This window comes from Prunus avium, chromosome 3, assembly GCF_965620075.1.
Source record: "Prunus avium chromosome 3, drPruAviu1.hap1.1, whole genome shotgun sequence".
Taxonomy (NCBI): Eukaryota; Viridiplantae; Streptophyta; class Magnoliopsida; order Rosales; family Rosaceae; genus Prunus; species Prunus avium.
The window spans coordinates 35,800,309-35,868,484 of NC_142286.1; the positions used below are offsets into that span (position 1 = coordinate 35,800,309).

The following is a 68,176-nucleotide window of genomic DNA, read 5'->3' on the forward strand; positions in this document are numbered from 1 at the left end:
GGTGATTTGTTAGCTTATTTTTGGTCTTCGCTGATTTGTTATCTATAAATCAGAAGTGAGTTTGCCTATATCTATGTGCCCATAGTGGGAATTTACAAGCTAGTTTCTAGCTGCAGCCTTTTTATTTTGGAAGACTGCCCCAACTCAATCTGTGAGTGTGTGTTTAATTTTCTTTTTCTTGTTTGTTTTAACATATACGCTCTCGATTCACATAATACCACCATGGGTCAATTGGCAGATTGAACATGGCAGCTACAACTGTCACTAGTGCAATTCCTAATCCCCCAGTTCTTAACCAGAATAACTATGAAGATTGGAGTTTCCGGGTTAAACTCTACTTGTTAGCTGAAGATCTTTGGGACGTTGTGGAAGCCACCACTGAACCTCCTAAACCAGAAGATGGTGAAGCTGAGTTTAAGGCTTGGAGGAAGAAAGATGCCAAGGCTTTAATTCTAATCCAGAATAATTGCGGGTCTGCTAATTACTCTTTAATCTTTGGCACTAAGACCGCCAAAGCTGCCTGGGATACTTTGGCCGAAAAGCTAGAGCCAGCTCAAGGTACGTAGTCAAAACAAGCATGCATGTTTTACACCTAAATGACTCTGACAGAATGGTGGGCACATCACGAAGCACGGCATCTGTATATATGTATGGTTCGATCTAGGTTACTGTATTTTCATTTTTTATTTTTATGATGGTACAGCTGCAGTAGTAAACATTATTTGACTGTGCACAAGGCTGAGTAAAACTATAGTGCATTTTCTTCCTTCACAATAGGTAGAATTTTCATATTGTGGGTGCTTTACGCATTTGTAATTGAATTTTTAAGTGTTTACTTGTATGTGTATGATTGCTAACAAATTTTTTCATTGAGTGTAGGACATATGTGGCATAAATATCTCGCAAATGTATAAAATGTTTTTTTTTTTAATAATTGAAATGGTCCCTAAATTTATGCTCGATTTCCATTTTGATCATCTAACTAAATTTTCAATCCATTGGTCCTCCAACTCTCTCTTTTGTGTTAAATTGGTCCCTCCATCAAATTTGTTGTCAAATTAGGGGTAAATTTGTCCATTTGTGCTCTAATCTCCTCTAAAACGACCATTCCATCTTTGTAACGAATATTTCCCTCCATAAGACGTTTCTCTTCTAGGATAGAGTTTCAATTTGGGGGAGAGAGTAATGGCTTATGGAGGGAAATGTTTGTTACAAAGTTGGGTTGGTTGATTGAGGAGATTAGTGCCCAAATTGATAGTTTTACCGCTCAATTTGATGGTAATTTGATAAAACTTGATTGGTGGGACCAATTTGACACTAAAGAAAAGTTGAAGGACCAATAGAGTGAAAAATTTAATCGAATGACTAAAATAGAACTCATGCATAAGTTCAAGGACCATTTCGGTCAAAACCCAAGTATAAAATTATCGTTATATTTCCTTCATCAATTTATACCTAGAGGGGGCAAAATGGAAATAAAAGCATTTGGACCTTAATAAAAAACTCAATGGACTCGAACCAATATAGAAAAAGAAATGTACTAAGGTAGCATTTGGCCCCGCTTAAATTTTAAAAAAAGTGGCTTTAATAAAAATTTGGCATGAGTTGGGTGTTTGGTAAACCCAAAAATACACGCTTATTTTAAAAACACCCATCATAAAAAGCAAAAACTCAAAGTCGCCAATACCCAGCTTTCAAAAGCTGCTTGAAAAAAGAGCCGGTTTTTTTATTAATGAAAGTTTCATTATTCCTATAATGCCCCAAAACATTTTACGAAAGGACAACGTTTGTCCCTCTCACAAAATAGATCTCGCGACCTTCACTCTCTCTGAGACCTTCACTCTCTGCTCTTCTCACTTTTCTTCTTCTTCCTCCCCTATCTCAAAATTCCAGTCTCTATCAAGGAAGAATTCATACTCAAGCGAAGTCAACGCGTGGACAAGTAAACACCCAACACCAAACAACCAAGTTGTGGGCTTCTGTTGAAGATTGTGCCCAGAAAATTACTTGCCCTTTGCATCATATCACATCTGTGATATCTTCACAAGTATAAAATCTCACTGCTTTGCGTATAAAAACAGACCCAGATGAGGAAATTCGCAAGCGGCAGACTCTCACCAAAATAAAATCCAATCTTACAATCCCACTCACATACATAGAGCAAAGGACCATGAACTCAAACCTCTCTTGATATGGGTTTGGATTGAGTTTTGGGTTCTAAAATTCTTGATCTGGGTTGTTTTTTAATCGGTGTTTTGAGGCGATGGAGAAGAGAAGAGGAGAGAGAGAGAGAGAGAGAGAGAGATGGGGTGGGTACGGTGATGGGTTTGTTTGTTTTTAATTTTAATTTTGTATATATATTTTTATATTTTATTCATATAACAGTATATATATATATATATATATAACAATATTTTTTAGATTAAATTTTTTGATAAAAAAGTGTAAATTAAAAAAAGAAAAAAAATTATGTAGTGAAGTTGGGTTTCTTTAAAAAAAAATAGAAAAAGAATAAAGGAAAAAACAAACAGATTTATCATCATGCCTTTTTCGGTCATTATACACACTAAAAGCGCTTCTGATAAAAATTTACCAAACACTTTGACTACTCACAGCAGTTTTTCAAAACCAATTTACCAAACGCCTAGCTGCTTTTTTTCACAGCTGATTATTTTCGCAGCACAGCAGAAGCAGTTTTTTTTAAAAGCACAGCAATGCCAAACTAGCCCTAAATCCAATACCACCTTAAGCTTTTGAGTTGGGACCCAGATGCCAATTGTGTCTATAGAATTACTCATTTTGACTTAATTAATTGATATATTTTCTTATCATGCGTGCGATGCAGAGGAGTTGGTGCTGTTGGTGCCACAGGTAGACTTGAATATCAATCCGACTTCGAATGATGGTATGTAATCTCTTATCTAATCTTTAACTTATCCACTGACTGACAAGAATTTTGAAGAATTTTGTTTGAGTGAGTTGGACGCTGACATTCTTAACAAATAGTAATTTATAGTAAAACAATAAAAACTTGGCAGGAAATGAGAGTAACACCAGCGACTTCAATGAGTTCGCCCTCCATCAACCCTTCATTGATAATGTGGTAGAGGGTGATTGGGATTTAGCGAAGGAGTATCTTAGTCGAAATCCCGAAGCAATCAGAGAAAGAGGTTCAATATCAGGTGCAACAGCTCTTCACCTGGCAGTTTCGGGTGGATATGTAAATATGGCGAAAGCGTTAGTGGAGTTGATGACGGAGGAAGACTTGGAAATACAGGATGCTAATGGTCTAACAGCTATGGCCCACGCTGCGACTAAAGGAATCACACAATTGGCTAAGTGCATCACTGAAAAAAACAAGAAACTGCTTACCCTTCCATATCCTCCGCAGAACTTTATTCCACTTATGACGGCTTATTGTATCGGCCATTGGGAATTGGCTCGCTACCTCTATTCTGTTACTCCACCCGAAGCTCTGTTGCAAGACAACGGCTGCGATGGCGCTGAGATTGTTTCGGAAAGTTTTAGGGCCAAAAAATTCGGTACGTGTTTCCAATTTAACCTTTTGCCATAAAATAAGATTTAGATTTATTCATTTTTCTTGTCACTCCTCTTCCTCTACCCTACTGTAGATATTGCATTGGATTTACTTCGGCGTTGCCCAAACTTAGCCCTTGCTGAAGACTACTCTGGGTTGACCCCTTTACAAATGTGCGCTAGTACACGTTCTGGATTTTTAAGTGGAATGCATCTCAAATTCTGGCAACAATGGATTTATGACCGTTAGTACTATATTCTTTCTGCTCTTTATTTAAAGTTATGTGTAAGACCCGTGTCTTGGGGAAACAAGAATGGTGAGCAATCCCACACCGCTTGGGGAGGGAAAGGTGAAGTGCTTTAAATGTGTGGGCATTTATCTTCCTAGCACGAGGCCTTTTGGGAGTTCACTAGCTTCGGAGTCGTGGGAACTCCGAAGTTAAGCGAGTTGGGGGCCAGAGCAATCCCAGGATGGGTGATCCACTGAGAAGTGGAATGTGAGCTCCCAGAAACAAAACCGTGAGGGCAGAGAGGGGGGCCCAAAGCGAACAATATCGTGCTAGGGGAGTCGGGTCGTGACATTATGTCCCATAATTTTTTTTTTTGAGACTTCATATCGGTACATCCTATTTCTATTAAAGAGATAGTACATAATATTGTAAAATAATATGTTCTCCTAACATCACATACCTATTAGAGATATTTAGTCATATACCCATTCTTAGCACTAATAATATAGATAAACTCTACACCATTTAATTTCTATAACCAAACTATTAAAAAACCCAAAAATTGACAACTTACCTTATTGAATTTAATTTTGATTATTAAATTACTTTGATGCCCTATTAAGTGTTTTGGGCTTTTTTAATGAGGTTTTGGGGTGGGGTTTGTTTTAAGAAATCAATGGCAGTTTTGTAATTTAAAAGAAATTAAAAGCTTTTTTGTTATATTATAAATGAGTTTTGCGTGTGTTTCTAAAGTCCATTTCATATATTTTTTTTTTAAAATAATTTGGGCTCCTATATCTCTATATATAAAGCAAAAAGTAGAGAATGATGAAACATTCAAAATACCAGAAAATGTCATTGGTTAATGCAAACATTAAGAATTGAAATTATTAATTAAATGAGGATAATATGGTAAATTCACACTTTTCATATTAAAAAAAATTAAAATTAAAAGAAAAATAGGATAATGGATCCTATTTTTATGGAACACAACTACCCATTATCTTTTTTAATTCTAAAATAAATTTTTAAATTTTTTAAAAGAGCCTCTCATAGGTACGGAAGCGCTTGCGCAAAGGCTAGTTGGGTATAATAGTGAATCTCCCTATTTATTATTATTGTGTATTAAAGAGGTATGGTAAAAATAATGTGTTCTTATACCGTCACTCATTCATTATTGTTGTATATGCACATGAACTTCCATGTTCACGACACAAAAATCACTATATAGGGGAAAGCTCATACATCAAAAGGAAACATTTAACGTATGATTAGTCATTTGTTCTTGTGTTGATAACTTGATAGGTATACATGTACGACCTGGTTCAGCAGTTTATGATATTCGCATAAATGTTGAAAACGTCGAAGATGACCCAATTAGTGAAAGGGATCTCATAGTTTGCTCAGGTATGATATATCCGAAAAGTAGCATTATGGTTTTTGCTAGTAAATATTGAAATGAATGTGATTGCGTGACAGAATTACATGATTGTGTGTGTAACAAAAATTTCTCCTTAAAATGGCTCCATAGAGTAGGACTTTACACAGATCGGCAGAGAGTTCAACCGATCACCGTACCAAACTTTCAGTAGGTTAAAATCTTTTGTTAACCGATACTTTTGGACACAGAGCTATTTTTGGAGGTATACTGAACTTGTAGTCGGTTTGGTTTGGTACAAAACTTTTACTGGTCTTTTTTATTTTAATTTCTAGGTTGAATAAGGCCAGTTTTGATTGTTTTGAAGACCAACATTGAGGTTAAAACTTAACATTGTGATCAAAGTATCACATGGTTTATTTATTAAAATAAACCTACTAAGCACTTAATATATGTGGATTAGTTCAGTTGATTAGGCAATGTACCTGCCTCCTTATATCTAAGTTTGTGTCCCTCCCCAAACATTAGAGTAGTTTAAAATAGCATATTGTCAACAAAAAATTAAGTTGATGAATACCTATTTATCATCATAACCTATCAGACACATCAATAAGAACATAGCAATGTTAGGCATGCTAGCTATATTTGCATACAACCTCATGTACTACCTCTCTAACAGAGGTGGAGACCACCAATGCAATGGGGCCCACTAATAGATGTGGTACACAAAATAATATATAAATGTGGTATGAATAGTACTTTTTATAAGAAGAAGAGAGAGGGAATTATAAGGGTGTGGGATAACATGTTTTGACGTGGCCCACTAACTGCTCCTCACATATGTGTAAAATTTAATAATATGAGCACAAAATTTGTGATTAGAATATTCTCTAATGCAAATATATTTTGATTTGCAATAGGTATGGGTATATTGCGAGGACTTGTTCCAAATCCCCGTAACCTTTTTGGTATGTATGTTAAATATCCACACTTTGTTAATCTTTTCCTTCAATTTTCAGTACGTATAATTCTATTCTCTTAAATCTTATTTTGGTCGTATTCTTTTGAGACTTAGTAATTAATATTGTTTTATTTATGCCATCCTAGGAATTAATCACATACATAAGATGAAATGGACCCACGAAAGAACATCTGAAATTCTACATTCCATGTGCGAAGTTGTAAAGGGTATGAGTCTTAAACAAATGCAAGGGAGTGTCGTGCAAGCAGCAATCTTCGAAGCTATTAAACAAGGGCATGTTGAGTTTGTTTGTGAGATATTTCGAGCAAATCCTGTAATGACTGGGCTCACTGGTGAAAATGGGAAGAACATGCTTCAGTTTGCCATTGAATGTCGTCAAGAAGAAGTCTATTTCTTTTTCTATAAATTGACCGGAATGGCGCCTAATATGGTAATGGCCAATGGGAATAGATCAGTTCAATGTAAAACTATACTAGGTCTTTATAACTTAACACTAACCTTGTTCAGACATCTTGATTTCTGAAGGGATCGGCTTAGCTTCTGAGAGGATCTTCTTCTCTATGCAACACCGTAGGCTATTTCTCTAGGTGGGGTGAGAGCTGAATTGAGCGTATCTTGTTGCTAGAGAAGGGACCTCTTTATATAGATGCATTACTCGAAAGCCTTGCCCATCAAGGAGCTGTCGAGTAATCTGTTTGCATTAGGAGTGGTTTGTTCAATCCATATAGGATTAGGAATTCTATTACTCTTGTATTTCAATTAGAATAGCTTCTGTACAAGAGTAATCTGATAAGTCTGAGTCTATCTCCTAATCATGCCAACCTCTCGAGTCCTCATTAGATTAGAAGACCACAATTCGTGGTTAAGACAAAAGATTGTCTTACATTCTCCCACTTGGTCGATTAATCATAAGAGTGTTTGCATAGATTACTTTAAGGCCTTGTGAGATATGACTCAAAACAATTCCTACTAAGCAATTGTCAACTATAAAGCATGAAGAGGGGCTATCAAGACTTCTGTGAATATCTTGTACTTCAAGGTCTTTATAACCACACTCATCACCCTTTAAAGCCACATAAGCTTCGATCAAGATTGAACAGCAGAACAACATGATATACTGTAAAAGCTTAGATTTTACCATGTTTGTTCAATGTCCCTGATTTGACTGCCAAGGTCTAATTATAATCACTGTCATGAACACATTTCTGTGCGCAGCTTCTTTAAGCTAGCAATGCTGCTCAATGTCATTCATGTATTTCAAACATAATAACAAATAATAAAAGAAAATTTTAAGATGAAATTAACTTGATTTGAACCAAACTGTACCAACATCCATCGAAAACTACAGAAAATAAACAACTGTTTAAACTTGAAGAAAAATGAGCTCCCACTGATTTAGGCATCCATATCAGCTGTCAGTCCCATGCTTGAAACATGTCTATGGAAAACAGCATTTGGTATTCCTTTAGTAAGTGGATCTGCAATCATCTGATCTGTTCCTATGTGATCTATGGTGGTGTATCCTTGACTGATCTTTTCTTTTACAATTATAAACTTTACATCCAGCAGCCTTGAACCTCTTGTTCTTTTGTTTCCCTTAGCAAAAGTCACTGCTGCACTATTATCATTCCATAGCTGAATAGGTCTGTGAATTGATTCTACCACACTTAAACTAATGATGAAATTCCTCAACCACATAGCTTGTGAAGTGGCTTCATAACATGCTAGGAATTCAGCAAGCATTGTGGAACCAGCTGTGAGAGGCTATTTTATGCTCCTCCATGAAACTGCAGCTCCTCCAAACATAAACACAAAACCAGATGTTGATTTTAGTGTGTCTTGACATCCCGCAAAGTCTGCATCAGTGAATCCTTGTAATTCCAAGTTCTCACTTCTCCTAAATACCAACTTGTAATCCTTTGTTCTTTGTAGGTATCTCATAACTTTCTTCCCTGCAACCCAATGCGCTTGTCCAGGATTAGACTGAAACCTTCCTAACATGCTGACTGCAAAAGCCAGATCAGGTCTTGTACAGACCTGCGCATACATTAGGCTCCCTACTAGTGAAGCATAAGGTTTGTCAGCCATTTCCAGCTTTTCTTGTTCAGTTTTAGGTGCCTGCTCAGTGCTTAATTTATCACCTCTTGCGATGGGAACATCACTGCCTGCACAATCCTGCATATTGAACCTTTTGAGCACTTTCTCTATGTAAGATTTCTGTGATAGTCCAAGTAAACCTTTCTCTCGATTTCTGCTTATATCTATGCCCAAAACATAGCTTGCTTCTGCCATATCAGTCATTTCAAAGTGTTTGAACAGAAAACTTTTACAATCATGCAGCATAGTGAGGTTTGTGCAAGCCAATAAAATGTCATCTACATATAGAACCAAAATAATAAATTGTCTCCCACTGATCTTCATGTATATACACTCATCCAATGCGTTTTCTGTGAATCCATATGCTTTTACTACCTTGTTAAATTTCAAATACCATTGCCTTGATGCTTGCTTTAATCCATAAATTGATTTGCACAATTTGCAAACCAAATTCTTCTCCTTTTCTTGAATGAAGCCTTCAGGTTGCATCATATAAATCTCTTCTTCAAGGTCTCCATTTAAGAATGCAGTCTTAACATCCATCTGATGCAAATGTAAATCAAATTGTGCCACAAGAGCCATGATTATTCTCAATGAATCTTTGGTTGAGACTGGTGAAAAGGTCTCATTATAGTCGATTCCTTCCTTTTGTGTGAAGCCTTTGGCAACCAATCTTGCCTTGTATCTATCCACCTGCCCTTTTGAGTTTCTCTTTGTCTTAAATACCCATTTACAACCTATTGGTTTGCAACCTTGAGGTAAGGTTACAAGCTTCCAAACTTCATTCTTTTCCATTGAATTCAACTCTGATTTCATGGCTGCCCACCAGTTTTCACTCTTTTCACTCATCATGGCTTGTTTGAATGTCATGGGATCTTTTGTTCTATTTATGTCATGTTCAGCTCCTTGCAGGTACACAAAATAATCATCTGTCAATGCTGGCCTTCTTACTCTATGTGATCTTCTTAATTCTGTGTTCTGCTGCATTTCTGCATCTTCATTTATTTGAGTTATGTTCTGATTTTCTGCTGGCTGTGTCAAATTATTTTCTATCTGCATTGGTTCTGCATTTTCAGTTTGATCTGTGACTGTGTCCTCAATATGATCCGGTTGTAAGTTGTCTAGATTTGTTTGAGGCAATCTAACAGCTTCTGCAGAATTCTGTGCTATCAAACCATCTGCAGTGATCTCATCAAAACTGAAATTTTCTTCTGTAGCTTTCTCTCCATCAGTTTCGATGAATATTGCTCTTGATGTCTCTATGAATCTCATGGTGTGATGAGGGCAGTAGAACCTGTAACCTTTGGTTCTCTCAGGGTAGCCTATAAAATAACAGCTTATGGTTTTAGGATCTAGTTTCTTTTCTGCAGGATTATAAGGCTTGGCTTCTGCTCTACAACCCCAAGTTCTTAAATGTTTTAGGCTAGGTTTTCTTCCATTCCAAATCTCATAAGGGATCTGATTTATGCTCTTGGTTGGAACTCTATTTAGAATGTAATTTGCAGTTTTCAATGCTTCTCCCCAGAGGAATATTGGTAGGTTTGTACAGCTCAACATGCTTCTTATCATGTCTTTCAATGTTCTATTCCTTCTTTCTGAGATTCCATTTTGTTGAGGGGTACCTGGATTTGTGTATTGAGCTATAATTCCTTCTTGCTGCAAAAATTTTGCAAAAGCTCCAGGATTTCTTCCAGTCTCATCAAACCTTCCATAGTATTCTCCACCCCTGTCCGATCGAACTACTTTAATTTTGAGGTTCAGTTGATTTTCTACTTCAGCCTTGTAAATTTTGAACATGTCTAAGGCACTTGATTTTTCTTTTATGAGATAGACATGTCCAAACCTTGAAAAATCGTCTGTAAAGGTTATGAAGTAGATAAATCCTTCATGAGTTGGGTTGGGGAAGGGACCACAGATGTCGGTATGAATGAGTTCTAAGATACCTTTGCTTCCTATTGCTCCCTTTTTCCTTAAATTCGTCAATTTCCCTTTGACACACTCTATGCATATTTCATTTTGATTATCATGATTCATTGGTGGCAAGATTGATTCTTTGCATAGTTGATTAATCCTTTCTTTCGAGATGTGACCAAGTCTTTTATGCCATAATTCATAGGAGATGTCATTGCACATTTTGGTTTGCACAGTGTTAACTTCCATTTCAGTTCTTTTGCAATTTAATTGAAACATTCCATCAATGAGCCTTGCTTTGCCAAATAACTCTTTATTCTTGAAAATAGAACAACCAGTGCCATCAAAATTCAAATTGAATTTTGATTTTACAAGCCTAGTAACTGAAATTAAACTCTTCTTCATAGAAGGAATATAAACTACTTCATCTAACTCCAAAACAAAACCAAAATCTAATTCAATTCTAACAGTTCCTATGAATTCTACTTGAACTTTTTCTCCATTGCCAACGAACACCTTTACTTCATCCTTGCTTGGCAACCTCTTCCTTATGAATCCCTGCAAAGAGTTAGCTACATGAATAGAAGCACCACTGTCTAGCCACCATGAATCATGTGAGTAATCAACCAAATTAGATTCGAAACAAACTAGAATTTGTTCATTTTTACCTTTGTTTTTCTGTTTATCCAGCCACCTTTTGTACTTTCTGCATTCTTTCTTCATGTGTCCTGCTTTCTTGCAGAAAAAACATTTCATTCCAGTCGATGGTTTCAGATATTTTTCAGTGCTGCTGCCCTTTTCTTTTCCAGCTATTGCATTGTGCCTATTTTCCTTTCTCTCCTTGGTCTGAACCATGTTCACCATTTTTGCTCCTCTTTCCCTTATGATATTGTGTTCTTGTTGAACACATATAGTGATCAGATCATTCAATGTCCAGCATTCCCTCTGAGCAATGTAGGTTTCTCTAAGAGACTTGAAATCCTTTGGCAATGAGTTCAAAGCGAAGTGTACCATCATGTCCTCATCAACTGTCATTTTTAGTTCCTGCAATTTGGTTCCTACATCGATCATGTTCAGAATATGTGCCCTCACACAGCCTTGGCCATCATACTTCATGTCGATCAACTTGTTTAGCAAAGTGCTTTTGAGTGCTTTCTCAGATTCCTTAAACCTCTGTGCAATTGCCTCATAGTACTGCTTAGCATTTTCTGACTTAGGAATGCTACCCTTGACTGATGATGCCATAGCCCTTTGCACAATCAATATAGCCATTTTATTTGCTTTATTCCACCTAGCAAATTTTGCCTTGGTTTCTGCTGAAGCATCTGCAGCAGGTTCTTGAGGAGGGTTTTCTGTGAGAACAAAATCGTAGTCCAGGAAGCCAAGAGATATTTCCAGATCCTGCTTCCATCTCAAGTAGTTTGATCCGGTCAGAGTTTCGATGGTGTTGTGGTTCACTGTAAGGATTTTACAAATCATATAAAAACTGTCCCCAAAACTTTACTTAAATATGTCAGTTTATACCTGTGGGTTTAAAAAGCCATATTCCAAAATCCCAAACAGCAAACTGCACAAACTTCCTGCGCAAGAGAATTCACATCTGTGGATGTAGAAAAATCCTGCTAGTTTGTGTAGTCTGCTGCTCAGATTGTTCCACCAATATCGTTATCAATCTATAAATTCCCATCTGTGGATGGAGGAGGTATAGAAGGCTACTTATATTGATGCAATTTTTGATCAAACTGTCGTCTTAAGATCTCTCATACAAACTGAGCAGCTGTGGCTTGCCCAATTTGCACAGTAGATCCCAAAACTTGATCAAAAAACTTTGTATGATCGAGCAGTGATACTATATGCCCTGGATCATACTTAAACAGATAAAATATGCAAGAAAATTTCATGTTGCAGCTTTATCAAATAACAGAAAATTTATATACAGATTTGTTGAAACATGGATTAGATTAAGAAACAAAGCCTAGAGCTCTGATACCACATGTAAAACTATACTAGGTCTTTATAACTTAACACTAACCTTGTTCAGACATCTTGATTTCTGAAGGGATCGGCTTAGCTTCTGAGAGGATCTTCTTCTCTATGCAACACCGTAGGCTATTTCTCTAGATGGGGTGAGAGCTGAATTGAGCGTATCTTGTTGCTAGAGAAGGGACCTCTTTATATAGATGCATTACTCGAAAGCCTTGCCCATCAAGGAGCTGTCGAGTAATCTGTTTGCATTAGGAGTGGTTTGTTCAATCCATATAGGATTAGGAATTCTATTACTCTTGTATTTCAATTAGAATAGCTTCTGTACAAGAGTAATCTGATAAGTCTGAGTCTATCTCCTAATCATGCCAACCTCTCGAGTCCTCATTAGATTAGAAGACCACAATTCGTGGTTAAGACAAAAGATTGTCTTACATTCAACAATACGTTGCTACATGCAGCAGCGAGTTTATCCCCAATTGAATAGCTTAATCATATCCAAGGTGCCGCGTTGCAAATGCAGAGAGAATTACAATGGTTCAAGGTCAGAATTTCTCTACACATTTCGAGGATTAGAAAATATTCTTTTCTCTTTTTTTGGTCGAAAAGCATATATTCGAGGATTAGAAAATCAGTAATTGCTTCAACGAAATACAGGAGATTGAAAAAATTGTACCTCCCAAGGTTCTTGAGGCTGTAAATGATACAGATGGCATGACAGCACGTGATTTATTTACTAAGAACCACAAAGAGTTGGCGAAAGAAGGAGAAAGATCGATGAAAGAGATAGCAACTTCTTGTACGGTTGTAGGTGCTCTTATCATTACCATCATGTTTACTGCAGCATTCACAGTTCCAGGTGGAAACAACGGAAATACAGGCATGCCCTTCTTCTTAGATAAAAAGTTTAAGGTCTTTATAGTTTCTGATGCCCTATCACTCTTTTCTTCCACGACTTCTGTAATGACATTTTTGGGAGTCCTCACCTCACGTTATGCCGAAGCTGATTTCCTTGAATCATTGCCAAAGAAAATGATTATAGGTCTTTTCACCCTCTTTTTCTCCATAGCCACCATGATGATTGCGTTTGTTTCTACCCTTTGTATTATGTTGGGTGAAAAGTCATGGATCGTGATTCCAATCACTTTACTTTCTAGTGCTCCAATCGTCTCCTTTGCATGGATGCAATTTCCCCTTCTTGTTGAGATCTTCATTTCTACTTATGGAGCAGGAATATTTGCCGAAAAAGGCAGACTTTGGGAAGCATCAGAACCTTTTTTGGCATGAATCGATCTGTCCGATTCATAAGGGAAGAACTTGTATCAATATCTCAATTTCAATTCAAATATGGATTATTCACATTTGGATTTTTATGTCATTTTTGCTGATATTTGTTTCTATCAATTTTAAGAAAGTTTTAAGGACTTGTTCAAAGAAATAAATGATGTACGTGGTTTCCATAATAAAACCCAACTTGAATGTTTGTATCTTCTTTTATTTTTTATTTTTTTTATAGCTTGTAAGTTGTTTGTATTTTCTTTCGGCCTGAACTTCAATTTTTGTTTATGCGATGCCCAAACGTTGATATTATTCACATTTGGAAAATGCTTTCTCTACAACAATCACTTCTTCATAAATTACCTTCACTAATCTAAACTCATCACACATCACATAACATACACAGATTCATAATGAGAGCCTCGCATAAACTTGTAAACTGAGTACTGAAATGGTGGAGCCAAGATATATATTGCGTCAGTCAATTCTTATTAACAAGGAAACTGGAGGGCGGATTGAATGAAGAACCTCAAAAACAGAAATGACCATTATAACTTGATAAAATTAATTAGATGTATTGAACTGTTTGATTACTTTGAATATAAAGACTTTAGTAGACTGTCAGTATCCTACGAGCATCTATAATGGTCTCTCACTACTAAAAAAATGGGCTAAAAGCACAATCCAAAAAGCACAAAAAAGAGGTTCATGCCATTTTGAATCACATTTGACACAGCTAGGTAGTATTTGTGTGATCTACAGGGAAGACACAATTGTTTTGTGTCCAATGCCAACATAATAAAAAAATAATTGTGCCTAAGTAGTTTAAGCACAAATTTTGTGGCCAATTATCATATTAGCATAGAGTTTGTCACTTCAGTGGAGTTTGTCACTTCAGTGTAAGAATAATTGAAGCTTTTGTAACCACAAAAAATCTATTGTGCCCTTTTGCTTACAGATTATAACCACAAAATATTATTTGTCTTTTACTTACCAATAAAAAACATATTTCTTGGTACTTATGCACACATTATTTTAAATATTATGACATAGTATTGGGCATGGATATTGAATTTTGTGGTTAAGTCCGTACGCATTTCAAAATATAATTGCTTATAGAGCGTGAATACTGAAATTGTGTCCTTTTAGGTGACCTATAGAGCATGAATACTTTAAATTGAGTCTAGAATAATTTCAAAAATCTTCATAAAAAATCTATATATATAAAGCAAAAGGCAGAGAATGATGAAACATTCAAAATACCAAAAAATGCCCTTGGTTAATGCAAACATTAAGAATTGAAATTATTAATTAAATGAGGATAATATGGTAAATTCACACTTTTTCATATTTAAAAAAATTAAAATTAAAAGAAAAATCAGATAATGGATCCTATTTTTATGGAACACAACTACCCATTATCTTTTTTAATTCTAAAATAAATTTAAATTTAAAAAAAAAAAAAAAAAAACCTCTTGCAAAGCTAGTATAAATAAAATACTTTCAAAAAGGCACCTGCCTTCCTGTAGAAGCTTCTCTCCAAATATCTCATTGAAAAATGAATATATTAAAGATACTAAAGATAAATATCTTCTTTTTTTTTTTTTTGGAACGCACGCCTCTTTTATCTTTTTCTTTTCTCCATATTTTTTTATAAATTCTTTTCTTTTTCCTTCTTCTTCCTCTTTCTACATGTCTCCATCTCTATCTTTTTTTCTTTCTAGTTTTTTGTTTATCTTCTTCTTGGCTCTGAGATGAGAATCTGGATTTATGTTAATTAATTTCTTTCTTCGATTTTGGGGATGAAATTTGTTGTTTATAGGTGAGTTTAAGAATGCATTTTGGATATCAATTGATGATTTTATGAATTGGTTTTGAGTTCGATTGGGATTTTCTGAAGTTGTGCTATTGCGGTTTTGAATTTTTGTTTTAGAATCCTCAAGAAAATTATTGTTAAACTTGATGGAATGAAGCAACGAGATTTTCTATTCAAGAACATTACAAGGTACCTTCGTGCTCTTCTTCTTTTTCTTTGAAAAAAAATTATTGTAGGACCCTTGTTTACTTTGAGGCTTTAATGTTGGTTGACGTTGAATTCCTCTCACTCTTTGCAACATTTTATCCAGATATGGAGTGCCTAAATTCTTGGTGAGTATGCTGCATCTGCTACCGCTATTTCCCATGTTTAATATTATATTTTCCTTGTTTCAGCTTCTGTTACTAGTATTTCCACTATAATTGCTATTTCTTTGAGAATTTTGTTATGCTCAATATTTCGATATCAATTAAATTTACTTTTATTTGATTGTTTCACTGAATCTGAATCTGATTGTATGCAATTTTGAAATGGGAAGATAAAGCATATCTGGAGATTTGAAGATGCTATTGTCAAAAGGGACTTTGTTGCAAATTATGGGGGTTCTATTGTAATCTGTAAAATATGTAGATACTCAGAGTTGTACAAAGAATGATTTAACAAAATTTATTTGGTTTTGGTATCTGAGTTTTAATTTTTTTTAATTTTTTATAAAAAGTTTGCATTTTTAGCCACAATTGAGAAATTTGTGTCCATATTGAATAAAAATATTATTTTCGCATTCTCCAAGAGCTGCTGACAAGAGATGGAGTGCAAGTGGGGCCCAACTACCATCTGAGTCACTTGTCAAAATATTAGCACAAATATGCTTCATTTGTGGTTTAAATGTCTGACACGAAGTGATGAAGTTGTGCTCTACAAGAAATGGAAACTCCTATACAAGGGACCGACAAATTCATAGTGGATGCACCGTGGGTATTTTTATAGAGCACAATTATTCGTGTTTTTTTGACATAAAGAGCACAAATAGAATTCGTGCCTTTTGGACATTTTTCTAGTAGTGTCTAAATCACCTCCTTAGACAAATTTTATAGAGGAATTGGATAAATACAACTCCAACCATGCTCTCTATCCACCTCCTAAGAACTCCGAAATCTGAGGAGAGAAGAAGTACTCCTAGTTGCTCTCTATAATTATTGATGCTTAATTTTATGCATATTTTAAACTTTTAATTAATGCTAGTAACACCTGTCAAGGATGTAAATTCTCCCAAACCTTTGGTTAACTTTTATGAGAGAATTTAAAAAATAATAATAATAAAAGGGGCCCACAGCCCTCTCTCCCCTTCCTTTTTTTTGTCTTTTCTTTCTTTCAGCCTCTCCTGACCCCTTCTCTCTTCCTCATTCTATATCTCTCCCTCTCTTACACTCTTTGCAAAAATATAAATGATTATTTATTCTCAAGAAGAGATTGGAAAGCACTCAAGTTAAAACAACTCAACACCACTTCTTTTTTCCATTTCCAGAAAACCACCATAGGCGGCGGGGACGGACCCAGGATTCCGAATTGAGGCGGCTACATTTACCTTACGTACAAAACCTAATAAGAACAAAGAAAACTCGACGGTACAAGTGAATTTTATTGATAACCAAAACATTACACCTAGTAGGGGGGGACATCTTGAGCCTTACCCCTCAAAATGCATCTAGTACATAGATAGAAACTAGTAAACTAAAACAAAAAAGACAAGAAGAAATAAACATGCAATGCAAATACAACCAACATTATATAAGTTGCACCCTTCGAGTCTTGATAGAGTTAAAATCACTAATTATTGATTCATTATCTATATTATCAGCAAATTCTTTCTCAATGTGTAGTAACATACAATCAGAAAGAAACTCATCACCTATCTTGCTTCGAAGTCGATTTTTGATAAGTCTCATATATAAAAATGCCCGTTCTATTGTTGCTGTAGAAACTGGAAGAGTTAGCACCAAACGAATCAATCTATCAATTAAGTAATATGTTTGTGCTAATCCTGTTTCAATTAAGCATTGAAGTAATATAGGAATGGAATCAAGATTCTTGAAAGCTGGAATGCGACCCATATCAATCTTATAAAATCCCAATTGTTGATGTAAAGCTTGCAACTCAGTTGTACTGAAATCTTGAGGATAAAATTTTTCAGCAAGAGTGCATATATCACCAATGTTAAATCGCTTGAAAACATCACGAGGATCCAATGCTGAGCTAAGACAAAGGAGTTCCACAGTTCCATCTGGAAATCGAGTATTTAACTCCCCCAATTGATAATCCATTACCTCATTAAATACATCAATATGATAATAATGCTCAAATGTTATGCAATCCTTTTGTTGACAAGAACGGCGAGTGCCCATTGTATGATGGGCACCCATATCAGGCTTTTGTGTGTTTCACAAAATGATTGCACACTATGTATAAAATCATCCCAACCATTATTTCTCAATTCAACAAGCTCCATTTTTGTACTTGCAACCAAATTCAAAGCACTCACAATGTCTTGAGATTTTCTTTGAAGTTCTTGACAAAGAAAATCAGTGAATCTCATTGTTTTGTCCAACAAATTCAAGGCAAAAGCAAAGTCAAAAGATAACATAGAAATTTTCATACCTTCTGCTTCCCCACGAAATTGTGAGGTAGGGCCATGATGACTGATATCATTAAGAAGTGTCTTGGTGGCACCAAATAAATCAATCAAACTCCTAATAGATCTAAAATGTGAGCCCCAACGAGTACTTCCAGGTCGTTGCAAACAACGAATTTGGTTAGCCCCTTTACCTATTCCAAGTCTTCCAGCTGCCAGTAAGTCTTCAATTTCAGCTTGACGAGTTAATTTTAACTCAGAATGGCGTTTGGCAGAAGCACAAACAAAGTTCACAATATTATTTAACATTGAAAAAAATCTCCAAACAAGTCCTATCTCTTTAGCTGCAGCATTTAAAGCTAATTGGAGGCGATGAGCAAAGCAATGTATATAATATGCATATGGACAATCATTAAGAAATAATGCTTGTAAGCCACTCCATTGACCACGCATATTGCTAGCACCATCATATCCTTGACCACGCATATTACTCACTAAAAGACTATGCTTACCAAGCACTTTACAAATATCAGTTTTAAGAGTTAAGGAGTTAGTGTCATGAACACTCACAATATCAAAAAACCTTTCTCGAATATGCCCATCACGACCCACAAACCTTAGGATAATAGCCATTTGTTCCTTCTTAGAGTCGTCAAGTGCTTCATCAATGAGAATACAAAACTTCCCATCTTCCCCAATTTCATTGCGTATCATCTTCCTCACTTTGTTAGCAAAGATATTTAGGATCTCCTTTTGTATCTTATGTGAAATATATTGGGCATTGAAGGGAGCATTCTTTAACACAACTTTTTCAACTTCTTCGTTCATTCCTGCAAAAGCTTTTATCAACTCAATGAAATTACCACGATTAAATGAGTCACAAGATTCATCGTCACCTCTAAAAGTCATTCCTTGATTTGCTAGATATCTAATGCCCTCTATTGTGGTTGTAAGCCTCAACCGATTTTTTGTAACTTCATGTGGGGGTTGAACTACTTTGTCAATATGGTGACTCGGGTTTTTTAAATCCATCCACTTTTACATAGCAAAATGATGTGGTGAATTTATAATGCCTACATGAGTATGGAAAACACAATCTTTTCCACCAATTCGTTTCCAACTTCTAATCCCATCTTGAGTGAATGCCTTATGTGAGCGATCAATATTAAAAAGAAAGCATGGAAAGCAAAATGCTTTATCATAATGAACCGAATACTCAAGCCAAGGGAATTGCTTATACCAACTACCATTAAATCGACGCATTTGATTCCCTTCGAAGTGTGATGGATATTCATCTAATTTTGGTTGACATGGACCTAACATAATATATGCTCTTCGAACATTATCACGTTCATTGGGTAGAAATGTGTCAATTTGAGGACGTAATCCCGGATCACGCTTAAGAGAATTAGTATCAAATTCTTGTCTTTGAGAATCGACTATTACGTACATTTTCAGACTCAACTCTCTGAGGTTCTGAATGAGGTTGTTCCTCACAAATTGGAGGAGATGGAGGAGGCATATGCTAGTTGACGATTCATTAACATTCCTCTTAAAAAAATCCCGAAGAGTCTTTAATCTCTTAGGATTTTGATGTTGACCAAGCATTTTAAATATATAACCTATTAAAGAATATATAGAAGACAACATGTTAGCAATTAATTAATTCACCTAATCCCTGATTAATAATTCATCATTCATATAATCCCCAACGAAATCCCCAAATTTCAATTACAACAAATTGGGGGAAGAAAAGAATATGAAGACAACAACAAAGAAGCAAACAACCAGGAGCAAATAGGGCAAACAACCAAAACATGCCAGCGAAGCAGCAAAACAACCAGAACAAGACAACCAAAATAGCCAACCAAAGCAAACAACATCATCAACAACACAGAACAGAAGACAAAGACAGACAATAAAATTAGAAAAATAAACCTTTAGTTAAACCTTTAGGAGAGGAGAGGAAAGGAGCAGAACCTGGCAGCAGCCCAACCCAAATATCTGGTCAGCTCGTTGTTAACTTGTTTTTTCTTCTTAGTCTTTTTGCTTTCGAAGTGCACCCAGCGCCAGAGCTAATTCATGAAGTGAAGGGATACATTGCTGCTGTGTTAGTGGGCTTGGGCGGGCTAAAAATTTAATTTGGGCTCTAAAAAGTAAAAAGCCCCCCAGGCTACAACCCAGGTACAATACACTAAGGTCCGTGCGGCGACCTTCACCCATTTCAAAAAATAGAAAACCAGAGGGTTTAGATGTTTTATTTGAATAGGATTCATTCACATCTTCATCAACATTGAAGTTTAAAGAGAAAAAGGTATAAATCTAGTGCCAAAAATGCTTGATAACAAAACCGTTGGTTGTTCTCACAAATAACAAAGCCTCCATAAATAACCAGATTTGGGATGAATGGTCTCACAAATAACCAATTTTATTAGCTGAACTTCCAAAAGCGTTGTCTCTAATCAAAGCCTAACGCAAATAATTCGTTTAATTAATTCAATCTTATACTTCCCAAAGCAACAGGGAGGCAAGGATATTTTGTTGAATTATAAGTTTATAGCTGATTAGTATTAGTGAAATAAGATGAGTTTATTTGTGTATTCACTTGAGCATATCTGCCAAGTGTGAGGTCAAAAGATGTAAGGCTAAAATAGTTATGTGTAGTGATCCTAGAATTGAGACAGATGTATGACTGAGATTCATTGTGGCTTGTGTGAATCCAGCTAAGAGCTAATGGTCATGTAGTACATGCCATGTGAGCTCATTCTTACAGACAAAAAAAATATACAAAACGCTTGCACACATACTGTGTGAGTAAGCAGAGCATTCTTTCAATATTCTCTATTCCTTCATTCTTCTCTAACAAACCAATTCACAAAACCCAGCTTGAATACCAAAACACCAACATATTTGGCCCTTCTCAAAAATAAATTCAAAGAATCCGTGCAAAATGCAGATTTGAGAAAGCCCACAAATCATTAATAACAAAACTAAAACAAAAACCCAGATGATGAATAGAGTCACAAGTAAGTAAATGAAACAGATTTCTTCAATGAATTTGACGAGCATATTGGTGAGGGAGGAGAGAGAAGAGAAGAGAGAGAAGTGTCGGGGGGTCGGGAAGGAAAGAAAGGAAAGGAAGAGGTAAAAGGAGGAAAGAGGGGAGAGAAGAGAAGGTTGTGGGCCCCTTATTTATTTATTTTTTCAGATTTCCACATAAAAGTTAATTAAGGTTAATAATGGGACGCGTACGCCTTTGAGGGTGGTAGTGAGGATACACCTCTAGTTAATGTGGTGAGTAAAATTGCTCCCTTTTTTTTAATAAAGATGGACCAATTATATTGAATTAAGAAATAATTATAGTATTTATGACTCCTTAAACTAGGTATGATTGGAGTTCAAATTTTATAGAGAGTTCTTAAAATAGCTTTTATGTGTTTTTAGCTAAATTTTAACTAAAAAATAAGGAGCATGATTGTGGATGCTCTAAGTGAAGCAAGATTCGGCTCATATTAATAATTCAAAACTATTGATAACTAATGTTCACCTAAAAGCCCTAATAGCACAATTTCAAGACCGAATATGGTTAGCATTATACCTCAAACATAAAGTTACGCTAGAGCCAGGAGATAAGCTCTAACTTACTAAGAAGAAGATGTTTCGCTAAACTGCATCATCAATCACCTTCACCCTTTATGAGTATGTTTGAAAGTATGTTTGACCAATATAAGTGTATAAACTTTGTTAGGGTTCAGTTACGAGAACAATTGTAACATCTCGTCCCGAACTTATTTAATTTTCGATTTATTTATTGTGAAATCACCGGTTTGCCCTTGAGAATAGGGGTTTTTTGGTCAATGTTTGTTTGGGACAAGTTTTTGAAATTCGGATTTATAACGAAGAAGATACGATCTAAAAACCTCCAATGGCATAATCGTAATTTTTTCAAAAATTAATTTTGATAAAATCAGGAAAAAATAACTTTTTTTCCCTCTCTCTCTCTCTCTCTCTCCCTCCCGTGCGTCCCTCTCCCCCTCGACAGCACCTCCAGCCGTCGTCTCCCCCACGCAGCCACCGTTTCCGGCCACCCCAGCCCACGGCTCCGGTACCAAACTGACCGGATGTGCCCCGCCGTCGAACCCCAGGCCACCTCCAGCCGTCAGTCGCTGCCCAGACTTCGGAATATACAAAAAACATGCCAGAATTCGCGAGAACTTCCAGCCGCTCTATCTCCGCCGTCCGGCCATCGTTCCCGACGAGTGAGGTACGGAAATCCATCTACTCTTCGTGCTCTAGCTGCCTGTTGGGTAGGATTGCATCAATTTCTAGCATAGGTGGTTCGATTTTGGATCCAAAGTTTGGCCGGACTTCGGGTTGAATTTCCGGCCACTTTCGGTCACTTTTTGGGGTATGTCCAAGAACAAAAGTGACTCAAAATTAGGTGTTTTACCTAGGGTAGGAGTCTGGAGCCGTGATTTTGAGTTTTTTCGGCGAAGCGATATCACTTTCGACACCCACGCGCTGCCAGCGCGTGTGGCGGCATGTGGGTACTGTAGCATAAGGGCATTCTGTCCTAAAATAATTTCCTAGTTGTCACGACCGCGTAGGAATTCGCAGATCTCAATTCGGATAACATTTGAACCCCGAACAGATTTTACATATTGTGTGATTTCCAGGTTCGATATGTTAGAACCGTTGGATCGCTTCCATTTTCATCTATGTTGATCTAGGTATTCCTAGGATCGTGTAGGATTCGACGGATCGTGAATCGGAGCCCCGAATGTTCCGATTCAATAACTTAAAGTTTGGGGTTTTACGTTAATCGTCTTATCGTCCGATAGTGAGCTATCCGACTGTCCGATCTGGACTAAACTTGCAAGACGTATATCCTAGACCTTGTGGAACTCCTAGGAACTTTCGTATCATAACTGAGGTCGTGGGTCCCGTGGGCTCGGTTGACCCAATTTGGAAAGTTTGACCGCCTGGTTGACCGAGCGTCTTCCGAGGCTATCCCTTCGCTTGAAACTCTTAGTTGGACCCGGGAAATTAGGATTTTAATTTAAAGTCCTTGTTCGAAGCATTTGATTTTAATATCCTGTTCGTATTCTGAAATAGGTAATCCGACTCCGCATAGGGTCAAGTAGCGTGGGACTACTTGTGAGTGGACTTTGTTTTTAAGTAAATAGCATGCTTTCATGATGAAATTTCTATGCATAAGAATTTAAAGGGGTTTATTGGAATTTACCTTATACGTTACAAGTGAAACTATTACTTTTGTAAAGTATTGTGATATATTTGGCTTTTGACGTATTTAAGTATCTTGAGTTATATAAATAAGATTTGGGAAAGTTTTATCTTTGTTGAGTATGTGTGAGGTACTTGGGAAGTGGTTGTGAGATGTGGAAAAATGTGAGACTAGATGTCAGTTTGAAGTGCTATAAGCATTACCATGTGTACCTCCCCTGAAATGGAACTTGGAAATGGAAATGTGAGATACTTGGATATGTCAGGACCCGGGGCATACCTTAACGGGGTGTCGCTGTAGACCCTTAATTGGGTAGTCTGCGCGCATAGGGTTGTTCCAGGCGTATGAGTCTTGATTCTTCGTCCATACGTGCTGGGTTAGAGTGTCAGTCCCCCAGTTGGACGGCTCATCCCTAGCCACATGGTCTTTGAGGGCGGTTTACATGTGGACTAGTCAACAATCCCCTATTGGATTGTTTCCCCGTTACAACTAGGTGTGTTATGTATATATATATATATATATACTATATCTCCTATATAATACATATATACATATCTATACATATATGGCTACTCATTTGTTCTTGTTTTTTTCAGTGAGGATACTTCCTTGCTGGTCGCACCTTTGGGCACGTATTTAGAGAGTTTATTTTGAGTAATGTTTGGATGGGTTGATTTGCAAGTTTCATTATGGATTTCGGATTTAGCTTTGGTCTTGAGCATACTTTATGTAATTATGAATATGATGGTTTTTAATGCATTAGTTTCATGCATGGTTTTCTAAACGGTGGGGTTAAATTACTTTGGTTTAATTGAAACTAAACTTTGTTTGTCCACTCACAATTTTCTGTTTTGCGCCCCACAGACAGTAATTGACTGTGCTGAGCAGCCGAGCCTGTTTGGGCCCAAATTTAGCACGCCAAAAACAAAAGCCCACACCATCTCCTGGGCTGCTTGTATCAGACGACCTCAAGCCCATCAGCACGACCCAGCCTATTAAATAAGCGGCCAGGCCAAAATCACGGCCCAAAACATTAAAGGGCTTGTGAACAATAGGAATCAGAAAAAACTTGGGCCTCGAAGAAATCCAAAATTAGGCCCAAAAGCAAATTAGACTCAAGCTGGCCTTCAAAACGGAACAGTCCCACGTGATCCCTGACTTGGAGGAGTCAATAATTTCGGCTGAAAACTGGAAATAGAACAGGAGTAGGTATAAAAGAAGAAAAAATCTAAAGTAGCTTGCTACCAGAAGATTAGAACCCGCTTAGTTTATCTAAAAGATATTCTGATATTTTGGAGGAATACCATTTTCGAGGATAAGCAGACTCTGTTTTTATAAAAAGAGAGATAAGCGGGAAACATGAAACTGTCCAAAAGCTGAGAGCCAGCCATCTCCAAGACTCCAGACCTTTTGCAGAAGCAGGTGGAATGGAAGAACAGGCAGGGCACTCCATCAAAAATACAGAAGTGGTCACCTCAGGAACTAATCGTTGAGTGCTTACTCGCCAGAAGATGGATAGAACCCCTGTTTATTTCATTTTAAAATTAAAAGATCTTTTGATTACTTGCCGCCCATTCTCGGAGGAACACTTCCTATATATACAAGAGAGGGTGAATAGAGCAAGGGACAATCAATCAACCAATCAACCAAAACTCAGTCAAAAGACAAACACTCAAATGATCACTTGATCACAAAATCCTAAACAAGTTCCAACAGACTTCGAGCCTGAAATATTCAAAAGCTTGCCAACAAGCTTGCAGAATCATCCTGTCTTCTCCCAGCAAAGACAAGTTTAAATCGCTACCTCTGGTTTGAATCCCAGTTCACTAGTCAACAATAACGAGATTTCTCTCGTTACAAATTTGGTTTAGTACAAGCCAAGCTAAGCAGAGTTTCGAGTTTTCTCAAATATGAAAAACTCAACAAATTTGTGAAGAGCCCTGACTAAGCAGCACAGGCATTACAGCCCACTTCCAGCTCGAGTCCAGCCTCTTCTGCCCCTTTCAGACTGGAGAAGTCCCAGTTCTTCCCATCCAAAAACCTTCCAGGGTTCGAAATAGATTAAGCTCTGCCAAACTCAAGCTTTGGTATCGATTTACAGCTGAAGCCTAACAGCTGAAGTTGTTAAAAGTCCAGTCCAGCACAGGCGTATCCAGTCCAGCCCAGAACAGAGGCAACTATCCAGACAGAAATGGAAGCGCAGCCCTCTCCTTGTCCTTGTATAGTCAGTTTTTCCCTTTTTGAGTCTTGTAAAAGGGAGTTCTGCCTGAAATTGGTTCAATCTATCATCTTTCATTCTGGCCAGAACTGCCGGTTTTTATACTGAGATAAATTGTAAAAGTCCTTACCAGTCTAAGGCATAGAAAAGAACTTACTTGGGAGATATTCCTCACCCAAATTCACAATCGTTTGGTAAAAGTTAATAACTTGGGGCGCAAGTTATTTTACCATAAGTCTGTTAGGGTTGAAAAATTGCAAACAGTGGCACGCTCAACACATAAAGAAAGTTAATTCACTGACCAAAACATGGTCTTTGAATTAATGGGGAACTTTGCCCTGTCATCTCAGGAAGTAAATTAAAACGGGTGAACAGAGCCGAGCCCTAAGTACTGAATCTCGAGCTTCTGTAGGATAAGTTGGTTTCGTTTCTGAAATCTTCGTTTCCGTTGTAAATTTTGAATTCTGTTAGAAATGCTCTGTTATTGCCCTGTTAGGGTTTGTTTTGTGAGGCCGGAGGCCATTGTTTGTAAAATGTATTGTGTAATGCATGATGACAGTTGGGTTTTATAATTGTGTTGTTTTAACAGGTTGAAATTTTGGGATTTGTTCAATTTACATGGGAGACTGCCAAAATTTTGGTAGAAGTCTCGGTTCTTAGTAAGTGGGCTCGGCATCTGTAGGATGCCGGAAATCAAGACGGGATCCATCCTGGGTTTCGAGGAGTCCAGGGCGGGTCCTGTCACTCACGGTTTTGTTTCTGGGAGCTCACGAGCAACTTCCCAATGTGTCACCCATCCTGGGATTGCTCTAGCCCCAACTCGCTTAACTTCGAAGTTCCCATGACTCCGAAGCCAGTGAGTTCTCAAAAGGCCTCGTGCTAGATGGAGGCGGGCATATACATATAAGGCACATCACCCCCTCTCCGTTGGTCGATGTGGGATGTTACAGCTCTTGATAAGCTTGGAAACACTCTGCTAGATTTAGCAGTTAATTTCTCCCCTTCTACACTAATGGTTCAAGGTGCAGCTTTACAAATGAAAAGAGAAATACAATGGTTCAAGGTTAGAAATTCTGACTCGTTATGTTTTGCAAGTTACTGTCCCTACATGCTAAGTTGAAATTCATATCAAACCAATATGAGAAGTTGCATATATAAACTGCCATGGTCAAATTAACTATCCAGTGTATATGTGTTTCAAATTCGGTTGGGATAAGTTACTAAATGGACCAAAAGACGCCTTCCATAACCAATAATACCCTTAGACACACGCTAAAATTGACGTGGAGGCGTACCAAATTATTTTAATTGTGATGTTAGATCACTCCGGAGTCCAATTTTTCTGTTTCCAATTTTTCTGTGCCCTCCTGTTTCCTATCTAATTTTTTGACACCTGTCACTCACTAACTTCTAACTTTAACACTGTTAACATTTAATAAAATTAGAAAAACAAAAATATTAAAGACAAAATAAAAACCCAACAGCGCCCCACCCACCTACCGTGACCAGCCACCCCATCCCGCCGCTCCACCTTGCCGACTGCAATCCTTTCTTCTTTCTCTCTCTCAGTCTCTCTATCTTGTCAGTGTTCCGATCTTGAGATCTGGAACTCAAGATCTCTCTCATGTAAGGCAAGTTCTTTTCCAGTAATACAATAATTCTGGGTAGTGGGTCTGATATCCAAACCCTTCTAGACCCAATTGACAAAAAAAAGGGCCGAAGAATAATCTCACATTGAAATCTGAGTATAACCTCGAACTGTCTTAAACACCCAGAAAAGGAAGAAGAATTTTTTTTTTAAATGTAATTTATTCTTAAAAAGTTACCTGTTGAATCTAGTAATTTCCACCGCTAGAGCGAGATTGGAATGGAATTGGATCTCTGTGTGTGTTGAGTATTTTGAGTTTTGTGTGGTTGTGTGTGTTCCTGATACTTGTTCACACCCTCCTCTATGCTATTTTGCCACTGGTGTATTTTTTTTTTGGTTTTGATGGGTGGGCTAGGCCGGCGGCAAGGAGGAGATGAGAAGAGGGGTTTGCCGCCGGTGGGGTTGGGTAGCTGACCAGGTTGCGCGGGTGGGGATGTGGTGGCTTTTTTCTTTAATAATGAATTTTTGTTTTTCTAATTTTATTAAATGTTAACAGAGTTAAAGTTAGAAGTTAGTAAGTAACAGGTGTCAAAAAATTTAGTTAGGAAACAGGAGCGCACAGGGAAATTGAAAACAGAAAAGTTGGACTCATCACTCCGTTATTGTAATAACCTTTTGTGGCAAGTGGCATTTTTGACTGAATTAAAAATGCAATTCTAGAATTTCTCAATCCAAAAAAGAAGACACATGCTAAAATTGAAGAAGATGTAGCATAGGAACTTGTTAGAGATCTACCCCGCCCGTATCTAGCACAGACAAAGTGAATTGGAAAACTTTTCGTTTTCAAATTCTGCTAATAGTAAAAAAATTCGATATTTCTTTTATAAAATCGCATTGAAGACAGTATTCCTTCACAAACTAAACTGAACTTTAAGCATTATTAACCAAAAATAAGTTTTCTTTTGTTTTTAGTTGACAACTGAGTCTCACTGTCAAGGTGACGGAAAAAAATGTAACTGCGCCATAGCAAATAACCGTGGCCTTGGTAAACTTTAAGCAAACTTGGCCTTAGTCCCTTTTTCTAGTAGTGACAGAAAAGAAAAGTCGTAACACAACAGAATCTGCAAAATTAAACTTCAAGCACCAGGCCCCAGAAAATGAATCGATAGATTTTTTTTATTTGTAAGACTTAAAACAAGCAAAAACTGATTTGTAATAACAAAGAGTTCATGGCGATATCTCAAATGTTTTCTTGTTCAATGAAATGCAGGAGGTGGAGAGTATAGTACCTCCCAAAGTTCTCGAGGCAGTAACATCTAAGTGTGGATTAACAACACAAGAGCTATTTACCAAAAACCACAAGGAATTGATGAAGGAGGGAGAAAAGTCAATGAAAGGGGCAGCAACTTCTTGTACAGTTGTAGGTGCTCTCATAGTTACCATCATGTTCGCTGCAGCCTTTACAGTTCCTGGTGGAAATAATCAAAACACAGGTTTGCCCATAATTTTTATAGTTTCAGATGCTATCTCCCTATTTTCTTCCACAACTTCAGTAATGATATTCTTAGGAATCCTCACATCACGTTATGCCCAGGACGATTTCCTCAAATCCCTCTACCCAGAAAAATGTTGTTAGGCCTTCTCACCCTTTTTTTGTCTATCATCACCATGATGATTACCTTTTCTTGTGCTCTCATCATTTTGCTTCATGGAAAATTTAGGATTATTCTTCCACTTATTCTGCTTGCTAGTTTTCCAATTACCACATTTGTATGGATGCAATTCCCCATCCTTGCTGAGAGTTTCAATTCTACTTATCGAGGGGAATTATTTTCCAGGAAAGCCAAACGTTGGTTAATTCATAATCAATTTCTTTTGTAATCTGATGTTTGGAATTGCTTTGCTACATTTTAAGAATCTTGTAAGAAAATAAAAATATACGTACTTGAATTTTACAATAAAATCCAACTGCAATTTATTTTTGAGTTAGTAGCAAGTAAATCCTTTTGCCATGACAATTAACTAAACCCGTTTAGTCATTAAATATTGGGGTCACTGAGTGATCACTAAAAGCAAGTCACGAATTCATTTAAGTGACCACTCAAACATATGGTTGGTCACTGATATTCAAATATTTACTCACTACTCACTTGGTCACTGGCAAAATTTTAAGTTGTCACTGACAATCAAAGCGCCATGATTCGCCAAAATAACTTTAAAATGCTAATGTGCATGTCATGAAAAATATGAAGCACTTTTAAGTAATTTACAGATATTGAAATTGAGTTGCAGAAAAGGAAAAAAGCAGCCACAATGAAGAATTCTAAGAGAACGAAGAACAAGATGCGAAAATCTAGAAAATAGAGATGAGTCAACACAGAAGCCTTTGAAGAAAGCAAAACCTCAAGCTCGAAGAACAGAGAGATTCGAATACCGGAGAATGAAGCAGCGAAGCAAGGATCGCCGATGATAATCACAGGCATTCCCCTGATACCATGATAGCTTCCTTCAGAGACTACATGTGGATGAACTCAATTAAGCTTCACAGAATCAAGAGAGAGAGAGAGAAGTTTCGAGAGAATACGACATTCATAAACTATTTTCTCATTCGTAAAGAATAATAGTTGTTAACTAACAAAACTCCACACGTGAACAATACACGTGGCACAAGACTAAGGCTTCAATCTGGTGCTTTTGAATGTACACTAACATACAACCTGTAAATTTGGCTGTAACTGAAACAAGATGATTCACAATTGTCTAAGTTGTATTTCAATTGAATTTGAGCAACATTTTTATATTTCTTTTTTGTTTGACACTAAAAAAATTTATTTTTGATGCGCACATCTTCGTTTTTTATAAAACTTGCCAACAATAATCTTTAATTGCCAAGTCTTTTGTAATTGCCAAGTCTTTTTCAAGTCTTTTTTAATTGCCAAGTCTTTTGCCAAAGTCTTTATTAATTGGTGATTTGTTAGCTTGTTTTTGGTTTTTGCGGGATGAACTGCAGAAGTTGGAGAGTATTGTAGATCCTGTAGATTGTGAAACTAGAAATCTGACAGCTCAAGGAATTGGTGAAACTGTTAGTGTTTTCTGATGTGTGTGAGTGATAGTAATGAAAAAGAGAGAAGAAGAGAGAATGAAAAATGGCAACTGCTCTGCTATGCTGAAGCAGAGGAAAGTTCTCTTTCTATTTCATTGCGACCTCACACACTTGGAATGAGGAATATAACCGTCAGCACAGTAGCTGGATCTCTTACATCACAAGATGATCTCAGCCATCCATCTAATTATCCAATAGGATCTTTACACTTGGCTATGAAAATGAAGAAATAAAAATACTGTTTTAACTAACTCTTAAATCAGCTTAAGAGGTTATAATTCAACAGAAAGAGGGCGAAAAGTCAATGAAAGAAACAGCAACTTCTTGTACCGTGGTGGGTGCTCTCATTGTGACAATGATGTTTGCTGCAGCATTCACAGTTCCCAGAGGAAATAATGGAGATCCCGGTCTTCCTATATTCTTGAATGAAAAGGTGTTCAAAAATTTTATAGTTTCAGACGCTATCTCCCTATTTTCTTCCACAACATCAAAGAATGACATTTCTGGGAATTCTCACATCACGTGATGCTGAAGATGATTTCCTCAAATCATAGCCCAGAAAAATGATATAGGCCTTTTCACCCTTTTTATAACTATCGTCAGCATGATTATTGCCTTTTCTTCTGCCCTTCTCATTATGCTCGATGGAAAACCATCCATTGTCATACCAGTCATTTTGCTTTCCAGTATTCCAATTACCTCATTCATATGGAAGCAATTTCCCTTTCTTGTTGAGATATTTATTTCTACTAATCAAGCAGGGATCTTTAACAGGAATGTCGAACCTTGGCCTTAGATTCCTATGTCATGTTATGTTTATGTTCGATGTTGTTACTTTTTTCAAGAAGATTGTAATAAAGAAAAGACAACGTATGTGATGTTGTTACTCACACTAGGTACTAATTTTTATTTGTCCCCTAAGTTGATTTTTGGGACAATAAATTGTCTCCACTAACAATAGAGACTAAGCAGTCACCATTGTTTTATTGGTTTCCTAGTTTGATGTGGCTAGGGTACCATTTAGGGAGTCAATCATTCCCTATTTTCCCTTAAACAAATACTTAATTTTCAAGCCATTTCAATTAAGTCAAGCCATGTTGAATGACTCCAAGGCTTGCCCACTGATATATGAAATGGTGTCTACCTTATCAGGGACGCATCATGATATATCAGCATGCAATTGTGTACTAACCAATACAGATCAATATGCATCATCTCATATCAGTATGCCATCAGTCCCATTACTTTTAAAATTTGAAATTAATATGCACTTTGAATATTGATTTTTATTTAATAATCTGTAATTGTGAAATACAATTTGATGTAGGACGAAATATGGTCACTTATGGCACTAGGAAAAGAAGGAAGGCGTATCGTTGGGATTTTCTAATTGATTGAAGAAGAATTGGAGTGAAGAAGAATTGGAGCGAAGAAGTGAAAAGGGATATAGCAGGAATTTGCAGATTTGTCGTCTAAGCTTCGATTAGGACGCAAAATACCATTTCGGAAAGGGAACGACGCCACGAGTCAAACTCACAGCTTTGCTGTGATGTATGATGGATTTTGGCATTCTGAGGTCGTTTGGCCTTCCAAAACCGCATTCAAAGTTTCGTAGTTAATTTTCGAAATAAATTCTGTTTTTCAGTTTTAATGTAATAACTCCCTTAGCAGCTCAAGTGTTGAGAGATGTGTATTTAGACAGACTTGGTGAACGTTTTTGATCATCTCATATTTTAGTAAAATTATCCCAAGAGAATTCCTCTTAATTTCTGGTGGAATCCAGATTTCCTGTTACTCAAGGTTTCCGTTTGAAACCTTTATTGCTTGTGCTGCGTCAAGTGGTATCAGAGCGGGTCTCTCCTATCTCAGTATTATTGGCTTATCTTATCAGAGCAGGTTTTGCCTGACTCGAGGTGCTTCCAATGGCTCGTCCAGACGAAGAAGATAGAACCCGTGGAGACGGGGAACCAATCACTCTTAGAGAATTTGATGTTGCAGTTGTTCCATACTTCATGGGGAGCGACTGCATCGAAGGATTTCTTCAATGGGTTGTAGACATAGAGGAAATATTTGATTCAATAGCGATCCCAGAGGAGAAGATGGTGAAAATTGTTGCATCCAGTTTAGAAGACGATGTTGCTTTTTGGTGGGATCAGTTGCGAAAATCTAGGAAGCAACAAGGTAAAAATCCTATCAGTTCTTGGCGTTGGATGAAGAGACTTCTTGTGAAAAAATTCTTTCCTTTTGAATATAATATATATTTATTAAGGAATGGTTACAAGATTGTTCACCCCAATATCATGGTGGGTCTAGAAAAGATGGAGGAAGTTCTCGAAAAGGAAGAAACTGTGATGGATGCTATATTAATTGAAGATCCAATCATCCATAAGATGAAGGAAGAGATTCAAGAAAAAAAAGATATTGAGCCTATTGAAACTCCTGTTGTTGTTGAAACTTATATTTCAAAAGATGAAGAACAACAATTGGATTCCTCTGAAATTAAAGGCATGGATGAATCTGTATTTGGAGAAGAAAATAATTCATACAAGGAGTTTGATTCTCAACTAGCATATTCTAATCTTGTTTATGGAATTAATTATATGATTATTCCATCCAAATATGAGCAAGTCCTAATTCTACAAATTGAAGAGTTTATCTACACATCAAGTTCTATGCCTACTCAAGTTCATTTTAATGAGAACTCGAGGTCGAGTTCTTTACAAGTGAAGGAGTCTGATGTAGGACGAAATATGGTCACTTATGGCACTAGGAAAAGAAGGAAGGCGTATCGTTGGGATTTTCTAATTGATTGAAGAAGAATTGGAGTGAAGAAGAATTGGAGCAAAGAAGTGAAAAGGGATATAGCAGGAATTTGCAGATTTGTCGTCCGAGCTCAGATTAGGACGCAAAATACCATTTCGGAAAGGGAACGACCCCACGAGTGTCAAACTCACAGCTTTGATGTATGATGGATTTTGGCATTCTGAGGTCGTTTGGCCTTCCAAAACCGCATTCAAAGTTTCGTAGTTAATTTTCGAAATAAATTCTGTTTTTCAATTTTAATGTAATAACTCCCTTAGCAGCTCAAGGGTTGAGAGATGTGTATTTAGACAGACTTGGTGAACGTTTTTGATCATCTCATATTTTAGTAAAATTATCCCAAGAGAATTCCTCTTAATTTCTGGTGGAATCCAGATTTCCTGTTACTCAAGGTTTTCGTTTGAAACCTTTATTGCTTGTGCTGCGTCAAGTGGTAGGATTTTTACCTTGTTGCTTCCTAACCTTTTTTTCACAAGAAGTCTCTTCATCCAACGCTAAGAACTGATAGGATTTTTACCTTGTTGCTACCTAGATTTTCGCAACTGATCCCACCAAAAAGCAACATCGTCTTCTAAACTGGATGCAACAATTTTCACCATCTTCTCCTCTGGGATCGCTATTGAATCAAATATTTCCTCTATGTCTACAACCCATTGAAGAAATCCTTCGATGCAGTCGCTCCCCATGAAGTATGGAACAACTGCAACATCAAATTCTCTAAGAGTGATTGGTTCCCTGTCTCCACGGGTTCTATCTTCTTCGTCTGGACGAGCCATTGGAAGCACCTCGAGTCAGGCAAAACCTGCTCTGATAAGATAAGCCAATAATACCGAGACAGGAGAGACCCGCTCTGATACCACTTGACGCAGCACAAGCAATAAAGGTTTCAAACGAAAACCTTGAGTAACAGGAAATCTGGATTCCACCAGAAATTAAGAGGAATTCTCTTGGGATAATTTTACTAAAATATGAGATGATCAAAAACGTTCACCAAGTCTGTCTAAATACACATCTCTCAACCCTTGAGCTGCTAAGGGAGTTATTACATTAAAACTGAAAAACAGAATTTATTTCGAAAATTAACTACGAAACTTTGAATGCGGTTTTGGAAGGCCAAACAACCTCAGAATGCCAAAATCCATCATACATCACAGCTAAGCTGTGAGTTTGACTCGTGGCGTCGTTCCCTTTCCGAAATAGTATTTTGCGTCCTAATCGGAGCTCGGACGACAAATCTGCAAATTCCTGCTATATCCCTTTTCACTTCTTCGCTCCAATTCTTCTTCACTCCAATTCTTCTTCAATCAATTAGAAAATCCCAACGATACGCCTTCCTTCTTTTCCTAGTGCCATAAGTGACCATATTTCGTCCTACATCACAATTTGTGGGGCTGGTTATCAACTTATTGTACTATATTTAATTCCTCAAGGTTTGATCAACTTGGAAAACTCTGGCACGTTCCATTGTGGAGGCTGGAGGAGCTGGTTCTCATCTGCTCTGTTCCAACTATTTTATTTTGTAGATTGATGGTCTTCTCATCTAGACTACTCATGTGATATTAAATTGTCGTACATCTAGCATTACTCGAATTATTAATCTAAGCTACTTGTAAAACTGACGTTTCATTGCATCGTTCATTTTTATGTCAGATCATGGATGGAAGATAGCACTACTCAAAGAATAATTGATGCACCTTATTTAAAAAAAATAAAATTGATGCACTACTCCAAGAATAATGCATGGAAGGACCTGGCATAATGAATGACTTTTGTTTTTTTTTTTTCACAACTTTTTTTGATTTATCCCAATTTTTTTAATCACAACTAGTTGAAATTAAAAGACTAAACAAAATTGTACATTTGTTGTCTATGTGTTTAAAATATTTTTTACAGATAGATTTGAATTTAGAATATTAATATATCATCACTCAGTCCATTAATTCCATATATCTTGAGCTAATCCTAATAGGTTAAGATTAGGATATATATGATAATCATATCACGTTAAAGGTGTGGTATATCTTGAGCTAATCCCAATACAATACGGGGCAGTTGATAAACTATCCACATCAATTAGAATTTTATAAAGGACGCCATCCCCTTTTTTATACTGACTTTACAATGATAGATTTCAAAGAATCTCCAAGTAACAATTCCAAGGTGTGCTAGTAGGCGTGGGCACGGTCCGGTTTGGTCCGGTTTCACTCTCAAACCACAGCTGAACCAATTAAACTTTCACGGTCCGGTGTGGTTCGGTTTGAGCTAAAATCAAAATGAAAACCAAACCAAACCAAACCATTCATATCCGGTTTGGTGCAGTTTGGTTCGGCCGGTTTAGGCATAAAAGAAAACGTCTTACAATAACAAAGAACCTATTAATAAACATCCTAAAATAGAAACTGATACAGCTACAAACATCAACATTTTCATGAAATAATCCGAATCTCCAATACATCAAACATGGAAAGTTAACCAAATTTCCAGTAAAACAAAGTTCAACATACAATCCCACATTTGCATACAAATAGAAATAAACTTCAATATCCAACTAATTAATACAAATCAAACTAGAATTTTCAAACACCAAAAAACGAAAAAACAATAAGCAGCATGTCTTCATTTCCATTCTCAATCACAAGAAATATGTAAAGGCCCCATAGCATTTGATTTCTTCATCTCTACATAAGAAACACAATCACAGATTTAGTTTCAACATAATAAACACACAAGTTATTATATAATAAACACACAATTGAAAAAAAAAACAAACTTAAACCATATTTCCCCTATTTTATTATTATTGTTTCTATTTTTCTTAAAGTTCTTTTGGTTTCAGGTTTATACAAGATTCAAAAGGAAGATAATTTTCCCTTGAATTGACAAACCAACAAAAGAAGTCTCCAGCGAAAAGAAAAAAAAGGAAAAAAAAAAGGAGTAAAGCCAAGAGAAAAAAACACAGCCAACCAAACTTGAAGAAGAGAACTCCTTCGCACAGCCAAGCCAACAAAAGGGAAGTCACGAAAAAAAAAGGGAAAGCAAAAGTCAAAAGCAAGCCAAATCTCTTCAAATACCCCATCTTCTTTTTTAACTTTCTGCAAATCCCACCCCACCCCACCCCATTGCACCCACACATCACCATAGCAGAACCCACTAATTTCACCAGAAAAAAAGACAAAATGAAGACCCATATGTATCTAAATCATCAAAAGCCATGAGAGATATGAACCCAAATCAGAAACTTGAACAAGAAAACCATCAAATCTACAGAATGAGAGTTATTGAGTGAGTGTGTGAGAGAGAGAGAGAGAGAGAGAGAGAGAGAGGTTACACTGGAGAGACGAAGAGGCCAAAGGTGATGACCTTGTCTGCCAAAGGTGATGAAGATGGAGATGAATGATGTGATGAGATGAGAGTAGTGAGTGAGTGTTGTGTGCGGCTAGGGTTAGGAAATGAAGGAGAGGCTGAGAGAAATGTGAGAGAGGTTGAGAAAGACTAGATCCGTGAGTTTTAGTTTTGGATGAATTTTTCAGGCTTTTGGAATCCAATCATGTGCGGTATGGTGCATGATAACAATTACAAAGAACCACTCAAGCCTTGCCACATGTAAAATATATTTAACAAATAATAAATTTATTTTTAATCAGTCCGGTTCGGTTTAGGACAGTTTACAAAATGCTCAAACCGCAGCCGAACCAAACCAAACCGGTTCGGATCGGTTTTTGAAACTGTTGACTTTTTCTTTGGTCAAACCCAAACCAAACCAAACCAATATAATCGGTTCGGCCGGTGTAACCGGATCGGCCGGATTGATGCCCACCCCTATGTGCTAGCATATTGAGTCCCACATCGGTAAATTATTGGGTCGGGCTTCATAAAGGCTTGCAGAGAATTTCATGAGTGACTAGTTCTTTTAAGTATAGTGCCAAACTAAGTGGGACCACGATCTAATGAGCATCTTCTTGGTCTTTTGCCAGGTCTTTTTTAATTGCTGATAATTTGTTATTATAAACAAACTAGCTCTAGCAGCAGCTTAATTTTGAAGATTGCCCCAATCCAACCTGTGAGAGCATAGTTACGCTTCATTTGTTTCATTTTTGTTTCCTTGCTTGTTTCATATTGACATAAAACTCACATGGGATAAATTGACAGATCGAACATGGAATCTACAGCTGCCCCTAGTGTAATTGCTAATCTGAAACTTCTTAACCATGATAACTACGAAGATTGGAGCTTCCGGATGCAAATCTACTTGTTGGCTGAAGATCTTTGGGACTTTGTCAATGACACCAATCAACCTCCAAGACGAGACGCTGAATTTAAGGTTTGGAGCAAACTTAATGCCAAGGCTTTACATGTAATTCAGAGTTCTTGCGGGGATGATACGTATTCTTTAATTCGGGGCATCTACGTGGCCAGCGTTGCCTGGAATACTTTGGCAACGAAGTTGAAGCCAGCTGAAGCATCAAAAACCACAGGTACGTACCGTACGTACATATTTTCAGTATTATAAGGAATAAAAAAAGGAAGCTCAAATTACTGCAAGCCTGTAGGATCAGTTAGTACCGTGATTTGATGAACCAAACTGGATTAGGGATATATTGATAGATAAAAAGACATGTTAAGTTTCTTTCTAAAAGGAAGGGGGATGGTAGCTCAAGTGGTAATTAATAGAATTTATCTATGGATCCGAGATTTTATGTTCAATTCCCCTCCTCCAATATCGTTTGTACAAAAATAAAAAAATAAATGAAGACTTTTGTGTATCAGAAATCACAAAAATTTCGTAAATGTTAACATCAAGCATTCCACTTTTCAGATGAGGAATCTGAACTTCACACCAACCACACACTAATCAGTGATTCAGTGGTGATGCTGGTGTAGAGGAAGACTCTACAATCGAAGTTCGAGTTGAAGGTATTGTGTCTTGATTCTCATAGAGACTTCTAGTCAATATTAGTTAAAAGAAACACTGTTTGGCCTTCTTTTTTTTACAAATCATACCAAATCAAAATGATCTGTAATATTAAATCATAAACTTTCGTAGGACCTGAAGGCGATGCCAATGACTTGTACACGCCTTTCTTCCAAACTTTGTTAGACAATGATTGGGATGCTGCCATGGAGTATGTTAGGCAACATCCTGAGAAACTAAATGCGACCTTTGAACAATTCGACAATGGGACAGCTCTTCACTTCGTAATCTCATACGGGAGGTTTGAAATTGCAAAAGAGTTGGTGCAGCTAATGAGCGAGAAAGACTTAGAAATACTAGACTCTATTGGTCGAACAGCTCTACATTTAGCTGTATTACATCGAGGAGATTCCCATGAAATAGTTAAGTGCATGGTTGAAAAGAACAAGAAATTACTAAGCATTCGTTTTAACAAATCTTTAGCTCTGCATGGTGAAAAGCCGATTTGGTAGGTATAAATAACCTGCACTTTAGCTCTCCTCTTTACCCAAAACCAAAGCAATTATTAAATAATTAATTACTAGCGGTGACTTAAATATGTTCCCATACAATTTATTATTTTTTACAAATCTTTTTCCGCATAATTATATTGTTTTTTTCACTCCGCTATACAGATATTCTGTTGGATTTAGTCCAGCGCCATCCGAAGGCGGCTTTTACTGAAAACAAATGTAAAGTAAGCCCTTTTTCGCTTTTGGCTGGTATGCCTTCTTTTTTCTTAAGTGCAAGCAAGCTCAAATTCTGGGAACGATGGATTTATGACGGTTAGTAATAAGAAAGCTCAAATTCTTTCTTAAGTTGCCTAATAAGATTTACTCTCTTATCAAGTCTCTTCCATTTCTTTTACGGGAAGGTCTATATTTTTTTCTTCTCCACTCGTGTTTTGCTGGCATATCTATATGTGTGTTTTTTTCTTAAGTAACCCAAACAAATTTCTTTAGACTACTGTGATTGTGGGATCATTGCAATAATACACTAAACGAAAGAAAAACAAACTCTAATAGATCAAAGGACATATACTGACTCTGACATGATTATTGTTCCCAAACTATCCAAATTTGTTCTACTTCAGATCTTCATAAGAGTGTCGATTTTATTGCATCGTGTTCTTATCTTAATAGGTATGCACGTACCACTTACTCCTACAATCGATACCGAAAAAGAACCTACTATCGATGCCTTTAACGATGCTCGTACTAATGCTCAAAAACTAGAAAGCGATCAAGCTAATCAAAGGCATCTCATTTGCCTCATTTGCACACGTACGTTGTCAGGAGTGCCATTTGGTTATTGTTAATGCTTACTTATTCCATATGGTGCTTCTAGAATAATTCACATCTTTCTTCCATACATAGTATGCATCAACTCCTGTTTCACGCATGTAGTAGATATTTACTTATATTAATTCTTTATCCGCAGTTAGTTCCTACAAAACCCTATATTCTCCTGTATCAGATTTTCAAACAGAAATTTCTAAAGACTTCTAGAGAAACATCACGAAAAGAAGCATTATATATTATCAGCCATAAGATGTCGTTATTCTTTTGGCTTCTTATTTTCAAATATATAATAGCATATATCTAACCACCATATTTTCTGAAGAGATTTTGCCAACATGTTTGGATTTGCAATGCAGTTACGGGCTTATTATTCCGGAAGCTAGTGGTCGCAAATCTCTTTGAACTTTTGGGTATGCATACTACATTCACGTCCTTGTTTTTTTTTTCCTTTCCCAATTTTAGTCCTGATTGTCAGTTCCTCCAAAAGTAACTGTGTTAATTTTGTATTGTTTCATGTCAAACTTAGGAATCAATCGGATATATCAAATGAAAGAGAGCCATGTCCGCGTCGATGAATTTCTACAATGCGCAATGAAAACTATAAAGCTTAAGCGACTGCAAAATACAAGCGCGCAAGTAGCAATCGCCATTGCAATAGAACAAGGGCATGTTGAGGTCATTACTCATATATGTAGAGCAAATCCAAGCCTCGTCCACGACATCAAAATTGAACACCTAGAAAGCACCGTGTTTCAACTTGCCATTGAGCACCGTCAAGAAAAAAATTTCAGCCTCATATATAAGTTTGATAAACATGGCCAACAAAGAATACTAGGTGAAACAGATAATTGTGGAAATAATATGCTGCATTTGGTGGGAAATTTTTCTCAGCAAACACAGATTAATCATATTCGAGGTGCAGCTTTACAGATGCAGAGAGAACTACAATGGTTCAAGGTTAGAAATTTTCTGTATATGTATATACGTACCTACATATCTAAATTACTTTACCCTATATGATAAAAACTCACATTTTCTGCTTTAAGGTTATTTTTGGCGATAAGGTTTCTAAGACTCTTTATTACTTTAGTGGGTATGCAAGTTTTGGTTTCTTCTTTGAAATTTGTTTGTAGTATTATAATATTGGTATTCTATTACTCTTTTACTTGACTATAATTAGGAAGGTAGCAAGTTTAGGTTATGACTATAGGGATAGAATACCTAAGGGCGCCTAAGGGTAGAATATATAGTAAAACAAAAAACATGTTAAGAAACAAAAACAAAATTACACACCCACATCATTAGTTTCTTCACTCATTAAAAAAAATTCATATTGTGTGAGACCGCATCTCGAGTGGCTAGTAACAATAAATTTATATAGGAGTCCTCAAACAATAACTAGTTAAATCCGTTAGTACAATGCTAATCACTCTTTGACACTCCGATACAATGCTATCTCATAATCCAAATCGTCTATTTGTTTAGTTTCCATTCAAGCATTATACTTGCAAAAAGTTGTTCAAATAGGAAAGTGTTTAGTCCTTTTAATATAATCAAAATCATTTTAATGTTTTTATACAAAACATTGTGTTCATATATTAGTTGAGTACTATTTCACTTATTTTCTGTAATATTGTATGATGGGTCCAAGAAGTGCTTAGTGCCTTATAACCTTTTCATACTATTTTAAAACTTTAAACATTAATACCCTCTCTTTTTTGTGCCTTTGTATTGGCAAAATGGGAAAACCCGAAATTGAAGAAGAAATCAATCATAAGCTGTTTTATTTAATTACTGTCACTAGCATCCCATGTAGCTTAGATGAGTTTTGTTACCAGAATCTCAAAGCGCAAATGTTCAATGATTTGTAAGAATTCTAAGTTTTTGCGGGATGAACTGCAGGAGTTGGAGAGTATTGTAGATCCTGTACATCGTGAAACTAAAAATCTGACAGATCGTATGACACCAAGGGCCCTATTTACCAAGAAGCACAAGGAATTGGTGAAAGAGGGCGAAAAGTCAATGAAAGAAACAGCAACTTCTTGTACCGTTGTGGGTGCTCTCATTGTGACCATGATGTTTGCTGCAGCATTCACAGTTCCTGGAGGAAATAATGGAGATACCGGTCTTCCTATATTCTTGAATGAGAAGGTGTTAAAAAATTTTATAGTTTCAGACGCTATCTCCCTATTTTCTTCCACAACTTCAGTAATGACATTTCTGGGAATTCTCACATCACGTTATGCTGAAGATGATTTCCTCAAATCATTGCCCAGAAAAATGATATTAGGCCTTTTTACCCTTTTTATATCTATCGTCAGCATGATGATTGCCTTTTCTTCTGCCCTTTTCATTATGCTTGATGGAAAACCATCCATTGTCATACCAGTCATTTTGCTTTCCAGTATTCCAATTTCCTCATTCATCTGGATGCAATTTCCCTTCCTTGTTGAGATATTTATTTCTACTTATCGAGCAGGGATCTTTAACAGGAATGTCGAACCTTGGCCTTAGATTCCTATGTTATCTTATGTTTATGTTCGGTGTTGTTACTTTTTTCAAGAAGCTTGTAAAGAAAAGACAATGTATGTGATGTGCTTATTGGATCCTACAGTACAATCCAATCCAATCCAACTTCAATTTCTATTTTCGAGTTAGTTACACAAGCGCTCTGTATTTTTTTTTTTTAAAAATTCGATATTCTATTATTGAACGCGAATCCAGCAGTGTTTGGAGTCTTTGGACATGATTTACACAAACACTCATAATTAAACACACCAATCTGGCTAACCACACAGTGGTTCTAACTCTGATTCTCTCTCTCCCTCGTTCAGAGATCAAAGTGTATCGATCCGTGCAATGTGGTCCACGCTTCTGTAGCAGATTGACAATTGATCATCTCAGAGAAAGCATCATCAGAAAGACTAGCAGCAATGAGGTTCAAGATTGTTGTATCCATAGCTTCTCATTCCTTAGAATCACCATTATCAGAATCAGTAGGAGCCACAACAATACCATCAAGAAATCCAGATAGGCGATGAACTTTGAAATTTTTTTCCACTACATAGCTCCATTGAACGTAATTAGTCTCATCAAGTTTCAGTGTAATGTAATTGCATGCATTACGAAGCAAATCCACCGGTTTACATAGTAAAATACAGAGATTGAAATTGAGTTGCAGAAAAGGAACAAAGCAACCACAAGCAAGAATTCTAAGAGAACGAAGAACAAGATGCGAAAATCTAGAAAATAGAGATGAGTCAACACAGAAGCCTTTGAAGAAAGCAAAATCTCAAGCTCGAAGAACAGAGAGATTCGAATAACGGAGAATGAAGCAGCGAAGCAAGGATCGCCGATGATAATCAGAGGCACTCCTCTGATACCATGATAGCTTCCTTCAGAGACTCCATGTGGATGAACTCAATTAAGCTTCACAAAACTCCACACGTGAACAATACACGTGGCACAAGACTAAGGCTTCAATCTGGTGCTTTTGGATGTACACTAACATACAGCCTGTAAATTTGGCTGTAACTGAAACAAGATGATTCACACTTGTATTTCAATTGAATTTGAGCAACCTTTTTATATATTTCTTTTTTGTTTGACACTAAAAAAAAATTATTTTTGATGCCCACATCTTCGTTTTTTATACAACTTGCCAACAATAATCTTTAATTGCCAAGTCTTTTTCCAAGTCTTTTTAAATTGCCAAGTCTTTTGCCAAAGTCTTTTTTAATTGGTGATTTGTTAGCTTGTTTTTGGTCTTCGCTGATTTATTATCTATAAATCAGAAGTGAGTTTGCCTATATCCTTGCACTGCTAGAGAGCAGGCATAGTAGACTCCCCTTCCTTACCGCAACTGGAGAGAAAAGCTTTGGTGAAGGAATCACTTTCCTCGTAAATAAGTCAACTGCAATTAGAAGAATTAGCTTTGGTGTTTCTAGTTTCGTGGTATTGTGTTTATCTCTCTCCTCACTTTATACTAATATGTCACATCGACAAAACAACACGAGAGACCCTTGCAATTGATGGTATATATTATCTCTCTTTTAACTGATACCCAAGGTTATGCGCATTATACGCATAAAATATTTCTTCCTAGGCCATATACGCATTATCTATCAAGGTGGCGGCCCTAAAATATTTTCATAAAGACTCCACATACTACCCCTCCAAAGCTTGGAGTACATTTAAAAAAGGGTTAAATACTTTTTGGTCAGTGGGTTCTACATGAAAATTCAATTTGATCACTAAGTAAAAAATTTAACCAAATTGATCACTGTGTTTTTAATAGAAAAAAAAGTGGCAAGAGTCACCATTATTTGGTAACATTTGGTGACTAATACGAGGTTGACTAAAGGCTTTAGCCACCACTTTTTTTGGTCAGTAAAGCCTTTAGTCCCGCATTAGTCACCACTTTTTTCGGTGACTAAAGCCTTAGTCCCGCATTAGTCACCAAATGTCACCAAATAATTGTGACTGTTGCCACTTTTTGGTTTTTGTGTTTGGTTTTTTTTTTTTTTGTAGTGTTTCCAAAGTTTACAACTTATAGACATTTTGTTATCTTCAGTTCAATGAAGTTTTTATTTTTATTTTTTTTATGAAGCATCTTCAGTCTTCTTCCTCTAACTCAACAAGTTAGGGTATATTATGTTATTATAAAAAAAAAAAATGGGGGAAATCATGGGAAGAACAAAACGAAATGTCTATAAATTGTAAACTTTGAGAAACACGATGACTAATTTAGCTAAAAATAATTCCCAGTGACCAAAAAGGTATTTAACCCTAAGAAATTACTGCTCTAAATACTATAAAAACCGCACACTCTTGAATCTGAGTCCATTACTAAACAATTGATGGGTATAATATAATAATATATAGATGCTTTATAAATGTTTTGTTCCTAAATTGATAGGAATTATATACGTTCTTAAGCTTAGTACCTCTTAATGAGGCAACAGTTGTTGAACCTAATATACCTTTTTCGTGAGGTAACAGGTGTTGAACTTAACACCTTACTGAGATAATACTTGGGGTTCGTCATTGAGCAGGACCGGTCCGAAATTTTTGGGTTCGTGAATCGTGCCTGGCTTTACATACTTCTTTTATTTTTCGGGCCGAACCAACATACAACCTGTAAATTTGGCTGTAACTGAAACAAGATGATTCACACTTGTATTTCAATTGAATTTGAGCAACATGAGCAACATTTTTATATTTCTTTTCTGTTTGACACAAAAAAAAATTATTTTTGATGCGCACGTCTTCGTTTTTAATACAACTTGCTAACAATAATCTTTAATTGCCAAGACTTTTTCCAAGTCTTTTTTAATTGCCAAGTCTTTTGCCAAAGTCTTTATTAATTGGTGATTTGTTAGCTTGTTTTTGGTCTTCGCTGATTTGTTATCTATAAATCAGAAGTGAGTTTGCCTATATCTATGTGCCCATAGTGGGAATTTACAAGCTAGTTTCTAGCTGCAGCCTTTTTATTTTGGAAGACTGCCCCAACTCAATCTGTGAGTGTGTGTTTAATTTTCTTTTTCTTGTTTGTTTTAACATATACGCTCTCGATTCACATAATACCACCATGGGTCAATTGGCAGATTGAACATGGCAGCTACAACTGTCACTAGTGCAATTCCTAATCCCCCAGTTCTTAACCAGAATAACTATGAAGATTGGAGTTTCCGGGTTAAACTCTACTTGTTAGCTGAAGATCTTTGGGACGTTGTGGAAGCCACCACTGAACCTCCTAAACCAGAAGATGGTGAAGCTGAGTTTAAGGCTTGGAGGAAGAAAGATGCCAAGGCTTTAATTCTAATCCAGAATAATTGCGGGTCTGCTAATTACTCTTTAATCTTTGGCACTAAGACCGCCAAAGCTGCCTGGGATACTTTGGCCGAAAAGCTAGAGCCAGCTGAAGGTACGTAGTCAAAACAAGCATGCATGTTTTACACCTAAATGACTCTGACATATCACGAAGCGCGGCATCTGTATATATATGTATGGTTCGATCTAGGTTACTGTATTTTCATTTTTTATTTTTATGATGGTACAGCTGCAGTAGTAAACATTATTTGACTGTGCACAAGGCTGAGTAAAACTATAGTGCATTTTCTTCCTTCACAATAGGTAGAATTTTCATATTGTGGGTGCTTTACGCATTTGTAATTGAATTTTTAAGTGTTTACTTGTATGTGTATGATTGCTAACAAATTTTTTCATTGAGTGTAGGACATATGTGGCATAAATTTCTCGCAAATATATTAAATGTTTTTTTTTTAAATTGAAATGGTCCCTGAATTTATGCTCGATTTCCATTTTGATAATCTAACTAAATGTTTCAATCCATTTGGTCCTCCAACTCTCTCTTTTGTGTTAAATTGAGTCCTCCATCAAATTTGTTGTCAAATTAGGGGTCAATTTGTCAATTTGTGCTCTAATCTCCTCTAAAACAACCATTCCATCTTTGTAACGAATATTTCCCTCCATAAGACGTTTCTCTTATAGGATAGAGTTTCAATTTGGGGGAGAGAGTAATGGCTTATGGAGGGAAATGTTTGTTACATAGTTGGGTTGGTCGATTTAGGAGATTAGTGCCCAAACTGATGGTTTTACCCCTCAATTTGATGGTAAATTTGATAAAACTTGATTGGTGGGACCAATTTGACACTAAAGAAAAAGTTGAAGGACCAATAGAGTGAAAAATTTAATTGAATGACTAAAATAGAACTCATGCATAAGTTCAAGGACCATTTCGGTCAAAACCCAAGTATAAAATTATTGTTATATTTCCTTCGTCAATTTATACCTAGAGGGGGCAAAATGGAAATAAAAGCATTTGGACCTTAATTAAAAACTCAATGGACTCGAACCAATATAGAAAAAGAAATGGACTAAATCCAATACCACCTTAAGCTTTTGAGTTGGAACCTAGATGCCAATTGTGTCTATAGAATTACTCATTTTGACTTAATTAATTGATATATTTTCTTATCATGTGTGCGATGCAGAGGAGTTGGTGCCGTTGGTGCCACAGGAAGACTTGAATATCAATCCGACGTCGAATGATGGTATGTAATCTCTTATCTAATCTTTAACTTATCCACTGACTGACAAGAATTTTGTTTGAGTGAGTTGGACGCTGACATTCTTAACAAATAGTAATTTAGTAAAACAATAAAACTTGGCAGGAAATGAGAGTAACACCAGCGACTTCAATGAGTTCGCCCTCCATCAACCCTTCATTGATAATGTGGCAGAGGGTGATTGGGATTTAGCGAAGGAGTATCTTAGTCGAAATCCAGAAGCAATCAGAGAAAGAGGTTCATTATCAGGTGCGACAGCTCTTCACCTGGCAGTTTCGCTTGGATATGTAAATATGGCGAAAGCGTTAGTGGAGTTGATGACGGAGGAAGACTTGGAAATACGGGATGCTAATGGTCTAACAGTTATGGCCCACGCTGCGACTAAAGGAATCACACAATTGGCTAAGTGCATCACTGAAAAAAACAAGAAACTGCTTAGCCTTCCATATCCTCCAGAGAACTTTATTCCACTTCTGACGGCTTATTATCTCGGCCATTGGGAATTGGCTCGCTACCTCTATTCTGTTACTCCACTCGAAGCTCTGTTGCAAGACAACGGCCGCGGTGGTGCTGAGATTGTTTCGGAGAGTTTTAGGGCCAAAAATTTCGGTATGTGTTTCCAATTTAACCTTTTGCCATAAAATAAGATTTAGATTTATTCATTTTTCTTGTCACTCCTCCTCCTCTATCCTACTGTAGATATTGCATTGGATTTACTTCGGCGTTGCCCAAACTTAGCCCTTGCTAAAGGCTACTCTGGGTTGACCCCTTTACAAATGTGCGCTAGTATACGTTCTGGATTTTTAAGTGGAACGCATCTCAAATTCTGGCAACAATGGATCTATGACCGTTAGTACTATATTCTTTCTGCTCTTTATTTAAAGTTATGTCCCTTTTTTTTTTGGGGACTTCGTATAATAATTTATTTTTTTGGTCTAATTAAAATACGAAAGTAAAAGCACAAAATTAAAATCAATACCTCCTTTGAACTTTTCCCAATATCAGCCACCCACACTTTCCACCCTAGTCACCAAATTGATTTTCCCACCCAACCCCAGCAACACACCCCCGCTGGGTTTTGATCTCCCAGCACCCACCAAGCCCAATCGATCTCTATCTCTGTATCTCCTCCCTGATCAATAAATCATGCACTATAGCAGCCAAACCACCACCTGAGCCAACCTACCCGGGGCACTTACCCCCACACCCGACTCTTTTCGACGACACAGAACCTACCCCACGAACTCTCCAAGAATGCCACCAGTCCGTTGTGGCTGATATTCACCTTTTGGATCAGAGCCTGCAGCTGGTGATGGCTGGGCTTACCCCAGTGATTGCAGCAAAAAGCCCAGCGGAAACACAACCCAAAGCCTAGTAATTATCAAGTTTGAATTTTCATTTCTCTCCGGTGATAAAGAAATGATTGAACCGTCTATTTATAAATGCTGTTAACTCCTTAAGAAGACCACGTTATTCTACCACGATGTGTGGCACGTCCTTAATAAAAATGAAACCTCTTCTTGTATCGGTACATCCTATTTCTATTACAGAGATAGTACACAATATAGTAAAATAATATGTTCTCCTAACATCACATACCTATTAGAGATATATTTAGTCATATACCCATTCTTAGCACTAATAATATAGATGAACTCTACACCATTTAATTTCTATAAACAAACTCAAAAAAAAACCCAAAAAATGACAACTGACCCTATTGAATTTAATTTTGATTATTAAATTACTTTGACGCCCTATTGAGTGTTTTGGGTTTTTTTTTTAATGAGGTTTTGGGGTTGGATTTGTTTTAAGAAATTAATGGCAGTTTTGTAATTTAAAATAAGTTAAAAGCCTTTTTGTTATATTTTAAATGGGCTTTGCATATGTTTCTAAAGTCCATTTCATATAGGTTTTTTTAATAATTTGGGCTCCTATATCTATATATATAAAGCAAAAGGTAGAGAATGGTAAAACATTCAAAATACCATAAAATGTCATTGGTTAATGCAAATATTAAGAATTGAAATTATCAATTAAATGAGGATAATATGGTAAATTCACACTTTTCATATTTAAAAAATTAAAATTAAAAGATAAATCAGATAATGGATCCTATTTTTATGGAACACAACTACCCATTATCTTTTTTAATTCTAAAATAAATTTTTTAATTTTTTAAAAAAACCTCTCACAGGCGCGGAAGCGCTTGCGCAAAGGCTAGTTGGGTATAATAGTGAATCTCCCTATTTATTAATGTTGTGTATTAAAGAGGTATGGTAAAAATAATGTGTTCTTATACCGTCACTCATTCATTATTGTTGTCTATGCACATGAACTTCCATGTTCACGACACAAAAATCACTATATAGGGGAAAGCTCTTACATCAAAAGGAAACATTTAACGTATGATTAGTCATTTGTTCTTGTGTTGATAACTTGATAGGTATACACGTACAACCTGGTTCAACAGATGATATTCGCATAAATGTTGAAAACGTCGAAGATGACCCAATTAGTGAAAGCGATCTCAAAGTTTGCTCAGGTATGATATATCCGAAAAGTAACATTATGGTTTTTGCTAGTAAATATTGAAATGAATGTGATTGCGTGACATAATTACATGATTGTGTGTGTGACAAAAATTTCTCCTTAAAATGGCTCCATAGAGTAGGACTTTACACAGATTGGCAGAGAGTTCAACCGATCACCGTACCAGATTTTCAGTAGGTCAAAATCTTTTGTTAACCGATACTTTTGGACACAGAGCTATTCTGGAGGTATACTGAACTTTTGGTCGGTTTGGTTTGTTACAAAACTTTTACTGGTCTTTTTTATTTTAATTTCTAGGTTGAATAAGGCCAGTTTTGATTGTTTTGAAGAACAACATTGAGGTTAAAACTTAACATTGTGATCAAAGTATCACATAGTTTATTTATTAAAATAAACCTACTAAGCACTTAATATATGTGGATTAGTTCAGTTGATTAGGCAATGTACATGCCTCCTTATACCTAAGTTGTGTCCCTCCCTGAACGTTATAGTAGTTTAAAATAGCGAATTGTCAACAAAAAATTAAACTGATTAATACCTATTTATCATCATAACCTATCAGACACATCAATAAGAACATAGCAATGTTAGGTATGCTATATTTGCATACCACCTTATGTACTACCTCTCTAATAGGGGTGGAGCCCACTAATACAATGGGGCCCACTAATAGATGTGGTACACAAAATAGTATATAAATGTGGTATGACTAGTACTTTTTATAAGAAGAAGAGAGAGGGAATTATAAGGGTGTGGGATAACATGTTTTGACGTGGCCCACTAACTGCTCCTCATATATGTGTAAAATTTAATAATATGGCACAAAATTTGTGATTAGAATATTCTCTAATGCAAATATATTTTGATTTGCAATAGGTATGGGTATATTGCGAGGACTTGTTCCAAATCCCTGTAACCTTTTTGGTACATATGTTAAATATCCACACTTTGTTAATCTTTTCCTTCAATTTTCAGTACGTATAATTATATTCTCTTAAATCTTATTTTGGTCGTATTCTTTTGAGACTTGGTAATTAATATTGTTTTATTTATGCCATCCTAGGAATTAATCACATATATAAGATGAAATGGACCCACGAAAGAACATCTGAAATTCTACATTCCATGTGCGAAGTGGTAAAGGGTATGAGTCTTAAACAAATGCAAGAAAGTGTCGTGCAAGCAGCAATCTTCGAAGCTATTAAACAAGGGCATGTTGAGTTTGTTTTTGAGATATTTCGATCAAATCCTGTAATGATTGGGCTCACTGGGGAAAATGGGAAGACCATGCTTCAGTTTGCCATTGAATGTCGTCAAGAAAATGTCTATTTCTTTTTCTATGAATTGACCCGAATAGTGCTTAATATGGTAGTGAGAATAGATCAGTTCAACAATACGTTGCTACATGCAGCAGCGAGTTTATCCCCAATTGCACAGCTTAATCATATCCAAGGTGCCGCGTTGCAAATGCAGAGAGAATTACAATGGTTCAAGGTCAGAATTTCTCTAAACATTTCGAGGATCAGAAAATATTCTTTTCTGTTTTTTTTTTGTTGAAAAGCATATATTTGAGGATTAGAAAATCAGTAATTGCTTCAACGAAATGCAGGAGATTGAAAAAATTGTACCTCCCAAGATTCTCGTGGCTGTAAATGTTACAGATGGCATGACAGCACGTGATTTATTTACTAAGAACCACAAAGAGTTGGCGAAAGAAGGAGAACGATCGATGAAAGAGATAGCAACTTCTTGTACGGTTGTAGGTGCTCTTATCATTACCATCATGTTTACTGCAGCATTCACAGTTCCAGGTGGAAACAACGGAAATACAGGCATGCCCTTGTTCTTAGGTAAAAAGTTGTTTAAGGTGTTCATAGTTTCTGATGCCCTATCACTCTTTTCTTCCACGACTTCTGTAATGACATTTTTGGGAGTCCTCACCTCACGCTATGCCGAAGCTGATTTCCTTGAATCATTGCCAAAGAAAATGATTATAGGCCTTTTCACCCTCTTTTTCTCCATAGCCACCATGATGATTGCGTTTGTTTCTACCCTTTTTATTATGTTGGGTGAAAAGTCATGGATCGTGATTCCAATCACTTTACTTTCTAGTGCTCCAATCGTCTCCTTTGCATGGATGCAATTTCCCCTTCTTGTTGAGATCTTCATTTCTACTTATGGAGCAGGAATATTTGCCAAAAAACCCAAACCTTTGGAAGTGAACCCCTCTGACATGAATCGATCTGTCTGATTCATAAGGGAAGAACTTGTATCAATATCTCAATTTCAATTCAAATATGGATTATTCACATTTGGATTTTTATGTCATTTTTGCTGATATTTGTTTCTATCAATTTTAAGAAAGTTTTATGGACTTGTTGTGCAAAGAAATACATGATGTACATGTTCCGGTTTTAAGGATTTTTTATATATTTTTTTATAGCTTGTTTGTATCTTCTTTTATTTTTTATTTTTTTATAGCTTGTTTGTATCTTCTTTCGGCCTGAACTTCAATTTTTGTTTATGCGATGCCCAAACTTTGATACAGGGTTTAGTTTCTTTCGTTTCAAGTTCTACTATTATTTCGTGCCCCTTTTATTGTTATTAATTCTGCCTAATTAATGGAACCCAACAATCCTATTTTTTGACCTAACACATTCTTTACACCCACATACAATTTTAGTAAAATTAAAATGCTCTCTCTACAACAATCACTTCTTCCTAAATTACCGTAATTAATCTAAACTCATCACATGACAGGACCCGCCCCGAAATTCCTCGGAACTCGAGACGAATCCTGTGGAAATTCCGACATCTTACCCACGTCGAGCCCACTTACTAAAAACCGAGAATTTCTGCCGAAATTTCGGCAGAGTCTCCCCTGTAAATTTGACTTTTCCCAAATTTTCAACCTGCAAAAATTTAAAACACAGTTTATAACCCAACAGGCAGCATGCACAAGTTATCAACGTGCAAATACAAAATAAGCCTCCGGCCTTCAAATAATTCAAAACAGGACCAGCAATGCTTTTAAGTCGAACAATACATAACCATACAATTAATGATCTTTGAACAACTATACGAATACCCCCAATAATCATTAAACCGGATTCAAATCAATTAACCACATCAAAAATCCGATCACACATTCAGAATCGATCAAACCTTTTAAACGCAATAATATTTCGCGGCTGCACCTAGGAAAGACCCCAGGCTGCCTACTGTCACGGGATGACTTTTTCGGAGTCTTCCTTACGTGCGGCCTTAGACTTGATCGCTTCTCGAACAAGCTAAGTCAGCCTTCCTTCCCACAATCTAAGATCGAATCAAGCAAGAACACAACGCAAGAGCAAGAACGATAAAAACACTCAAGAACGCACAAGAGAGTTTGGGAGAATATATGCTTGTATTGCTGCTCAAATGCTTTACAAGTTGTAAGGTATGCTTTACAAGATGTGAGGTGAGGATACACAATGTTGCATCCTCCTTATATATTGTTCCTATCCCACCTACCACCACAGTAGGTGGCTAAGATACAATGTCACTAACCGAGACTCTACCTACCACTCTCACCAACCGACGTCTACCTACTACTATACATTGAATCTGGACATGTGGGCTAAGAGGTCTAGCATGATCAATCCGACGGGCTGGGCTTTGAACATGCAGGCCGTGACATTCTCCCCCACCTAATCCGGTGACGTCCTCGTCGCCGAGGTAGTTCCTTCTCGTTCGAATGCTTCGATCTAGTCTTTGTACTGCCATAAGGACTCTTCTCCCAATTGCCTTCGGACTCTGGCAGGCCCTTCCATTTGACAAAGTACTCAAAGTATCTCGATACACCTTTGCGTTGCACCTCGCACTTTGCCATGATGCACTCGACCTCCCTGTCAAATGAAGTCCCCATTAAAGGCGGGGCTCGTTGAGACTTCCCACGACTTGGCTCCTCGGGGTCAGCATGGTAGGGCTTGAGATTGCTCACGTGAAACACCGGATGAATCTTCAATCGTAGCGGTAGTTCCACACGGTAAGCAACTCTTCCCACAGTTCGGAGGATAGGAAATAGGCCCTCATATCTCCTCAACAACGCCTTATGCACATTTCTAGTGGACTTGTGTTGAGAGGGGTTGAGCTTCACAAAGACCATATCACCTGGTTGGAATACAACATCTCGTCGGTGCTTGTCCTTTCATTTCTTCATCTTCCGAGTTGCCTTCTCCAATTGAGCCCGAGCTAGCTCATTAGTCACCTGCCAATCCTTGGCCGTCTTGTATGTAGCTGGGCTACTCCCCATGTAGCCCGACACCATTGTGTTCGATGTCATAGGTTGTTGTCCAGTTGCCAACTCAAAATGACTTGACCCTGTCGACTCCGATCACTACAAGTTGTACGAGAACTGAGCAACATCCAACAACTTTGCCCAATCTCGTTGGTCCATGGACAAACTCTCCCATGGTCTGGTTGGAACAGGAAGTGGCTCTAGCAACCCACCTGGCTGCTTCTGCAAGGTCTCGTCTTGTTGGCATACAAGACAAGTCTGCACGAACGAGTCTATATCTTCATTCTCTTAAACGGTACACTTACACTCGGTGTCATTAAGCTTTCGGCTCTCGAAAGCCAATGGGTGTCCATCCTGCATGAGTACACCACTAATTGCAAAATCTGATGCATCAGTGTGTACCTCAAAAGTTTTGCCAAGATCAGGAGGTTTTTGCACTGGTTCCTCCTCGATGGCGTGATCCACCTCTCTCCTTGGTGGTTTGGTGTTGGGCAGCTCCTTGGGCATGACATCTGCAAACCCCTTAAGGACTGCTTCCACTGTTTTCGGGACTGGTTGGACTTCCTTCTCAACTATATTCCTCTTCATAGTTGCAAGGAACGTCGGTTCGCCCTTCTTCCAAAACTTGGAAATTTGCATGGCTGACAAAAGCTTCGACTTGCCTTGTTGCCTCACCACTGGCACCATGCATGGCATTGCCCCACCCTGTGTAATGCACATAATATTTTAAAATGGAATGGGAAATGCCTTTACCTCGTCCATGAACTCCATTCCTAGCACGACATCGTAGTCATCCATCGAGATCACGGAGAAGTCAGCTACTCCCTTCCAAGTACCAATGTCTAGCTCCACACCATGAGCTACTCCATCAATTGGTTTGGCAGTTGAATTCACTATCTTCATATTGCCTGCTTCCTTCGAGACTAGACACCCAAGTCTCTTTGCTTCCTGCACGGACATAAAGTTGTGTGAGGCACCCGTATCCACCAGACAACGGGTTGTCTTGCCATCCACCATGGCGTCGACGAACATCACCCCTTTAGCTTCAACCTGCGGTTGAGTGACTTTGGCCTGTAGGGCATTGAAGCGGTGAATGGCCCCCATTCCGGCTTCCCTGTTGGCCTCCTCTTCCTTCTCCTGGTTCATGGCATTCAAGGCTTTCTTTTGCGGACAATCCCGCATCATGTGCGCTCCATAGCACAAGTAGCAAGCTAGCTTTGACTTGTCTTTCCCCCTGTCACCTTTGTCATTCTTCTTCATGGATGACTTGTGACTGTCAGACTTGTCTCCAGCCTTGCTACCCTCTTCATGGTCTCCCCCACCGGATCCACTGCTACCTTTCTTTCCTTTGAACTTGGAGTCGCCTTAATCATTCCTCTTGAACTCCACAAGAGACTCAGCTGTAGCAATTGCCTCTGACAAGGTTTGGACGTGCCTCCTTTGTAACTCTAGCTTGGCCCAATTCTGTAGGCCATTCATGAAGTACATGAGCTTGTCTTCATCTGTCATGCTAGGCACCTCGAACAACAGGTTGGTGAACGTGGCAACATAGTCCTTCACGTTCCTCGTTTGCTTTAGCCATCTCAGCTTCTCCTTTGCCTCATATTTGGCATTCTCTGGATAGAAATGCAACATAATATCTTTCTTAAACTCATCCCAAGTCTCAAGTGTAAACGTACCTTGGTCAATCTCCATAGATCGACGTCACCACCACATGAGAGCATTGTCGGTGAGAAACAACGTTGCTGTAGAAATCTTGGGCTCATCATCCTCCATCTTGAGGTACTTGAAATACCTTTCGATATTCCACAGAAACGTGTCCAGCTCCTTCGCCTCCCTCTTCCCATTATAGGATTTGGGCTTGAAAGAATCTAGCACCTTCGGTTCCTTCGGAGTCCAGGTCTTGTTCAAGACAGCTTCCTTGCACAGAGCCCAATCTCCCTTCACATCCTTCACCTCATCACGAAGCGCAGTAAGCTCTGCCATGAAATGATCCAGCTTGGTTTGGACATCTAGCCTGATGCTGTCCAATGCGGAGTTGAGGGCTCCTTGGAATTGGCCTTGAAGCTCTTCCACCATAGCTCCGAAACCCTCCTTCATAAGGACATCCTCCTCGAGTCGCTAATCGAACTCGATTACGGCATTCTCCATCTTAGAAAGCCGCTTCTCCATCACTGCTACAACATCTCTAGATCGTTCCCTCTTTGATTTGCCCCCACGCTCCAAGTTGACCTTGGACATATCAGTCTCCACATCGGATCCGCTCTTTGACATGCTTCTTCGAATGATTCGAGCTTTAGCTCTGATACCAACTGTCACGGGATGACTTTTTCAGAGTCTTCCTTACGTGCGGCCTTAGACTTGATCGCCTCTCGAACAAGCTAAGTCAGCCTTCCTTCCCACAATCTAAGATCGAATCAAGCAAGAACACAACGCAAGAGCAAGAACGATAAAAACACTCAAGAACGCACAAGAGAGTTTGGGAGAATATATGCTTGTATTGCTACTCAAATGCTTTACAAGTTATAAGGTATGCTTTACAAGATGTGAGGTGAGGATACACAATGTTGCATCCTCCTTATATATTGTTCCTATCCCACCTATCACCACAGTAGGTGGCTAAGATACAATGTCACTAACCGAGACTCTACCTACCACTCTCACCAACCGACGTCTACCTACTACTGTACATTGAATCTGGACATGTGGGCTAAGAGGTCTAGCATGATCAATCCGATAGGCTAGGCTTTGAACATGCGGGCCGTGACACTACGTACCCTTGGACAAGGGATCAAGCCGCACGTAGTTCTCATCTCAACGATCACAACTCCGATAATAGACAATTATTTACAACCGAACCACTATACATTTCAAATCTATTACAATTCTAAATCCGATAAAAACACATTGAAATATTATCACTTCCTTCCCAAGGCATCGTATTAAGAAGACATCCGAAGGGCCTGGGCAAACTCCGACGAGCCTGGGCAAAATAAATCAATCTCTGAAGGGCCTGGACAAACTTCGACGGGCCTGGGCAAAATAAATCAATCTCCGAGGGGCCTTGACAAACTTCGACGGGCCTGGGCAAAATAAATCAATCTCCGAGGGGCCTGGACAAACTTCGACGGGCCTGGGCAAAATAAATCAATCTCCGAAGGGCCTGGACAAACTCCGACAGGCCTGGGCAAAATAAATCTCTAAAATAAATCTCTAAAGGGCCTGGACAAACTCCGACGGGCCTGGGCAAAATAAATTCTCAAACATAAAACCCACAACCGGGGAGGTACCTAAGGTAGTGCTAATAACACTCAAATTAACATTCTAAGTACCCCATACAAAATCAACAAATATAGCACTTTCTCAATTATTGTAAATCTACACTCAAGATATTCAAATGTATCCAAACCCAAATATACAACACAAATACTTCATAATATATCAAATCCATTAATCAAATATATAATATATTTCAAATGAAATCATTAAAACAATATACATAAACTTTCCACATTTGGTCAACTGGGCCCGCGGGCCCACGACCTCCGTTTTACGATCCAAACGTTCCTATGGATTCCTCAAGGTTTAGGAAACATATCCTACAAGTTTGGTTCAGATCGGACGTTCGGATCGCTCACGATCGCACGATCGGACGGTTATCGTAAAACACAAACTTTAAGTTATTGAATCGGAACATCTGGGGCTCCGATTCACAATCCGTCGAATCCTACACGATCCTAGGAATACCTAGATCAACATATATTAATTTGGAAGTGATCCAACGGTTCTAACATATCGAACCCGGATAACACACGATATGTAAAATCCGTTCGAGGTTCAAACGTTATCCGAATTGAGATCCGCGAATTCCTACGCGCTCGTGACAACTAGGAGATTGTATTGGGACAAGATGCCCCTCTGATACAGTGCCCATGCACCGCCACACACGCTGGCAGCGTGTGGGTGTCCAAAGCGATATCGCATCGCCGGAAAATCTTAGAATCTCGGGCCAAGACTCCTACCCTAGGTAATACACCTAATTTGGAGTCACTTTTATTCTTGGACATACCCCCAAAAAGTGACCGGAAGTGGCCGAAAATGGAGGTCGAAACCGGCAGATTTTTCTATCGCTTAATTGACTTCCAAAACTCAGAAATTTCTCATATCCAACACAACCAGCAGCTAGAGCATGAAAAATAGTCTAAAATCCATACCTCACTCGTCGAAATCGGTGGCCGGACGACGGAGATCGAAGCCGGAGAAATTCTGTCAAAACCCACGCGATTCCAAGTGCTTTCCGGCGACTGGAGCTGCTGGCGACGGCAGAGGAGGGCTGGGGTTCGACGGCGGGGATGTGCTGGTCGTTTTGGGTCCGATCCCGGCCGGAGTGGAGGCCGGTGGTGGCGGTGGTGAAGGTGAACGAACAGCCGCTGCGCTGTTCACAAGGGGGGAGGGGGGCTCGCGACAGCAGCGAGAGAGAGAGAGAGAAATCTGGTTTTTAAAACCAGTTTTTGCAAAAATTACAATTTTTGCCCCCTCTCAATTTTTGCTCGTATCTCTCTCGTTATAACTCGAATTCGAGCCCGGTACGTGTCTACGGACTCGTTTCGACATGCTCTACGCAACGGTATAACCGGAAGTCCCAAATTCCTTCCCAAACTTAAAATGACCTTTTTGCTTCTTTTTAAAATTACGTAAATATTTATTATTTTCAAAACCCTTAATTAATTCAAATCACTTTATTTTTATTGTTTATTTCAACTTATTTTCTAATTCAAATTTATTTCCTCCTAATTTAATTATTTTATTTCTTTTTCGGACCGGGATGTTACATCACACATCACATAACATGCACAAATTCATAATGAGAGCCTCGCACAATCTTGTAAACTTAGTACTGAAATGGTGGAGCCAAGATATAGATTGAGTCAGTCAATTCTTATTAACAAGGAAACTGGAGGGCAGACTGAATGAAGAACTTCGAAAACAGAAAGGACGATTATAACTTAATAAAATTAATTAGATGTGTATTGAACTGTTTGATTACTTTGAATATAAAGACTTTAGTAGACTGTCGGTATCCTACAAGCATCTATAATGGATTCTCTAAACCACCTCCTTAGACAAATTTTAGGGAGGAATTGGATAAAATACAACTTCAACTATGCTCTCTATCCACCTCCTAGGAGCTCTTAAATTTGAAGAGGGAGAAAGGACTTCTAGTGGCTCTTTATAATTTAATGATGCTTTGTTTTATGCATTTTTTAAACTTTTAATTAATGCTAGTGACACCTGTCAAGGATGTAAATTCTCCCATTGTTAACCTTGGTTAACTTTTATGAGAGAATTTTAAAAAATAATTTAAAAGGGGCCCACAGCCCTCTCTCCCCTTCCTTCCTCCTTTTCCCCTTCCCTTTTTTTGTCTTTTCTTTCTTTCAGCCTCTCCCGACCCCTTCTCTCTTCCTCATTATTTATCTCTCCCTCTCTTACACTCTTCGCAAAAATATAAATGATTATTTATTACTCAAGTTAAAACAACTCAACCCCATTTCTTTTTTCCATTTCCAGAAACCACCATAGGCGGCGACCTTCACCCATTTCAAAAAATAGAAAACCAGAGGGTTTAGATGTTTTATTTGAATAGGATTCATTCACATCTTCATCAACATTGAAGTTTAAAGAGAAAAAAAGTATAAATCTAGTGCCAAAAATGCTTGATAACAAAACCGTTGATTGTTCTCACAAATAACAAAGCCTCCATAAATAACCAGTTTTGGGATGAATGGTCTCACAAATAACCAGTTTTATTAGCTGAACTTCCAAAAGCATTGTCTCTAATCAAAAGCCTAACACAAATAATTCGTTTAATTAATTCAATCTTATACTTCCCAAAGCAACAAGGAGGCAAGGATATTCGGCTTTTCTCAAAAATAAATTCAAAGAATCCGTGCAAAATGCAGATTTGAGAAAGCCCACAAATCATTCATAACCAAACTACAACAAAGCCCAGATGATGAATAGAGTCACAAGTAAGTAAATGAAACAGATTTCTTCAATGAATTTGACGAGCATATTGGTGAGGGAGGAGAGAGAAGAGAAGAGAGAGAAGTGACAGGACCCGACTCAAATTCCACTTTGAAATCTGAGCATGACCCTGTTTGTGTCCGACACCTGGCAAGTGCCGAACACAAATGACCTAATTGCCCTACTAGTCAACTTTCAACTAAAACTGGGGTTGGACTTTTGCTGAAAAATTCAGCAAGGTCTCCCCTGCAGTTAAACCAATCCCAAGATTACACCTGTCAAACATGCATATAAAATATACACCAACTGTCAGCATGCGAATAATTACATTCCAACAGTTAGACATGCAATCTAGGGCAATATCAGAGCTCTATACAGAAGATTACAGGTGTAAAATAGTTACACAAGACTCTACGTTGTCAGGAAAAGTGGCGGAAGGTGGACTCGGCCCGGTGGTGGCGCGCTGACGCACGACTACTGCCTGGGGGCGCAAAACATTTAAAGGGTGAGTGGACCAAAAACAAAGCGTTAGAAAATAGTATTAGAACATACTAACCCCTCTGTAAAAACAGTTATAAACTATACTAAGAGCTAATCATACACTTAATCAAACATTAAGTCTTATATAAATATACGTACAGAAATCAATACAAGCGTGTGTATATATATATAAACAATCACACACTTGATTAAAACATTAAATCCTTGAAAGCATTAAAATCAACTTTAAATCTACCACCAAGTGTACCCATTTATAATTCCGTCAATTCCTTTAGTTTCCGTCAATTCCTTATAATCCGTCAATTCCATATAATCCGTCAATTCCATCCTTGTGCCATGTTGCGTAGATACAGCTGCACCAAAATGGATTCAGTTGCATCCTCAACTTGTGATACTCGCAAGTGCACGAGCCGTTTGGTAGTATAGCATATGTAAGTGCGAGGTCGATCCCACGAGGATTGGTGATTGAATGATCCAATTCATTTCCCTACACAAAACAGAAATGAAAAAGAAAGGAAATAAATAAAACAAGAAAAAAAGAAAATAACTAACTCAAGTAGATAAGTTCCCAAGTTCAATTAGATTAACGGATTGATTCTAGCTAATGTATGATTAAGCCATGGTGTTTGGTCATAACCTTGTGTTCCTAATTCCCTAATTTGATCATTTGTTGTCTAACCTAAAATTAAGCATTAGGAACCCATTAAGCATAGAAGAACAATTTAAACAACCAAGCATGTATCTAATCCCTGTTGTCGAATGTCCATACATACTCTTCTTATTCATAGTTCAATTCGAATTAAAGCATGGTGTATACTCTTAATTCAAACCAAGATAGCTAACATGCAAGCCTAAATGGTGATCAATCATTCAAACAAGCATATTAACTTATAAGCATAATGAATAAGAACAAAAACCATAATTGAAACTTGGAAACTAATCAAACTTGAAACTAAAGAAAAGAATTTACATAACAATGAAAATTAAAGTAGAACTTGGAAAGACTTAAAGGAAAATTTAGTAAAAGGATTTTTGTTACAATCAATTGAGAACTAGAAAGGAAAACTAAGAGAATTTGAGGGAGAGAAGGGAAGGGAGCTCTAGAGAAGTGTTTGAGAGCTCCCCCCTTTGGGGTGTGTTTACAAGCTTGGGAAACCTCACTATATATAGGCCTAAGGAAGCTGAAAATCTGAATTAAGTATGGCTAATGCATACAACACTTTGTTTTATAAAATCTGAAATGGTTGATGCACTTCACTAATGCATACAACACTTCCATTATAAAATCTGAAATGGTTGATGCACTTCACTAATAAATCCCACCAGCAGCCCTAGCTCATCTTCATGTCACCATGACCAAGCTTCCAACCAGAAATAATAGCTCATCCTGAGGTCAGCATGACCAGCAACTTCAAGGGCTTACGAATTGGGCTTCCCTTAAGCAAATTAAGACTTTAAGCACTCAAACTTGAAGTTCAGAATGTCTTCTTTCCAGCCATATATCATTTGGGCCAATCCAAGGTCGGAGGAGGAAGTTAAGGCCAAAACAAATTGCTAACTCATTTTGCGCGCTGATAAAATCCATCCTGAGCATGGCTCTGTGTTTGCTAGGTAACAGACTCCATATTTATCCAATGGGGCTGCATTTTGGATATGTTATATTACACACCCATTGGAACAACTTTCATGAAGAATGTGGCCTCATCCGAGCTATGTAGGTTGCTGAAACAAAGCTTGCAATATGACCTACGAAACTGGGCTGGCAGGGGACTGTAGCCAAAATTGAGTTTGTCTTTAAGCTCTTCATCCATTCATCCAAATTAGGCCCTAACATGCATGGATTGCATCATTTACTATCCAAAGCCCTCATTATTACCTAAAGCTCAATGAACTGAAAGATAAACACAAAAAGGATTAAAAGCACAAGTTTAACTCAAAAACATAACCAAATCATAAGCTAGAATGGTACAAAATGATATGTAAATATGCACCGATCATGCCACCGGAGTGACACGTCCTAGCAGACCTCGGGAAACACAAGGTCACCCAAGCCGCAATCCTAGCAGATTCAGGGGACACTTGGTCAGCCTGATCCGCAACCCTAGCAGAATTCAGGGGACACTTGGTCGGCCTGATCCGCAATCCTAGCAGAATTCAGGGGACACTTGGTCGGCCTGATCCGCAATCCTAGCACCACACGGTTCGAGCGTCCCCGAGACTCGTGGGGCTGTGTCAAGCATGCTGACCTACCCGAAGGCAACTGGATGTCCGTAGACATCGTTATAACCGAAGGCAACCATTTAAATCCGAAGGCAACATATTATCGAAGGCAACCTTTATTAATCTTGGGTACCTATGGTGGTTTCTAAGAAAATATAATTTTAGAAAAGCTAAAAAAGAAATAAAGCGAATTCTTATTTATTTCCGAACTCTGCTGCCATTTAATCTGTTATTTAATTAGATTTTTCCTTTGTTCCTATATCCCTTAAGGATATCCCACTCGGCAGCATATAAATTGACATGCTTAAAGGCATATAATAATTAAAACATATAAAAGCGATAAATCAAGCTGTTAACACTTTGATCAATGAATAACTTATTCCAGATCAAATAATAAGAATAAACTGCATAAAATCATTTATAAAACAAAAAGTCCACTCACAGATACTCTGAGCTAGCTGGACCTTGCTGAAGGTCCCTCCTGCAGGTCACCTGGTGCCCGGGTGCCTGAATGACCAACATAGTATTTTATTAAAACCTCTGCTCAATAATATAATATTAAATTAAAAACCCTGACCCCCGGCTCCTAAAAGTGCGTGCATCAACTTAAAGGTCACTCTTAAGCCCACACTAGCTTTCCTCTCACTGGTTACAATTTAAAAGCATTTAGGGACTCAAAAGCGATAAAGTCCCAAAAAGTCAACTAGGGACCCCGTAGGGTCCACAACCTCCGAATTCCAATCCGATCGTTCCTAGAGATTTCGATACGCCTAGGACACATGTCCCGAGAGTTTGGTCTCGATCGAACGGTCGGATTGCTCACGATCGCACGATCGGACGGATGAGTGATTTTTCTATAATCCTAGCCCTAGGGTTGGCCTTTTCGGAGTATCCAGACTCCGATTGACGATCCGTCAAAACCTACAAGATCTTGAAATTACCTATATCAACATACTCCAGTTTGACTACGATCCAACGGTCTGAACATAATGAACCCGGAAATCACACACTATGCGAGATCCGTTCGTGGTTCAAACGTTATCCGAATTGAGATCCGCGAAATCCTACGCACTCGTGAGGACACGAGGATTATTCTAGGATCAAGAGTGGCTCCTGCTACCTGGCCCACGCGCCGCCCACGCGCCGGCCGCGCGTGGGTGTGCCTAACAATTTCCGGCGACCGGCAAATCTCTAAACCGCCGGCCCAAACTCTTGTCCTAGGTAAAACACCAAATTTGGAACCACTTTTGTTCTTGGACTAAGGCCAAAAAGTGGCCGGAAGTGGCTGAAAACAGCGACACAAAACTGGCAGAATTTCAACTCGAAATTTAACCAATCAAACCTCAAAATCTCTCCAATCATACCCAACCATCAGCTAGAGCTCGAAAAATAGTCCAAAAACCATACCTTACTCGTCACGATCGGTGGCCGGAGGAGAAAGAAAACGGCGGCGAAAACTCAGTCGAGAATCGCGACTTCCTCCGCGATTCTCCGGCGATCGGCGTGGTGGTTGGCGTCGGGAAGGGCTGGGCTGCGACGGTAGAAGTTGGCCGTTTCAGTCTTGGCCGGTCCAGGGAGGTATGGCGGCGGTTGGCGGTGGTTTGCAAGGAGGGGAGAGGTCGGACCAAAAACCAGTCGGGGGGGGGGGGGGGTTTGCTCGAGGAGAGAGAGAGAGTGAGGAGAGAGAAGAAATTCAGATTTAAAAATCTGATTCTTTTTTTCCAAAATTACAATTTTGCCCATTTTGTATTTTGATCGTATCTTCCTCGTTAAAAGTCCAATTCAAGCCCACTACGTGTCTACGGACTCGATTCGTCGTGCTCTACGCAACGGTACAAACAAATTCCCCAAAATCTTTCCCGATCAAAAAGTCAATTTAAAACTTAATAAATTATTCCGATGGTAGTTTAGTCTTTTCCTTCATTAAATTAATAGTTAAATAATAATTAAGGTTTGGGTTGTTACAGAAGTGTCGGGGGTCGGGAAGGAAAGAAAGAAAAGGAAGGTGTAAAAGGAGGAAAGAGGGGAGTGAAGAGAAGGGTGTGGGCCCTTATTTATTTATTTTTTCAGATTCTCACATAATAAAAGTTAACTAAGGTTAATAATAGGACACGTTTCAGCCTTTGAGGGTGGTAGTGAGAATACACCTCTAGTTAATGTGATGAGTAAAATTGCTCCCTTTTTTAATAGAGGTGGACCAATTATATTGAATTAAGAAATAATTATAGTATTTATGACTCCCTAAACTAGGTATGATTGGAGTTCAAATTTTATAGAGAGTTCTTAAAATAGATTTTAAGTGTTTTTAGCTAAATTTTAACTAAAAAATAAGAGGCATGATTGTGGATGCTCTAAGTGACGCAAGATTCAGCTCATATTAATAATTCAAAACTATTGATAACTAATGTTCACCTAAAAGCCCTAATAGCACAATTTCAAGACCGAATATGGTTAGCATTATACCTCAAACATATGGTTATGCTGGAGCCTGGAGATAAGCTCTAACTTACTAAGAAGAAGATGCTTCGCTAAACTGCATCATCAATCTCCTTCACCCTTTATGAGTAAATACTAAGTATGTTTGACCAATATAAGTGTATAAACCTTGTTAGGGTTCAGTTACGAGAACAATTGTAACATCTCGTCCTGAACTTGTTTAATTTTCGATTTATTTATTGTGAAATTACCGGTTTGCCCTTCAGAATAGGGGTTTTTTTGTTCGATGTTTGTTCGAGACAAGTTTTTGAATTTTTTGAATTTTTTTCATACTATTTCGTAGAACTCGCTCTCACAAGTTCGTGGACACTTACCGGGCTTGAATCAGAATTTTAATGAAAAAGTTGTCATCAATGGATTCCAAGAAGGAATTCGGGATAGGTCCTTTCAACAATATTCTAGCAACATAGTAGTTTGATAATAAAACAAATCTGAATAGGGTTGCATGGATGTATATTGGTATGTTGGGTCTAATGATAAGATTTATTTAATATTTTAAACATTAGAGAGAGAATTCCAACTTTCCTTCTATTTTGGAATAAAGTTATATCAAGCAAAAAAAAAGTTATGAAACTGAAACGTCTCCATCTAATTGTTATAAAATTATGGTTCAGCCTTGTAATATTAATATGTGGGTTTTGCATTTGCCTTTTTTTTTTTTTTTTTTGGTTGAGAAATTCTAGAATTGCATTCATAATTCAGCCAAAAAAGCCATTAGCCACAAGGGGCCAAAACAAACTAGCCACAAAGGGCGATTACAATAACGAAGCGGTCTAACATCAAAATTAAGACAATCTGGTGCGCCTCCACTAACGATCAGACAAGATCGAATAAACTCTGGCATAGGCATCCCAACTAAGATTGCAAACTCAGAATAATCAAAAATAGATAATGCTTGAAAAAACCAAGCCATAACAATACAAATAAAACTCTCACAAATGAGAGATAAAAAGCTCTCACAAAAGAGAGGTGAAAAGCTCTCACAAAAGGAGAGGTGAAAACTACACAGAGAACCCAGAGTCTCTGTGACTTATTCCGAACATAAAGAAACTGCAAAAAGGATGATGGTGGAGATCCGACGCCGAAACGCAAATGGAGATCCGATGTCAAAACTCAGGTGGAGATCCGACGCTGAGACGCAGTCGCCTATGTTGGTTGGAGGAAAATCATAACAAAGTAAAGAGGGGAGAGGAGAGGAAGAACAATGGCTTCCTCCCCCCTCAAAGTGAAAACGGCTCTAGGAGGGTTTTTTTTGAGTTTTGCATTTGCCTAAACATGTACTTTGAAAAAAGCTTTTGAAGTACTAAAAAAGCAATAAAACAACTAAAACAACAAAAAATGTAGCAACCCATCTCCTTCTCTCTCTCTCTCTCTCTCTCTCTCTCTCTCTCTCTCCGCAGTATCAGATAAACAAGGACAACAAAACTTCTCCAGATAATGATATCATCAGAGATAAACAAAACTAAAACTGACAAAAACTAACCAAATTAAAAACAACAAAAAAGCATAACTACCACCAATCTGCCACCATAAACCAACAACCCCAAGATAAAACAAACATAACCATGAAACAAGAAGGAGGTGGTGCAAGCACCAGAGCCGTAGTAGTGCCATGACAATACACATCTTCCAAGATATTAGCAAGAAATCACTTTTCGGTTATCTGCTATAACCAAATGATGAAGCCAAATCGAGAGGAGAGAGAAAGGGACAAAGTGAAGGACAACCTCAAATCGAGAAGCCACAACTCCCCCATATTCAAACTCACCAATACATCTAGAGGAAAGCAGGAACCATTTGAAGAACAACCAAGGGTCAACACTGAGAGGAGTGGAATGGTGGAGATTTTGGGGATAGCTACACTGAGAGGATTGGAATGGTGGAGAACAACCAAAGATTATAGGCTTTTTCACCCTCTTTTTATATATAGCTACAATGATGATTGCATTTGTTTCTACCTTTGTTATTATGTTGGACGAAATCATGGATTTTGACTCCAATCATTATACTCACCAGTGCCCCAATCATCTATGTACAATAAGGAGATTGAAATCCCTGCCACTTCCTCCTCTTCTAGAGCCTTTTTTTGTGTGGAGAAATTCTAGGATTGCATTCATAATTCAGCCAAAAAAGCCGTTAGCCACATGGGGCCAAAACAAACTAGCCACAAAGGGCGATTACAATAACGGAGTCGTCTAACATCAAAATTAAGACAATCTAATGCGCCTCCACTAACGATCACACAAGATCGAATAAACTATGGCATAGGCATCCCAACTAAGATTGCAAACTCAGAATAATCAAAAATAGATAAAGCTTGAAAAAACCAAGCCATAACAATACAAATAAAACTCTCACAAATGAGAGATAAAAAGCTCTCACAAAGGAGAGGTGAAAGACTCTCACAAAAGGAGAGGTGAAAACTACACAGAGAACCCAGAGTCTCTGTGACTTATTCCGAACATAAAGAAACCGCAAAAAGGATGGTGGTGGAGATCCTACGCCGAAACGCAGATGGAGATCTGATGTCGAAACTTAGGTAGAGATCCGACGCTAAGACGCAGTCGCCTATGATGGTTGGAGGAAATCATAACAAAGTGAAGAGGGGAGAGGAGAGGAAGAACAATGGCTTCCTCCCCCCTCAAAGCGAAAACGGCTCTAGGAGGATTTTTTCTTCCCTCTTCTAGAGCCTTATTCACCATGTTGTTGATAACTTTGTGATTATAGGCTACAACATTTGATATAATGTCTCTACAAGTTGTTTTTCAAAGAAATAGAATTCCATATGTATATCATTTGATATTTATATTTATAACAATTACATGCTAATTACAAAATAAAACAATTACATGCTAAATTAATTTTTGTAATTTACAAATTTTTCTTTGCGCATCATAATAAATTCTCCCATTATTGTGATTATTCTTTGAATAGTCATATCTTTCTCAACGTTTTTTTTACTTCTACATTTTTACTTCGCTATGTTACCACTTAGTGAGTAAATCCAATACACAACTCGAAACCCGCAATGGAAAATTAGGAGGTCAACTCGACACGACAGGTTTATTAAGAGATTTTCTATTTAAACCCCACACTTCTCTTAGTTCACCCCATCTTTTAATTTAAATTTTCACAATTTCTAAGAAACCCCCACTATCTTTCCAAACTACCCTTAAATACACCCCAAACTGAAAAAATAAGAAACAAAAGAGATTTTCAATTTAAACCCCACAATTTTCTTTGTTCCTAGCAAAAAAAAAAACAAACAAATGGAACCCCAAACCCGAAATTTAATACTTTCTAAAGAAAGAAAACAACTTTACCTCTCTCCAAGTAGAGGAGTTTGTCCTAATCTGATCCAATTTATACTTTACATCTGTCCTGATCCAATTTAAATAGGATATAGAAGAGTTTGTATTTTTCTTAAACTTAATATAAAGAGTGGTGGGGTGTGTGTATAGATGTACTAGGGTTAATTATTAAGTTAGATGACCTTTTTTGTCTTTTCACACAATAATAGAACTTACAGCTTAATGATTTAAATAGTGGGGTGAACAAAGAGAAGTGCGGGGTTTAAATAGAAAATCTCATTTATTAAACGAGTCGCGTTTGGGTTGAGCATTCTTGATATACAGTCTCGATCTCTTGGACCACAGGAGTCCAAGAGATTGTGGTCATCCATCGTTGGATATTAATCCAATGGTTCAAAAAAGTTTCTTAAAAGGAGTGCAAGAGTGAGTGAACCGTTAAATTTATATCCAACTGTGAGTGACCACAAATCTCTTGGACCCCTGTAGTCCAAGAGATCAGGACTGTCTTGATATATATATATAATCCTAACACGACACGACCCATTACCAGACCTAATTCTGTCCATAATTATGTCCTTTTGGGCATGTTTGGTATGCCTCACTATGCTTCACTGGACTGGACTGGATTAAATAA

The 68,176-nt window shown here is 37.6% G+C and overlaps 4 protein-coding genes, 3 long non-coding RNA genes and 2 pseudogenes across 8 annotated transcripts; 4 read left to right on the forward strand and 5 right to left on the reverse strand.

The window, feature by feature from the left end:
• Nucleotides 1–215: 215 nt before the first annotated feature.
• Nucleotides 216–13,405, forward strand: LOC110746698 (uncharacterized; annotated as a pseudogene).
• Nucleotides 10,659–11,354, reverse strand: LOC148296055 (uncharacterized). The gene is made up of 2 exons (XM_088250012.1): nucleotides 10,804–11,354; nucleotides 10,659–10,693 (listed from the first exon to the last, which is right to left on the reverse strand). The coding sequence occupies exons 1-2, from the start codon at nucleotides 11,249–11,251 to the stop codon at nucleotides 10,659–10,661; spliced, it is 483 nt and encodes a 160-aa protein (XP_088106138.1). The 5' UTR covers nucleotides 11,252–11,354.
• A 1,592-nt stretch (nucleotides 13,406–14,997) lies between the features above and the next one.
• On the forward strand, nucleotides 14,998–15,894 carry LOC148296056 (uncharacterized). Its single transcript, XR_015834746.1, has 4 exons — nucleotides 14,998–15,218; nucleotides 15,330–15,401; nucleotides 15,523–15,544; nucleotides 15,751–15,894. It is a non-coding gene; the product is annotated as an uncharacterized LOC148296056 (long non-coding RNA).
• A 1,102-nt stretch (nucleotides 15,895–16,996) lies between these two features.
• Nucleotides 16,997–19,239, reverse strand: LOC110747436 (uncharacterized). Its single transcript, XM_088250684.1, has 2 exons — nucleotides 17,868–19,239; nucleotides 16,997–17,358 (listed from the first exon to the last, which is right to left on the reverse strand). The coding sequence occupies exons 1-2, from the start codon at nucleotides 18,871–18,873 to the stop codon at nucleotides 16,997–16,999; spliced, it is 1,368 nt and encodes a 455-aa protein (XP_088106810.1). The 5' UTR covers nucleotides 18,874–19,239.
• A 15,999-nt stretch (nucleotides 19,240–35,238) lies between these two features.
• On the reverse strand, nucleotides 35,239–36,624 carry LOC110744777 (uncharacterized). Its single transcript, XR_015834385.1, has 2 exons — nucleotides 36,144–36,624; nucleotides 35,239–35,493 (listed from the first exon to the last, which is right to left on the reverse strand). It is a non-coding gene; the product is annotated as an uncharacterized LOC110744777 (long non-coding RNA).
• A 262-nt stretch (nucleotides 36,625–36,886) lies between these two features.
• On the forward strand, nucleotides 36,887–41,681 carry LOC148296057 (uncharacterized). Its single transcript, XM_088250685.1, has 8 exons — nucleotides 36,887–37,290; nucleotides 37,632–37,693; nucleotides 37,753–37,771; nucleotides 37,860–38,219; nucleotides 38,402–38,463; nucleotides 39,390–39,477; nucleotides 39,594–40,024; nucleotides 40,970–41,681. Exons 1-8 carry the CDS (start codon nucleotides 36,972–36,974, stop codon nucleotides 41,579–41,581), a joined length of 1,953 nt encoding a protein of 650 aa, XP_088106811.1. The 5' UTR covers nucleotides 36,887–36,971; the 3' UTR covers nucleotides 41,582–41,681.
• Nucleotides 41,682–44,515: 2,834 nt separating this feature from the next.
• On the forward strand, nucleotides 44,516–51,080 carry LOC110746540 (uncharacterized). 2 transcript variants are annotated; one of them, XM_088250040.1, is made up of 9 exons: nucleotides 44,516–44,586; nucleotides 44,674–44,993; nucleotides 46,084–46,143; nucleotides 46,264–46,767; nucleotides 46,858–47,007; nucleotides 48,605–48,703; nucleotides 49,588–49,635; nucleotides 49,775–50,205; nucleotides 50,321–51,080. In XM_088250040.1, exons 2-9 carry the CDS (start codon nucleotides 44,681–44,683, stop codon nucleotides 50,960–50,962), a joined length of 2,247 nt encoding a protein of 748 aa, XP_088106166.1. In that variant the 5' UTR covers nucleotides 44,516–44,586; nucleotides 44,674–44,680; the 3' UTR covers nucleotides 50,963–51,080. The 2 variants fall into 2 exon arrangements, with proteins under 2 accessions (XP_088106166.1, XP_088106167.1); XM_088250041.1 differs by lacking the exon at nucleotides 49,588–49,635.
• Nucleotides 51,081–52,400: 1,320 nt separating this feature from the next.
• On the reverse strand, nucleotides 52,401–55,503 carry LOC148296058 (uncharacterized; annotated as a pseudogene).
• Nucleotides 55,504–59,290: 3,787 nt separating this feature from the next.
• On the reverse strand, nucleotides 59,291–62,510 carry LOC148296059 (uncharacterized). The gene is made up of 2 exons (XR_015834311.1): nucleotides 62,178–62,510; nucleotides 59,291–59,495 (listed from the first exon to the last, which is right to left on the reverse strand). It is a non-coding gene; the product is annotated as an uncharacterized LOC148296059 (long non-coding RNA).
• Between the last annotated feature and the right edge of the window lie 5,666 nt (nucleotides 62,511–68,176).

Bases quoted from the DNA above. Each gene is read 5' to 3' on its own strand.
- LOC148296055 (XM_088250012.1), bottom strand. From the start codon at position 11,251: ATGAAGTATGATGGCCAAGGCTGTGTGAGGGCACATATTCTGAACATG. The intron at 10,694-10,803 runs GTAAAAATGAAC...AACTCTTTGCAG, and splicing joins GGATAAACAGAAAAACAAAG to GGATTCATAAGGAAGAGGTT.
- LOC110747436 (XM_088250684.1), bottom strand. From the start codon at position 18,873: ATGGATTTAAAAAACCCGAGTCACCATATTGACAAAGTAGTTCAACCC. The intron at 17,359-17,867 runs GTATGAAAATTT...CTGAGTTGCAAG, and splicing joins ATTTCGTGGGGAAGCAGAAG to CTTTACATCAACAATTGGGA.
- LOC148296057 (XM_088250685.1), top strand. From the start codon at position 36,972: ATGGAATCTACAGCTGCCCCTAGTGTAATTGCTAATCTGAAACTTCTT. The intron at 38,220-38,401 runs GTGAAAAGCCGA...TCCGCTATACAG, and splicing joins CAAATCTTTAGCTCTGCATG to ATATTCTGTTGGATTTAGTC. The intron at 38,464-39,389 runs GTAAGCCCTTTT...TATTTTCTGAAG, and splicing joins TTACTGAAAACAAATGTAAA to AGATTTTGCCAACATGTTTG.
- LOC110746540 (XM_088250040.1), top strand. From the start codon at position 44,681: ATGGCAGCTACAACTGTCACTAGTGCAATTCCTAATCCCCCAGTTCTT. The intron at 44,994-46,083 runs GTACGTAGTCAA...TGTGCGATGCAG, and splicing joins AAAGCTAGAGCCAGCTGAAG to AGGAGTTGGTGCCGTTGGTG. The intron at 49,636-49,774 runs GTACATATGTTA...ATGCCATCCTAG, and splicing joins AAATCCCTGTAACCTTTTTG to GAATTAATCACATATATAAG.